This window comes from Ahaetulla prasina, chromosome 4, assembly GCF_028640845.1.
Source record: "Ahaetulla prasina isolate Xishuangbanna chromosome 4, ASM2864084v1, whole genome shotgun sequence".
Classification (NCBI taxonomy): Eukaryota; Metazoa; Chordata; class Lepidosauria; order Squamata; family Colubridae; genus Ahaetulla; species Ahaetulla prasina.
In genome coordinates this window covers 28,409,008-28,481,096 of record NC_080542.1, presented here as the reverse complement: position 1 = coordinate 28,481,096, position 72,089 = coordinate 28,409,008, and the positions used below count along the sequence as shown (strand labels likewise).

Sequence of the window (72,089 nt, the reverse complement as noted above, 5' to 3'; positions counted from 1 at the left end):
AGTCCAACCTACTGCCCAAGGCAGGAGTCCTCAAACAATCTTGTGCAAATGGTTGTCCAATCTTTTCTTGAAAAGCTCCAGTGATGGATCAGCCATAAATCCAGGAGGCAAGCTTATCCCACTGCCAGGGATAAGGATAATTTCCTGCCAGGAAATTCCTCCTTATTTCCAGGTTAGATCTCCCTTGGATGAGCTTCTACCCATTGCTGGTTCTTCTACTTTCAGGTGCTGTGGAGAAAGCATATCTTCACTGTAGCAGCCCTTGGAATGTTGGAATACTTCTCTGTGTTAGGCTTAACATATCTAAATGTCCATGGAGATTCTCTGTCATCCAGGTCATAGCTGTCAGTTGGATGAGAAGTGATACGTCTTCAAAGAAAGACAAGAAAGTCCAGTTGTCTCTTGAAAAAGGACATTTAACATATCTAGTTCCTTTTGCCATTTTTTATAGAATTTAGCCTCCAGGCCCCTTAACACCTTTGTTGCTCTTCTCTGCATTCTTTTTAAGGCCTCAGCATCTTGGTCACCAGAACTGGATACAGTATTCCAAATGTGGGTTCATCAGTGTGAATGGTGTAGAAATAGAATGCTTATGTGCTGCTTCTGGTTAAGGATTAATCAGGATTAAGCAATCTCTACTTGAAAAAAAAATAAAATAGGTGTGAGGTGTTTATGTACTCAAGTAGTTTGCCACCGCTTTGGATTTCTCATGATCTTCATTTTTGGTTTGGGATTTATAGTAGCCAGTGATGTAGCATAAAACAGGACCATTCCAAGATGACGATGTCACACATATCTTTCTTCCCCCTTCAGAAGATGTCTTTGAGAACCTCCGCATCGATCCCTTCTCCAGCCCCCCAGAGCTCCCAGACGTGATGAAGCCCCAGGACTCTGGCAGCAGCGCTAATGAGCAAGCAGTGCAGTGAAAAAACTGAGGCTTGTGGAGTTTGCTGCACAACCCATGGTATCCTTGAACCTTCTTCCCCCAGCCTTATCTGACACGGAGAAAGATACGGCCGTCATCCCTTGTCTCTGATTTTGGTTTCCCTTTTAGCCTTCCTTCTCTAAGCAAGTCTACATGTCACCCTCCTAAGCCCAACCTGCCTCATCTGACAGAGCTGTTTTCACTTTGGTTTTAAAAATAATAAAAAGGTCAGCTGTTTTTTTCCCTCTTCTTGTCGTGCATTGTATGCCTGTTCAGTGAAATGGAAAGAGGGCCTTAGGACAAAGGGGAGGTCATATCATGACAATCATTCTATAAACATTACTGCAACGATTATTCTGCCCATGTCTTTATGTCAAACTGTCTTTCCTGCTGTCTTAAAGATGAAGACAGCTAATCTGTAGTGAAATACACTATTGACACCTTCTAAGCCTTCTAAAACAGGGGTCTCCAACCTTGGTCCCTTTAAGACTTGTGGATTTCAACTCCCGGCTTTGCTGGCTGAGGGACTCTGGGAGTTGAAATCCACAAGTCTTAAAGGGACCAAGGTTAGAGACTCCTGTTCTAAAAAAATGTGGTTGTTTTTTTTCTTTCAAGAGGCAACTTGTTTTTCTTCGTTTTTTCTTGAAGATGTTTTGCATCTCACCCAAGAAGTGAAACGTCTTCAATAAAAAACAAATTTCAGTTACCTCTTGAAAGAAAAGGGGAAAAGGGCACCTTTGGGACAACAATGACCTGGATGACTGAGAATCAGTCTTTTAAGGCAGTTTTCATCAACCTGTAACTTTCCATTATGTTGGGATTCCATCATCTAAATTTTGTAGTCATGTGAAAAAATTCACTAGGAAATATGATTTTTTTTTAATTGCCCATCAAGACCAAGACAGTCTCCTCATATCTTGGGTAACATTAGCCCCCTTGAAAATGCTATATGTAATCACCTGTCACTGCAACACCCATGCAATTAATCTTCCGCTTCTGGATAGGCAACCTGGTGCCCTCCAAATGTCTTGGCTGAAGCTGATGGAGTTGACATTAAAATACTTAGAGAATATCCAGTTGCCTACCTGAGCCTACTTTATAACTGTAGCATTGCTTGTTCGCTCTCCCAAGGTTCTTTTTTTTTTTTAACTAATTGTCGGATCTAGATTGCAAATTGAGAGTTTAGTCTGTGACACCAAAGCTGATGACTGCCAAAAGGTGATAACAGCAGAAATTTCCTATAGTGTCACTCCCTAAATGTGAGGTAGGAGCTACCTATTTCTTCTGGATGATCTAAAGCAAAAGCATTAACTTTTTATATGGCCATGTCTTTGTCATTCTTAAACTTCAAAACCATCACCTAAAATTGCTTGGAGAAATCCAAATTTTCCTTGGCTGTGATATCTAGGTTCTAAAAAAAAAAAAGACAGCCAAACAAGGCCTACATGAAATAATTATAAATGCTGATTAGATTTTGAACAAAAGTACCCACATCCATGAGAAAATGCAAAATACTGTATTTTTCGGACTATAAGACACACCTGACTAAGACACACCTAAATTTAGAAGAGGAACACAGCAACAAAAAGTTTTGGCCCTCCCCCCCCCTTTTTTGGGGGGGGGCTTTCCAGTCTTTTTTTCAGCCTATTTCGGGGACTTTTTTGGCCTGTTGTTGATGCTTTGGCCCGTTTTCAGGGCTTTTCGGGGGGGCTGTTTACAAAGCTTTTTTGGGGCCGTTTTTGAGGCTTTTTTTTTTTTTTTGGCCCATTTTTGAGGGATTTTTCTGAAAAAAAAGGGCCAAAAAAAGCTTCAAAGGCGTCAAAAAAAACCCTGAAAACAGACCAAAAAGGCTCAAAACAGGCCGAAAAAAGCCCTGAAAATGGGCTGAAAAAGCCCCCAAAATGGGCCAAAAAAGCCTCGAAAATGGGACAAAAAAGGCCTGAAAACAGGGCGTGCAGAGGCCAAAAAAATGGCTGATGGGTTGGTTGGGGCTTCGGCAATATTCGGTCTATAAGATGCATGGACATTTTCACCCCCTTTTGGGAGACAAAAAAGTACATCCTGTAGTCCGAAAAATACAGTAGGTTTCAAATTTGACACAGAAAAGAAACTGTTGCTTAAAATACCAATATACCATGTGCTACTAGCAGTCCTGCATAGAAGGCAGTACCAAAAATGAAAAGATGAAGACACAATGGGCTGGTTTATGCTCTTCTAAATTACAGACATCCACTATTTTCATAAGCAAAAGGACAGAATCTATAAATATAAGCACCTGGCCACCAGAGGGCACTAGATATTTTTTTAAAACAAGGTACTGTATAGTTGGGAAAGCTAAGAGTGGAATAGTCTACTTGCTTACTCTGTAATCTTATGCTAACTCTGATTAAGAAAGCAACTAATTTAGCCCATTCCACCATTTTGTTAAAGATTAAGCAGGATAATCTCAGGTATGCTGTTTATCACATTTAAATTAAAGGGCAAGGACCAATGGGAAAACACAAAATGTAATCTGGAATGTGGAGGTTGAAACGTACCTTTTTTTTTTAAATACTACTTAGCTCTGTAAAGGTCTCATGTTTCCTTTTCCTGAGGTGAAAAAGAGGAATGCCCTTTCAAAACTGGGGAATATTAAAAGCATAGCTCAGAAAAAGTCATTCTTGTTAAATCTGCCACCTTTAGGTTTTTTAAAAAAATCTGATTGCCATTTTTATAGAGAGATCAGAGTAGCACATATTTTCTCTCCCTTCATAAAATCTTTGCCGTGGCCATTTTAATTAAAACTACGCTGATGACTATTTTTTTTCTTATTTGCATTTATATCCCGACTATTTGCATCATCTCCGTGACCTCCAGCCCAGAGTGTTTGAATTCATTATAACTGATCAACCAATTTTCCAAACTGATATTCAGTCAGTGTGTTGGACTACAATTCCTGAATCTCTCGACCTACCTAAAAAAGTTGTCCAATAACAGTGCAGAAACCAGCATGGTGAACATTGTAGCAACTCTACTCTTTGTCTATAGGCGACAACCCAAAGACAATCTGATATTTTGTGAGAATTATAATGGGGCCAAGTTTTCTCTTGGGTCGCTTAATAGACTTGTCTCTCTTTATATGTATTCAGCATATAAAAGTGATGAGAACTGTAAAAGCAAAAGAAGACTCAGAACCTTTTTCCTTAAATACGTTTTACTTTCTATTTCTCTTCTGGAGATTGATTCTATGTCTACCTATAAAGGCAATTTTTCATATAGTTACCTGCAGTTTTATTTTTATAATGTTGACTGCTGGTCTCTTCAACATTTTCTATATTGGAGCTGACAGTCTTTCACAGCTTACCATCCCATGGGGGGGCCATACCCTAAAATGGGAAATCTTAATCTGATTGGATAGTTACAATTTATTATCATGAGCTATGTATATGTAACGAGACCTGTGCTTAAGAATCTCAGCTATGTTGCCATAGTTTGTAAAATTTTGTCCAAATAGTAATTGAAATTGTTATGTAGTTATGACTTAGGACTTTGTTCACACATTACATTAAACCATGGTTTACTAAGTGCACCACAATTTGCTTAATACAAAACCCAGCTATTAACTCAAAGCCAGCAAACCAGTGCATGTTCTATAAACTCAGCCTATGCCTTTTCCTTAGAGGAAAACTTCATTCTGTCACATTTAGCCTGGCATGTGTAGAATTGAGTCAGGCAGCTTCTCAATGTAGATATTCTCCGACTGTAGAATTGTATTTTGAAAGCATGACTTTGTTCTCAGTTCACTCTACCAACTGTTTTTTTAAGAAACCATCTTACTTATTTAATGGTGAACATCCATTGTAATGGTTATGATGTCTGAAGTCTGAGCCATAAAAATTTCTATCAGTTATAAAAAGTTTTTTTTAAATTTTTATTTATTTATTTAAAACATTTATATAGCCATCCATCATATTCCAAACTCTGGGCAGCTCCCAGAATAATGAGGTTACATCCTCTGCCATGTGCAACTAGCATCTGCCATTTCCCCACAACTTTGTCTAGAATTGTCTATGGTATTTTTGTGCAGATTACCTTATAGTATGGAAAAATATGGATGTGTTTTGCCAACAAGCACATAAACTCTAGAACACCCAATACTGCATTGAATACAGGGGCATGTCCAGCTAAGTAATATATAGTTTTAAAAAACACAGAATCTTTGTAAACAACTAAAATTGTTGTTGGGGTTTTTTTGATACCGTATAGTTCCATTTAACCACTGAAGTGAGACAGGAAGGAAGCATAATGAGGACGAGCAAATATGGAAACTACCCCATAACTATAGAAAAGTGTTTCTGCATTTCAACAGAAATTACTCCTCTATTTACCTGTTCAAGTTTATAAAGTGCTGGTTGCTGTACCAATAAGGTTTGAAAAGAATATGCTTTTTCATAGATCCATAAATATAAATTTATGCTATCCAGACAGACTGGGGTGTTATGTTCAGTGTATCCTATAACAAATAACCATGCATTCATAGGCCTAACAAAAGGAGGTGAAAAGCAAATGTATATAGCCTCACCTTTTAGGAAACAAGCATTCATTCGGATTGTCCTTTATCTTGACAGCTGTTCTATCTATTTTAATAAGCGCAAGGGCTCACCTTCCATTCAGTGCAAAATGATAACAGAAGATGATGGCATCTGGAGAATGTGGATAGATTCTTTATAAATTTTTTAAGAACAAGATCACACGGTGTTGTGGCTCCCTGCCCAAAAAATTGATTTATTTTTTTTTTAGTGGTTCCAGTTTCATCACACTGGGAATACTTGAATGTAAACCGCCATTCTCACTGATAGAAGCTGTCAGTTACATTTTTAGGATGATAGAATGACACCACTCAACAATCAGTGCTATAGCAGTAACAAGAGATGGAAGGGACCTTAGAGGTCATCTAGTCCAAGCCCCTGCTCATGCAGGAGAGCTATACTATTTTTGACAAATGGTTGTCCAGTCTCTTCTTAAAAACTTCCAGTGATAGGCCACCCACAATTTCCGAAGGCAATTTGCTTCACTAGCTGGTTGGTTATCCTTCGCTCCAGGTTGCTTCCCTGCTTGATTAGTTTCCATCCATTGTTTCTTGTCCTGCCTTCAGGTGTTTTGGTAAATAAGTTGGTCCTTCTTTTCACTAGACTAGGTATACCCAGTTCCTGCAATTGTAGCTATAGTACTATTTTTATTAATGCAATTTCTCCTTCTCCCATAGTCTAATCCATTCCACAATGGAAAACTCTAAACCAGCTTCACCTCCAATGTGTTGAGAATAATCCATTAGGGAGATTAAAGGAAGGTAAAACTCAACTCCTGATGATTTCACCGGTAGCTTTAGTTTTCTCAGCAACATGACAGAAGTTGTTTGTCACTGCCTACTTAGAAATTTTTTTTTCTTGCTCTTCGGTCTCACCTACAGTCCTGTTATTTCCTGGCCATCTCTCATCTGGCCCAGCCCTGCTTAGCTTTTTGATATCAGAAAAATACAGGTTTAAGATGTTCTTTTCTCATGGTTTCCTACAGGTTTAAGATGTTCTTTCCTGCTTTAGACCAGGGGTCTTCAACCTTAGTAACTTTAAGGCTTTCTCATAGTTTCCTACAGATTTAAGATGTTCTTTCCTGCTTTAGACCAGGGGTCTCCAACCTTAGTAACTTTAAGGCTTGTGGACTTCAACTCCCAGAGTTCCTCAGCCAGCTTTGCTGGCTGAGGAACTCTGGGAGTTGAAGTCCACAAACCTTAAAGTTACTAAAGTTGGAGACCCCTGCTTTAGACAACTGTATTCAATCACTTGATGCAGGAACCATGTCTACAGAGCTTCCATCTATCTCTCACTCTAACTCAATTCAATGTAACTCACCACAGCCATCACTAAATCCAGATCCAGATACAAATTTGGCATTTGTACAGTTTCAATCAATCTGAGTAATGTGGAGAAGCAGAACAACAGGTCATCAAAAGTACTTGAAGTTGGCTTCTACCCTGCAGCTTCATAGATATACAAAAAGCACAGGAGATAAGCTGGGCCACAATTGCCAAAGGGTGAATAAACATCACCCAAAGCTTTGCACAGATAGGAACAGTACCACTGTATCATTTTGCCTCTTACCCACAGGGTCAAGTCTATTAAAAGATCACAGTCAGCAGCATTGAAGGTTCTTAACTGATCAAGGATCCACAAGGTCATCTTCCCCCTTTCTCTCTCCTGATAGGAGATCATTGATCAGGAAAACCAAAGCAATGTTACCAACAAGCCAAGCTATGAAAAATTATTGTTCTAAATCAAACCTCTAGGTATTTGAAGGTTTACAACTTATCACCCATGACAAGACATATTGCACTAATCACAAATGATCACACTTCTATGAAAATCATTGCAAGCATCAAGATGTTCTTCGAAGTTGTAGTTTTATAGCTCTTCAGTTAAGATTATGGGTAAGACTGCTCCAAGAACACAGCTGGCTGCCATCAGTTTCCTTGGGGCCAATTTCTCATAACATGATCAGGACTCACGACCATAGACATGTCTTTTTGAGCAAACAACTTTTCAGTTGATCAACAAATTTCTATGGTCAAAAAATATGCATTCTGGTTGCAATTTTCTTGAGAGTAATTTTGGTGCTAATAATCAGGCTACAGGACCTAGCAGGAGGGAGGAGGACAATGGAAATGTACAGCAGGAAACATGCCAAGAAGGTTTCGGAACAGGTCACTGAGCCTGCAGTATTCGCAGGTGACAATTCCCCTTCCCCCTCACCAAGCACACAAGCAAACGTCTTTCTGCTAGCAGAGACCGCAAGCCAACCACATCCTGTCTCATAAAATGGCGGCAAAAGCCTTGCCTGGTTCTCCTCTGCAATTTCTGCCCATATAAGGCAATCGTTGATGAGCGCTATAGCTCACCACTCACCCAATCACATGAAGCCTAAGTGCAGCACCCAAGCAGGAAGTCTCAGTCACACATATACACCAATCTGGGCAAGCAAGCGAAGGGAGGAGAGGAAGTATCTAGCAGGTTGCAATGAGGAACAGGGAAGGGATCTGGAAACCAGGGCTTAAAGCTTCGCCACTGGAAAAAAAAAGACATGGCTTTGGAGAGGGATAAATAGTCAGGATTTGAGAAGCAAGATTCTCTGGGCAGAGAAATGGAGCAAGAACGATAGGGGTGTACAGTAGAAGGAACTAGATGTTGGAGCTTACATGCAAGAGCCAGAAGGAGGAACATCTCTAAATGGTTACATTTAGACTGGATGGAAATGAATGACACAAGACGTCTGCTGCCTTTGCACGCAGGCTGATGCTCATATCAAAACCTGACTCTCCTGCCTGCCTTCTGCCCTTCATCATGTCAGAAACACTGGTTCCATCACACACAAAAGGAATTCTTCCTGTTCCATATCTAGCATGAGGTTCTCAGTAAATTTACATTTCATTTAGTACAAGCACAGAAAAAATTGTCTAAAGGGTTAAATTACCATAAAGCAACAGTACTTCATTAGACTTTTCTTTTGAAGCTTGATAGGCTATGTCGTAACTAACTATTTGGGAATATCTTCAGTTTTTTTCAGTGCAGCTATTTTTAATTCATAATTGAGCCCATTTTACAAATGGACAGAAACTAAAGCTGAAAGCTAAAGGGGGCTCACATTCTGTACTAAATTAGGAAAGGGGGTATTTTTTTTACCCTTTTTTCCCCCCAGATAGCAATGCAAGTAGATAAAACTCTTCACACAAGGCCAACTACATGCATGTTTCATCCATGACTCTTCCTGGCCAACTAAGATAACCAGATGATTGACTGATCAAATACCCAGATTGGTCAATGCTTCACTGAGACAAACTACTATTTAAGATGACTTTGGGAAACTTCTACTGAAGAAATCCACTATGAGGTGCACCAGGTTGGATCATTTGTTCCAAACTCCAATGTAATATTCCTGTGTGAGGTGCTTAAAGGCCTTGTAGCATCTCAGGTCTAGTCATTCATAGATGAAAAATATCATCTAGCTCTATTTTAATCTGAATGCAGGCCTGGATTAAATGGCAATATGACATTAGTTATCTTTATAGATTAGCCACACCAGGCAAGGCAGGGGCTATGTCTCTACTGGCCTTTCAGCATGGGCTTAGGAGGTACCATTATACATTGATGTTGGGGGATTCATGGGCAGCCCTTTATTTATTTTATTTATTTATTAATCATATTTATATCCCGCCCTTCTCCCGAAGGACTCAGGGCGGTTAACAGCAAATTTAAAAAACAAGTTATTATACAAGTTAAAAACAGAATAAAATTAATAAAACTTATGGCCAAATTTTCCTAAAAACTAAACAATAACAATCTAAAACCCCATTAAAACAGCATTTTTAGGCTAGCCCTGCTCGATGGAATAAAAGAGTCTTCAGCTCGCGGCGGAAGGTCCGGAGGTCGGGGAGTTGGCGAAGCCCCGGAGGCAACTCATTCCAGAGGGCAGGAGTCCCCACAGAGAAGGCCCTCCCCTGGGAACGGCCAGTCGACATTGTCTAACCAACAGTACCCCGAGGAGGCCCTCCCTGTGAAAGCGCACAGGTCGATGGGAGGCTCTTTGTGGCAGTAGGCGGTCCCATAAATAGCCCGGTCCTAAGCCATGGAGCGCTTTAAAGATGGTAACCAACACCTTGAATTGCACTCGAAAGACCACCGGAAGCCAGTGCAAGCCGTGCAGGAGAGATGTCACATGGGAGCCATGAAGGGCTCCCTCTATCACCCACTTGGCCACATTCTGGACCAGTTGGAGCTTCCAGGTGCTCTTCAAGGGGAGCCCCATGTAGAAAGCATTGCAGTAGTCCAGGCGGGACTTTGGACACAAATACACCATGTTTTATTTTATCCCATGCATTATTGTATGTTTATGTGAAATTACTGGAAAATATTATCAAGAGATTTGCAGTGTCTTATTATCAACATGTGTGAGATATACACTATATTTCTCATTTTCATTTAGTACCAGGATACTTACTGATGCTTAGAATCGATGTCTGATGGCAACAATAAGCTGGGTAGGGTGAGTGAATTGAAAGATAATCTTTCAACCAAAACCAGGACCCCATGGTTAGACAGATTCAGGAATAGGGATTAAGCTTGTTCCGAGTCTCATGGTAACCTCACTGAAGAATCAAGTTAACAGTCTATTGATGTCTCAGATTTCAGCTCACGTGGTGGCTACAACAAAGACTACCTTCAGCCAGGTTGCCAACTACATTCGCTTCTCATGAGATCAGACCTGACTACAGTAACACATGCCTGGGTGACATGTAGATTAGATACTGAACTGTACATCTGATAGGGGTTACTATTAAAGAGATTTCACAGACGACAACCAGTCCAGAACGCAATGACAACACGGGTTGACGTTTGCAGCAAGATCTACAAGGATTGCAGGGATTGCCAGTTTGTTCTCACATCCACCTCAGAGCAATGATGATATTTTAAGTTCTAAATGCATTAGGTCCAAAATACCTTAAGGACCATCTCTTCCCATACAAGCACATCTATTTCCTAAGTTCTGAAAAAGAGACTCTATATCTCAATGGTGGCCAAGGAATGTTTCACTGGCCATTTTAATTCACTGTGTCTGGCTTTCTGAAATTCCACTTCTCAGGAGACAAAACAAGTACTGATATTTCAATCAAATCCACCCTTTAAAAAAGCATTAAAAATCAGAAAAAAAATATTTTATTTGCTTTTTTAAAAAAGTAATTGAAGGCAGACAGGTCTTTTAGAATTCAATGTGTTGATTTTAAATGCTATAATTCATAGGGCACTGCTTTTTTAAAGAAAAAAGAAAAAGAAAGCCAAAGTAGCACATTAAGCTTAGCAGACATTTATAAAGTTTGTTTTAAGCTAAACAGGTAGGGATTTTTTTTTAATCTATGCTACTTAAAGCTTCAGAGGCTATATTGACATTGGATACTTAATTCTAATGAATTCTGTTTGGTTCCACTTAACTGTCATGTGCAAATCCAGACACAGTGGTATAGAAAACATAGTTTATTGGTTAAGAATAAGCAGGAACTAGTTCACACGTTCATTCAATACATCATAGTTTAGTGCAACACGTGAGTTTTGAGAATGACTGGTCACTACTACAGTGTGTATCCATAGCACAGAGGAAACTTGGATGTTTTACTCCAGGGCTAGGCAGAAAGGTTTTAAATAATGTAATTGATTCATCCTTAAGAGTAATTGGCTCGCAAACAAATCCTGTCTTACCTAAATGGTTTTAAACAACCTCCTACACTATGGATAATTAAATCCAGATCCCATTCTCTGTTGATTGGTATTCATTAACATTGCACATCGTACCTTCCTGCATCATTGCAGTCTCAAAAATCAGCTAGATAAAAAAATGGCTTATTTTTTTTCCTTTTCTCTTCCCCACCTCTCCCCAGATGCTATGCCACTGAAAAATCATGAAATGCAGATGAGTCCTTGGTGAGGCTCCAAGGAATAATTGTACGGGGACAATGAACAAGGATCTTTCTGATAATGTTGATTTAACTTTTACAGATTTTAAACCCACTTCTTTTCTCCCCCACAATTACACATGAAGCCAGAATGGGGAAGTGAGGAGAACAGTATATTTGGGGAGGAAGCAGGTGGGCTGTTGGGTGCGGGAAAGGGAAGCTACTAACTAGTTCTTTTTTTAGCCCAATCAGTAAAAGTAGAAATTAAAAGTCTGAGGTTTAGATACACGTGATATCTTCCACCTGGGTGTTTGTATGTTGAACCCATAAGTATGTAGTAGCCCCTAACGAACCATTAAGTACCTTTCAGTGCAGCATTTTAATAATTTTTTTTATGTCCTGATTGATTTTGGTAACAAGATTGGTCTTAATCTTAATTATTTGTATAAAAATCCCTATCAAACAACTCCTTCCTCTTCACCACCACAGAGGAAATGCTTGCAATAAATAAGCTACATAATTTCCTCTGTGTACACACACACAAAGTACACTGTGTTCAAGGGGGAAAATGTCAACTTAGCCAGGTTCAATCCATTAAATCAATATGAGTTTGGCCCGTTAGTTTAATCACATGGCTGCTTTAATTTGTTTAGGAAAAAGGTTTTATGGAAATCCCTATGTTAGTTCAACTTTTAAAACCAGATGGCCTCAATCTGGGCCAGTATTGCAGGTTTAAAACAGGTTTGCCACAGATGATCGAAAGACCTGGCAGTAATGTCAGATTGCCAATTTCTTTCCCCAAACTTACATGTTAGAAAGAGATACCTTTTTCTACCACTTCATAAATAAATAAAGAAAATGTACACCTGTAAAATTTCATGCTATGCTTTAAGAGTACATGAACAGATCTAAATCCATGGGGGAAATATACAAATTGATGAGCCTGGCTGCAGACAAAGCACTAACATGCTGTTCAAACTCAGCTTGTAATTCTATTGTTCTATTCAACAGTTCAAAACCTCACATGAGTGATTCCTTGTGCTATCTGTAAGTTCTTGCTTGAAGCAGAAGTTATAAAGAAGATGGACATATCTGGCCAACTGTAAAAACATCTCCCAATCATGTCCCTGAGAAACAGTAATACACAAAAGGAATGAGAAAAATCATACAGGAGGTTCATACTTTGGCAGAGGGGAGTAACAAGTTTTGTGGTGGGCTACAAAAATAGGCATTATTTTAAGGAAAGAATGATGACAAGATGCTAAGGAAGTGACAGCCACAGAGGAAGAAAATAAGGCTGGGGCCCACTGCATTTAAAGGAACTACAGATAGTCCTTCACTTACAACAGTTTGTTTAGTGACCGTTCAAAGTTAAACAGCACTGGGAAAAGTGACTTATGATTATTTTTCACACTTATGACCATTGCAGCATCCCCATAGTCATGTCATCAAACTTCAGATGCTTGTCAACTGACTTGTATTTATGACGTTCTGGAGTCACGTGATCATGTTTTTGTGACTTTCTGACAAGCAAAGTCAATGGAAAAGCCAGATTCACTTAACAACCATGTTAAGTGCAACTTAACAATTGCAATAATGCACTTAAAAACTGTGGCAAGAAAGGTTGTAAAATGGGGCAAAACCAGTGGTGGGATTCAAGTAATTTAACAACCTGTTCTCTGCCCTAATGATTTCTTCTAACAACCAGTTTGCCAAACTGCTCAGAAAGTTAACAACCGGTTCTCCCAAAGTGGTGCGAACTGGCTGAATCCTACCACTGGTCAAAACCCACTTAATTAATTTCTTTTTTAGCAACAGAAATGTTGGGTTCAATTGTGGTCATAACACGAGGACTACCTGGAACAGAGTCCTATACAACATCACTTGAAAAGAAGAGAGAGCAGAGATGAGAAATTACAAGTTTGTCACTGCTCCAGAGAAAATCCAGCCTTTTGAGAAATACAATTTTTCCAACCAAGAACTGGCTAGAAAAATGCTGGTTAGGGAATTCTGGGAGTTAAGTCCATGCATCTTAAAGTTGCCAAACTTGAGATATTCCTCTGGAGTATCAAGAGTAACAAAGTTGAAATACTCCTCTAGATTAAAGGAAGAAATGATCAAGGCAACCAGCTATTTGTCCATCCGGAGCAATGTATCTTCAAAAGGATATTGCCCTATCTTAAGCCGTGGCAGATTCATAGTAGCTTGTCACAAAGGATCATTAGGCTTAATATCTATGGAGATTCTCAGTCACCCAGGTCATAGTTATCCCAAAGATGCTTTTTCAAGAGGCAACTGGACTTTCTTGGTTTTTCTTTGAAAACATTTCGCTTCTCATCCAAGAATCCAAGCATTTTTAGCAACAGAAATGTTGGGTTCAATTGTGGTCATAACACGAGGACTACCTGGAACAGTTCTTGGATGAGAAGTGAAATGCCTTCAAAGAAAACCAAGAAAGCCCAGTTGCTTCTTTAAAAAGCCCCTTTTTTAAGATCATTAGGCTTATTTTACTTTCATGCAAAAGACCCCCCAAAAATGCAGTCCTCTAAAGAGACCACCTTTAAGTACCATTGATGAGTAAATTAAGATAGCTATAAGAGAAAATGTGATCATAATTGCAGGACCTTGCATTTATATGATATTTTCCAGTTCCATGCTAAAATACCTTTATTCTCATATACATTTTAGACTTTGATTGTTGAAAACTGAATGTTAAGTGCCTGCATTTCTGGAATCATGGCTAATACACTTTGCACATTTATTGATTTTATTATGTGTGCTGTGATTAGACATACAATAAACAACATGTTGGTCCCAAAGATGAAGAATTTCTGAACAAAGGGGTTTCACATTGTCTCCCTGAACATATTGGCAAACTTTTGGCAGGAAATTGCACTTTTAAAGACTTATTGGGATCTGCAATAGACAGAACTATGATTTCTTAAATGCATACTTAAATACATTAGATATTTAGTCAGTTAGTTCTTTTGGGGAATTAAAAAAATTAGTGCGTTAAATCTACTTTAGGATCTGCATTACTGCTTTCATGCTTTCCTTCTCAAGGTAGAAGCTGCAATGTTGGCAATTGCATCTTTGAATAGCAGTAGCATTAATGAGTCTCAATCAAAAATAGATTCTGAGGTCAGAGATTGCCAACCCATGCATTCATGTATTCTTGTGGACTGATTTGGTGTTGACAAGAGCAACAGCATGAAGAGCCCAGCAAGACAAATGAGTTACCTCTAATTTGGCTTGGAATAACCCCACCATTGTGGTACAATGCAATGCAGTGGCTAGGAGCAGGGCCTTCTTGGTGGCAGCACCATGCAACTGTTTTTCAAGAAATGTAAAAGTACTTCTGAACTGTACAACCACCCAGCCCTCACTTACAATACTAAATATTAAATTAATAGGTAACTTAATCTAAATAAACAGTTAATCCCCACAAAAATGCCATAGAAATATTAGCAGAAGCTTTTCTCATTCAAGGATTTAGGTCCCCTCCTGTTAAAATACTATGAATTAGAAAGGAAAGGCTGGGAGAGATATTTGGATGCTATGAAGAGTCTATATATATCTAGAGTGCAGAATCAGCAAGTTATGTCCCAAAGGTGTTTTTTCAAAATGCAACTGGACTTTCTGAGGGTTTTTTTGAAGATGTTTTGCTTCTTATCCAAGAAGCAACTTAGCCAAAAAGCAACCATGATCTGGATACTGGGAATCTCCATAGGCCTGCAAGTTATGCTATTCCCTGTGACACTATCCATGCAAAAGTTGAACTGTGAAGAGGTAAGATAGGAAGAATATTGCCACTGGTGAACATAGTTGTTTGAGAAGACTCCTGATAATACTGCCGAGAGCCAAGAAAACCATAACAGAACATAGAATAATAGAGTTGGAAGGGATCTTGGAGGCCTTTTATTTCTCCAAGGTCCCTTCCTTGTTCAATGGCTCATTGAACAAATTAATCCAAAATTCTCACTAGAGACATAAATGACCATGCTCAAATTATCTTACAGTAGTTTGGACAGAATATGCAAACACACACAGTATAAAGTTCTCTGAACAATGCTATAATGCTGGGGAAGGTAGAAGGAAAGGAAAGAGCACAACCAGCAACAAGTTGGATGGACTCATTTACAATAGTGATACATGTGCCCCATCAGAAGACCTGAAAGATAAGGAACAAATCGCTATGGATTTGGTGTTTAAAGCTTTGTGAATCCTTTTCACAAAGTAGTGAAAAGGATTTGTGCTTAAAGTGGTGCTTAAAGATTTGTGAATCCTTTTGAATTGTCAATATTTCTGCATAAATATGAGCCAAGACATGATTTGGTCTCCACACAATTCCCAAATCCAAATAAAGAGAATCCTGTTAAATAAATGAGTCAAGCACATTTTACTTGTTCATTTATTCATTGAGGAAAATCATCCAAAACTGTATTTGTGTGTGGCAAAAGTATGTGAACCTTTGCTTTCAGTAACTAGTGTACACCCCTTAAGCATAATAACTGCAACTAAATGTTTTTGATAATTGTTGATCAGCTCTACACATTGGTTTGGAAAAATTTTAGCTCATTCCTCCTTTACAGAAGAGCTTCAGCTCAGGAATGTTGGTAAGCTTCTTTGCATGAACAACAGTTCTATAGAATGAAGACCGAGAGTTTGATATGGCTATTACAAAATATTGACTTTCTTTTGCTTTTATCATTCTTTGGTTGTCCAACTTGTGTGCTTTGGGTCATTGTCTTGCTGCATAATCCATCTCCTCTTAATGCACAGACACCCTGACATTTTACTGTGGGATTTTCTGATACAATTCAGGATTCATAGTTCCATCAATGATGGCAAACAGTCATGGTCCAGAGGCAACAAAGTTGGTCCAAACTATGACACCATGTTTCACAGATGGGATAAGTTTCTTCAGGTGGAATGTAGTGCTTGGCTTTCACCAAACATTGCTTTCCATCCAAGCCAAAAGATTCTATTTTGGTCTCACCTGTACACAGAACATTCTTCTGGTAACCTTCTGGCCTATCCATGTGGTCTTTTGCAAACTGTAGGTGGGCAGCAAAGGAAAGTAGTGGTCTTCTTCTTCTCTTTACAAGCCTGCCATGCACATCGTTGTTCAGTATTCTCCTGGTGGCAGTCTCAAGAACACTGGCATTGTCAATGCAAGAGAGGTTTTTAGTTCCTTAGATATTACTCTGGGCTTCTTTGAGGTCTTCCAAATCTTACACACCTTGTTCTTAATGTGATTTGGTTGATCAAAAATTTTGGAGAGGGTAACAATGGTGCTGAATTGCCTCCATTTGTAAACCATCTTGTGGATAAGTGCAAACTCTTTTGAAACAGTTTTGTAACACTTCCCAGCCTGGTGATGTCAACAACTGTTTTTCACAGGTCCTCAGAAATCTCCTTTGTTTCAGCCATGACACACTTCCATGCCTTTATGTTATAAAGATCAGATTTTGACACCGAATACCCAGAAATGTATTCTTTAAATAAGCAGGACCTCCCAGGCTCATATTGCATTATCAGTCCATTGATTAAAACACACCTAACTCTAATCTCCCCTTCAAATGAACTGATAATCCTAGAGGTTCATATCCTTTTGCCACATATAAATATGTAGACTTGGATCATTTCCCTGAATAAATAAATGAACAAGTTTAATAATTTTTTTATTCATTTGTTTAATTGGGTTGTCTTTATTTGATTATAGGACTGTGTGGAGAACAAATCAGCAGAAATATTGAAAATTTAAAAGAGTTGCCAAGCTTTTAAGCACCAATTGTATTTAGGCGGTCACTAAGAATTGGCACAAATTTGAGGTACATATTCACAGAGGGGAAGGGTATGGTACAATGCCTTCTCTGGAACATTTTTGTTGCTTTGTCTACCAGCTTCCTAGCAATGTCTTCTTCTTTTTTGTTTCTCTTTTCCCCACTGTCACCCTCTGGCTGTTGCAGTAAGGGCGCGAGAGGCCAATTGAGCAAGGGAGGCTGCAAACTAGAGGGAGGGAGTAACAAACTAAACGCAGACAAGCTCCTGAGGGCTTTCAAGTTTGCTCTCAGGCTCTGGGCAGGATGTGGTTGCCCCATCTTCTTTGCCGAGTCTCAGTAGTTTCTCTCCCCCCCCACCCCTCCCCTTTTCTTGGCTGCAAATACTGAACTGAATACTCCTAGCCAAGGAAATGAAAGGGAAAAAAAATAAGAGCAGAACAAGGTGATTCAGTAATGCCGTATAAACAACATATTTCTTGAATCAGACCATGGGCCTCTCCAGGGGAGTATTTGTGAAGGAGATAAATACAGAATAACAGAGTTGGAAGGTACCTTCTGGCTCATCTAGCCTATCCCCCTGCTCAAGCAGGAGACCTTATACAATTTCTGACAAGTGGCTGTCCAGTCTCTTCTTGAAAGCTTCCAGTGATAAAACACAACTTCTGAAGCCAAGTTGTTCCATTGATTAATTGTTCTCACTGTCAGAAAATTTCTTATTTTTAGGTTGAATCTCTCCTTGATCAGTTTCCAACCATTGTTCCTTGTTTGGCCTTTGGCTGCTTTGGAAAACAGGTTGACCCCCTTCTCTCTGTGTCAGTTCCTCAAATATTAGAACATGTCTAATATCATGTCTCCCCTGGTCTTTCTCTTCATTAGACTAACGATGCCCAGTTCTTACAACCATTCTTCATATGCTTTAGCCTCCAGCCCCCAATCATCTTTGTTGCTTTTCACTGCACCCCTTCTAGTTTCGACATCATTTTTATAGTGTGGTGACTAAAACTGGATGCAGCATTTTAGGTGTGCTCTTATAAGGCTTTATAGAGAGGTATTAATACCTCATGTGAACTTGATTCAATCCCTTTGTTAATGCAACTCACGGTTGACTTTTTTGGCTGCCACAGCACATTACTGACTCATATTTAATTAATTGTTCACTAGGCTCCAAGATCCATCTCACAGTTACTGCTATCAAGGGAGATTTCACCCAGTCTATATGTGTACTTCTGGTTTTTCTTGCCTAAGTTTAAGACTTTACTTTTCTCTACAAAGAATTACATTTTGTTATATAGGGCCCAGTGTTCAAGCTATCGAGATCCATCCGGATCTTGAGCTTGTCTTCTGGGGTGTTGGCTATTCCAGCCAGCTTAATGCTGTCTGCAAATTTGATGAGTTCCCCTTCTGTTCTCTCATCTAAGTCATTTATGAAGATATTGAAGAATAGTGTGCCTAAGACAGAACCTTGTGGAATTCCACTGCTTACTTCCCTCCATGAAAAGCACCAGTCTTTTGTCACTGGAGTTCCAAAATACCTCATGTTCAATGGCAACTGCTGAGGTAGCTGTGCATATCCTGCAGTCCAAAAAGATTTTTTAAGAAGTAGGAGATGAATAGAGGGACAGATCACCCAGGAAGAATACTGATAAGTAGCTCAATATGGTAGTGATGTTCTCAGACTTATTAAAGATCAGATGAATTAAGACAAAATGCAAAGAATGAACATCAGATATTATTCAAAATGAAGGAAAAGAAAATAAACAATGTTCAGGAACAATGGTAACTAAATAATCCAGGGGCACCTGAGTTCAAGTCTGTTTTTGGCAATAAATGTTCACTGAATGACTATGGATTGGTCACACATTCTTAGTTTAACCTTTCTCACAGGGTTATTGTTGGGAGAAAGAAAACTAATTATGCTGCCTTGAGCCCTTGGAAGAAAGATAAGCAAATCTAGCAAATACATAACAAAATAAAGAGATAGAATTACTGGTCTTTTCTTTTATTATAGACATCTAAGAACACAAATATTCATTCCATCAATGAATTGAGGATCAGGCTGAAACATCAGAACATCAACCTGATCTTAAAGGATTAAGGGTACTTGTAACTACTCACTGTTATTGAATTCAAATCTCCAAGACCAAACAATGGATAGAATTTTTGTTAGACCAAAACAAAAACATTCTTCTGCATTCTTCTACACTTAATAAGAAGGTCCTTCTTATTATTAAAGGAACTGGCTGATGGTCTAACAAAAACTCTATCCATTGTTTTTTGCTTTGTTTTGTTTGGTGTTTTTAAGTCTGTGTTGATTCTGGATAATTTTCTGGACAACTCTCTGCCTTTTTCTTGGCAAGACAAAATTGTGGAAGTGGTCATTGCTGAGAGAGACTAACTGGCCCAAGGTCATTCAACAGGCTTGGTGTCTAAGACAAGAATCCTAATCTCCTGGTTTGTAGCCTGGTGCCTTAATCACTACACCAATTTGGGCTATTTCTATTTCTAATCTAGAAATCCTAAATTACCATGTGGAAAGAAGACACGGTGTAGTGGTTAAGATGCTGGGCTAGGAGTAAGATAACCTGAATTTTAGTCTGCTTTATGTACAAAAGTGTACTGAGTAACTTATGGCCAGTCATTGTCTCAGCCCTTGGAAGAAGACAATGGCAAATGACTCCTGAAAAAATTTCCTAAAAAATTGCATGGATTTGCCCATGACCAGAATTGAAGTCTGATTCAATATATACATAAATAAAATTTAAATTAACAGATGACTGGAAGAGGGCAAATGTTTTTCCTGTTTTCAAAAAGGGAAAAAGGTAGGTCCAAGGAACTACAATAAGTAATTGTGTCATTGACATCTGTGAAAATTCAAGATATAAGAATCTTGAAAACAGTGAGGTGGAAGTCAATATGGTGTTTTTAAGAATAAATCTTAATAGACTAATCTTGTTTCATTTTTTCATTAACTTCCTTAACAGATTAAGGAAATGCTGTGGATTTGCTTCATTTCAGAAAAGTATTTGACAAAATGTCTCATTAACTGAGTAGTATGTGTGAGTTAAAATTTGACTTGAAAACTGTCTTCAATTTCTCATCTTCAAACTACAGCAATATGCCAAGTGTGCAGCTACAGACTTATCCTGGGACCAGTTCTTTTCAACTTTTTCACTAATGGCTCGGATGAAGAGGTAGCAGAAACATTGATCAAATTTGCCAATGATACAAATGTAGGTGGGATAGCTGCTACTCTAGAAAATACAGTACAAACAAAATTCAAACGACCTTGATAGGGTAGGGAATGGTTTTAAAAATAAATGAAGATTTAGTTGGGGGAAAATAAATCAAATTTACTTCCCACTGCAAATGACATGATAGCAATGTTCCAAAACCTGAAGCGGTCAACTCCAGAGTACCTGAAGGCAGAACAAAAAGCAATACATGGAAACTAATCAAGGAGAGAAGCAACCTAGAACTAAGGAGAAATTTCCTGACAATTAGAACTATTAATCAGTGGAACAACTTGCCTTCAGAAGTTGTGAATGTTCCAATATTGGAAGTTTTTAAGAAGAGATTGGACAACCATTTGTCTGAAATGTTATAGGGTTTCCTGTCAGAGCAGGGGGTTGGACTAGAAGACCTCCAAGGTCCCTTCCAACTCTGTTATTCTGTTATTCTGCAATAAGTATGAAATGGATTCTGAAGGCAAGCACAAATGAATAACAAAGCGGAATATGAAATATGAAGCAACATAGCTATTAAAAATGTAAACAAAATTTTTTAAACTATAAAAATACAGAATTCCAAACTGGAGAACGTAATCTTTCCACTGTATTCTCAGTAGCTCTGGACACCATACTTTAAGAAAGATTCAGAAGAATTGAGTGAAATAGGCAAAAAGGTTGATAAGGATAATAGTGAATTAAACATTAAGTCTCATGAAGAGATACTAAAGGAACTATGTATGTTTGAGTGCCGAGAAATGATGGGTAAGAATATATTTTAAATATCTGAAAAGTATCACATGGAAAACTTGTTTTCTATAAAGCATTTTTATATAATATGGGACACAGAGATAGTTTCAAGGAAGGCAGAAAACAGTTGATCATTATAACATTATAACCCATTGCTCATTAGAGGTGAGATTTCTATGGATGGATTCTCAAATAATTACGATGCTCAATAGAGCCTCTCCCCTTTTAGGAAACTGCCAAATTCAGTAAATCAGCCAGAAGATATAACACATAGGTAAAGAAGAATTTCCAATTTGTTTTTCTAAAGAACATGACATTAAACTTGTTACAATTCATATTCCTGAATCAAAAGGAAATCTGGGTTACAAGAAGCTGTGGAGTCATAACATATACAGAATATATATTTGTATTCAGAAGTACCCATTTAACTCATTGCCTGCTGCTTAATTTTTTTAAAGTGACATGTCTAGATAATAAAAAGAGCTCTTCTCTGTTTGTGATATTGAAGATTGTCTCCCTAGCTAGATGAATTGTCTGACATACTAGAAAGTTCTCTCTCTCTCTCTCCCTCCCTCCGTCCCTCAGTCTCTCTCTCTCTCTCTCTCTTTCTTTTTCTTGAAAGTTGTAATGCCTCCACAGACTGCCCACATACTATTAACTTCCCTTTCCCCTGAAGTCACCTTACTTCTGCAAAAAGAGGGAGTGGGGGAGAAACCCAAACCATTAAAAAATAAAAGTTAAGTCATGACAGAGGAATTTTGTCTGTAGTTCCCAAACTGTCTCTCCTAAGAATGAAAGGAGAATCTGATAGATCAGACCAAAGGTCCATCTTATCCAGCATTCAGCTTGCCAGACTGATTATTTGGATGCCTTTGGAAAATCCACAAGCAAATGCCCAAGACAACGGTCACACAACTGCCTATCATTAAAAAGTCTTAACAGAGCGTTAACTGAGACACTAGTATCTTAGTTGTAAACACCATTGCCTGCTTTCCTTAAAAGATAAAAAGCACTCTTGCCTCATCAGATAAGATGTTCTTGTACATTCAGGAAACCACAAGGGAAAACTGAATAATGTCATGTTGCTTGAGGATGAGGAAAGGAGAGGGGGGAAAAAAAAGAAGTCGATGCCTTCTCTAAATTGATTCCCTCATGCTCTCAGTCAGTATGGGCATCTGCACTGGCCTGGGATAAGGGGAGTTGTCCCTAGTATAGCTAATTGGGAGAACTTAGAACAATACACTGGTTTCACCAAAGCAGCAAAATACTGAAAAGCTTGAACAATCTAGTATCATCCACACTTTTCCTAAGCTACCTTCTTTTTTTAATATATAAAACTAACAAAAAAAAACTTTCCAATGAGGCAGAAGACCTGTTGGTTATCCAGGGTTTAGGGGATTCATCCCTAGTACAATTTAACTTCTGTTCACACCCATAAAATGGGTTAAAGAATAGTATGAGTATATCTTGTGAGAGGGATCTTGGAGTCCTAGTGGATAATCATTTAGATATGAGCCAGCAGTGTGCAGCAGCTGCCAAAAAAGCCAACACAGTTCTAGGCTGCATAAACAGAGGGATAGAATCAAGATCACGTGAAGTGTTAATACCACTTTATCATGCCTTGGTAAGGCCACACTTGGAATATTACATTGTTTTGGTCACCACGATGTAAAAAAGATGTTGAGACTCTAGAAAGAGTGCAGAGAAGAGCAACAAAGATGATTAGGGGACTGGAGGCTAAAACATACAAAGAACGGTTGCAGGAACTCGGTATGTCTAGTTTAATGAAAAGAAGGACTAGGGGAGACATGATAGCAGTGTTCCAATATCTTAGGGGTTGCCACAAAGAAGAGGGAGTCAAACTATTCTCCAAAGCAACTCAAGGCAGGACAAGAAGCAATGGGTGGAAACGAATCAAGGAGAGAAGCAACCTAGAACTAAGGGGAAATTTTCTGACAGTGAGAACATTTAATCAGTGGAACGACTTGTCTCCAGAACTTGTAAATGGTCCAACACTGGAAGTTTTTAAGAAGAGATTGGATATAGGGTTTCCTGCCTAAGCAGGGGATTGGACTAGGTCCAGTGGTGGGATTCAAGTAATTTAACAACCGGTTCTCTGCCCTAATGATTTCTTCCAACAACCAGTTTGCCAAACTGCTCAGAAAGTTAACAACCGGTTCTCCCAAAGTGCTGCAAACTGGTTGAATCCCACCACTAACTAGTCCCTTCCAACTCTGTTATTCTATTCTATGTGGGAGATTAATTCCTGAATTACAGATGTATGTGAATATTAGTCTACTTTGTTCAGGCCCTCCCTGGTGCCTGTATTTACAACAAAGGGGAACACTTCCTCTACAAAGCACACAAGAAATGAGAACTTGGAATTGTGCGACATGATCTCATGAATTTCGAAACAAAGCAAGAGTTAACTCTTTCTTCACATTTATAAGAGGAAGTTTTTGGCTTGGGGATAAGAAGAATTGGGGTTTAATGGCATATTTAGCTATGAAATTGGCCACAAACATACGTTCAAGACACAGGATTGATATGAAGATAAAAATGCAACATAAATATAATATCTGAAATAGCCCATAATAATATACACAGACATCTATTTAGGAGTCAGTCCCTCACACACTATGCTTAACCAATTTTATGAGCAAGGACAGAAGTTAATTTGAAGGATCATCTAAAACCAATAGGAATCCAATAGGCTTTCTGCCCCAATTTATCTTTTAATTTTTAAAAGACTTTTTAAAATGTAAAGGGTTAATGATAGTATATAATAAATGTATATAAATTCACTACCGTATTATAAAAAATGTCTTTCAGAGAAAGGAAGTTACTTGCATCAATTTCCATGAGAATAGAAATTAGCCTACCTCCCATATCCATAAACTATCTCAAAGATGCTTTTATGTAGTTTAATGACCATTTTTTTCTCCAAATGTTTTCTGGGTCGAACTGTTTAGGCAAAAAAAAAAAAAAGCCTAGAGTCACCATAATTGTTTGTTTCATTGAAACAAGAATACTTTCCAAAATAATCTTTATGCTGGTATTCTAGAAAAGGGGTCCAACATAAGGTCTATAAATCCTTTGAATCTGATATAAACTATCTCTAGAAACTGGCATTAAGTATGAAGTACAGCACTGTATAGAATCCAAGAGATTTAAATAAATTTGAAAAATCATTGCAAATCAAGATCCTGGCTTGTTGTATGTCAAGTAATTGGCCCATTTATGCAAGGATTGACAAATGCAGATTAGCCAATTTCCAATTACTTGACACTGTGTACTATGCTATGTAGTGGTAGAAAAATTTATTCTCTTACCCAAATTAAGGTATTGAAAAGTCTAATCTATAGGGATTCCAATTTTAATAAATGTGTTTTCTAAAAGTAATTCCAAAGCATGGATTCTAATGTTTTTGTGGTCAAAGTAAGGCCATCAACAAAACAAAAGAATATAATAGTGTCCCTCTAAGAGGAGTAGGAATGGAAATCTGAGTGGTTATCTTTTCTAGGTGACAAACAGTGATATCATATGTGTATGGAGTGGGAGTGGGAAGTGCTGCTGGAATTTTAATTGTTAAGGCAATGATATTAGTAGGAAGGCAGATCCAGAACTTCTTCATAGAGTTCAGGTGGTTCTTATTTTTTGACACAAAACAGAACATCTGATTCCCATCTAAATCAGTCCCCAGATCTCTGAACACTCCTGGATATACAACATAGCTATATAAAGATCATACAAACTTCTTGCCTACAGAAAAAGCCAACGATTTGTGCAAATAGGTGAGTGTAGACGTTTTCTCAGAATAAAAAAATGTAAGTTGCACCAGAGCATCAGTTTTACTCCTTCTCAGCTATTGTCAGCTATTATTTTTATATCTTTCTGCCACTGCTTGTTTTCAAGATTCTAAGGCAATACCTTTCTAAAATATTTTTCTGTTACAGACTGGCCATCTTTTATACTTCATGGAAAATGTAACAAATTCTATGTGGTGCAAAAGAAACTGAGCTATTATAACACCCAAGAGATTATTAGGAAATGGTAAATTTCACCTCTTTTGTCATGAGCCCTCAAGGTAAGACATAACATAACATAACATCAGAGTTGGAAGGGACCTTGGAGGCCTTCTAGTCCAACCCCCTGCCCAGGCAGGAAACCCTACACCATCTCAGTCAGATGGTTATCCAACATTTTCTTAAAAATTTCCAGTGTTGGAGCATTCACAACTTCTGAAGGCAAGTCGTTCCACTTATTAATTGTTCTAACTGTCAGGAAATTTCTCCTTAGTTCTAAGTTGCTTCTTTCTTTGATCAGTTTCCACCCATTGCTTCTTGTTCTACCCTCAGGTGCTTTGGAGAACAGCCCGACTCCCTCTTCTTTGTGGCAGCCCCTGAGATATTGGAACACAGCTATCATGTCTCCCCTAGTCCTTCTTTTTGTTAAACTAGACATGCCCAGTTCCTGCAACCGTTCTTTGTATGTTTTAGCCTCCAGTCCTTATCACCTTATGGCAGAGGTATTCAATTTTTACCAGTTTCAGGACTATATCAAGGTTTGAGCATCTTAAAGTCTGAGGAGCTCCAGGATCCATATTGCTTTTTAAAAACTTTGAGAAACTCAAAAGGAAAAATCCCTACCCTTCAAAGGATCTGAGGATCACAGAAAGGATGATGCAGGCTGCACCTCTTGAATTATACTCTTTGGAGTTCTATTTTAAGAAATAATTGAAAGGGAAATAAAATAATACAAACTGCACACCCAGTATGTATTAATGTTATGTCTCCATGATGAATTACAGCTAGCTTCCAACTAAAAAAAAAAACCTGGGAAATAGATGGTAATTTTTAAATTCTGGCTCCTACTTACATTTCAATTTTCAGGGATAAAAATATGAACATCCTTAGTTTTCTCTCAATCCTTAGCCTGCTGTTTCTACCTTGATACCTTCAGACTCTTTCAATTAATTAGCAGTGGTAAACAAGATACTCAAAAGATTGTTTATCTACTTCTGACATCTGCCTGTTGCAAAATTGTCATAAAATGTTAATGGCAATCTGGGGTCAACAGAGTCTGGAAAGAAAAATATTTTTACAAGGATTCATGATGTGACTAGACAAATACTGATTACTCCCTGGATCTCCAATATTGAAGCAGGGAGTGGCAACATGCTCAGTGACATATTTCTTGGACCTTACCAGGGTCTAGTTAATTTTATTTTATTTCTATTATTTTTATGCCTTGGCCATTATTTTTATTTTTAAGAATGTTCCTAGGTTTCTCAACATTCCCACATGTATGCTTAGAAAATAAAAGTCTAGGCTTTGTTTGGGTGTGAGCCTAGTTGCCCAGAAAATAATAAAGCAAGTTCAAGCAGTAGAAACCTAGAAGATCTGTTAGGAAAAACTTCACCAGTTTGGCTTCAAATAAACATGGATATAATGATTTGCTATATTCTGCATGGAAGCCATTTGATGAAACTTATAATAGCATGTTCTCAAAATTCTAAATGTTTCCAGAAGAATCTTGGTAGAAAATATAGAGCAAAACACAAGATCCATTAGGAATGATGCAGACATTTTTTTTTAATTTGCATTTATATCCCACCCTTCTCCGAAGACTCAGGGCAGCTTACATTATGTTAGCAATAGTCTTCATCCTATTTGTATATTTATATACAAAGTCAACTTATTGCCCCCAACAATCTGGGTCCTCATTTTACCTACCTTATAAAGGATGGAAGGCTGAGTCAACCTTGGGCCTGGTGGGACTAGAACCTGCAGTAATTGCAAGCAGCTGTGTTAATAACAGACTGTCTTAGCAGTCTGAGCCACAGAGGCCCTATTTGCACATTGTAAGAAAAACTGTGAAGAAGGCACCTATAATACCACTAAAAGTTATCAATAATCTGAGGCAGGTGGCAAAGAAAGACAGGAAGATAGAGCATAGTACAAAAGATTGCTCAAGTACATAAGCATCTGACAGTTTCCCTATATCAACAGAACAGTATCCCCTAAAATCTGTAGTACCAGAAGATACTCTGATCTCATTCCAAGGCCAGCGCTTAAGTATGCTGCTTGAACTAAAATCAGATACCACCAATCCAAATTCAGGACCACCTTTGGAATGACCATCCAATTCAGTGTGGTGGTCCCACATGAAAAGAAATGCTTCCAGACAAACAAGGACCTGGATTTTGCTCAATTTGTCCATGCCCAGATTCAGATATACAGGTCAGATGGTTATTCACAGGCATATGTTAATGCAAGGTAAATTACTGAAGGAGGATAAAAAGATTTCCATGGATATATCCCAACTGCAAAACAAAAAAAGGTAAAATATGTAATCAAAGTGATAAGGAATAGATTTGTAAAGCCACTAACAGTTGTGTACTGATATATCTATGTGAGAACAGAGAACTAATTTTGGGTATCGAGAAGGGACCACACAACCTTCTCTTGAAAGAGAGATGTTTTCTACTGAAGAAAAGCTTCCACTCCACAGTTCCACAGGGCATATCTGCACCATCCTACATTTGATTACAGCATGGCTCAGAGACCATTCCAACATACGTTGCAAAATCTAACTTTAAAAAAAAATCTAGCTTCAGGATCACACAATTTTCAAAAGGTACAGGTGGCCAAGCCTCACCCAGAGTCTTTTGGCCTGTTCCCTTTGCTTATAGCTTCACGTAGCTGAGAGCTACCCCACAAATAGATTTAACCACAGCTCCCTGGTATATGGGGAGGGGTGGAGGCAAAACTCTGAGACATCAGGGTGGATAGATATAATTTCCTGCTCTACTTAAGAGAAGAGAGGCCTCTTGACACTTCCTGTGGTTTGGGCCTGGGAGGGAAGGGAGAGATAGCAAGAGTCATGTGATTATCTTCTCGAGTGGGAGGAGAAACTAGGCGGGGAGATGTGACGAGGCATCTTCTATAAATGGGCCAAGCACCACTGCCTCCATCTCTCTCTACTTCATCTGGCAGCTGGTTTCCCTGGTGGTCCGGAAAGATTGCAAGCAACCAAGAGGTAGTTTTACAAAATTGCTATGGGCTGTTAAGGGGAGGGTGGGGCTCCATGGATAGTTGCTCAAATTCCAGCTATGAACCTAGAATAATCATTTGCCTCATGGAAGACAATGGATCCATGGGCTTCTTGAGAGCTTCCCTTACCAGCGTGTCAAGTCAGATATTCTGAGCAAGAACTAGGGCAAAAATAGGGCAAAAATATTTTTACAAGGAGCAGGTGGAATAGAGAATGGGGTTGTTGTCCTTAAGTCTGATAAATTCCTATATTTATGGTTGCAAGTAAATGTTTCAAGACAAAAAAAATTAAATCCCCATTCCTCATATTATCCTATTTTAAATGTATTTAGGACGGGAAGCAAAAATGAGGAAGTTACGTGTCATAGTCTGACTTAACAAGAGGAAATATGGCGGAGATGCCAGCGAGGGCACATTTTGGCTTCTTCAGGCACCGTGTAAGCAAGGGAACTTTGAAATTTAATCATGTGCCCTCTAGTGTTGAGAAAGAAAATCAAATTTCTTTTCAAACCAACTCCACTCTCCCGCCCGAGAGTGTTTTATTTAAAGGAATTCTTTACCTTCTATTCCATTGTTCACTTGTTCTAAGGCTGTTTCTTTCTGTACTTCTTTCTGTATAGAAACCTGTGTTGTTTGGGCGTAAGGAAATCCCTGCACCTTTGCACAGAACCCTGATCTGAAAACTCCCCTTTGACTCGGGATACAATCAATCTTCCTTCATGAATCCTGTCTCTGGTAAGATATAATGAATTATTTCTTTTCCTCTATCTTGGAACCACAGTGAAATGCAATGTCAAAGATAGAAGGGATCATAAGTGATCCTTTCATATTCAAGCATTTGTAAAAGCACACACCGTAGGAAAGGGACCCACTGCTGTAGTGCCTGACCCTTATTTAACAATAATGCTCAAAAGGCAAAGTTGAAAGGCATTTGCCAAAAATCATTGAAGGAGTATAAATTGTCTAAGTTAACTGTATGGAGATTCTCAGTCATCCAAGTCATGGTTGTCCCAAAAGTGCTTTTTCAAAAGGCAGCTGGACTTTCTGGGGGAGGGGGGGATGTTCTTTGAAGTTGTTTCACTTCTCATCCAAGAAGCTTCTACAGGTGAAGAAGCTTCTTGAATGAGAAGTGAAACGGCTTCAAAGAAAAAAAACAGAAAGTCCAGTTGCCTCTTGAAAAAGCACTTTGTCTAAATTAAGACACAAAGGATCTAGTTCAGTCATTCTCAGCATGTGGTTCAGAGGCCACTAATGGTTTGCAAGAGTACTGCGAGTCGCTGAAATAAGTATCTTTCTTAAAATGGCCGAAACCCAAAGAGAGTACAAGTCTCCAAGATTTTTTACATTCTTGTTTAAAATTCTGGCTTTCCTCCCAAAATCTCCTAAGAAGCACTATACCAAATAATCTATGAGAGTTTAGTGTTCTCAAAAATGTTGGTCTTAAAAAAAATTAATTTCAGTTGAGATTCAGACTGATTCTACATAGTATGGCGCTTCTGTGATGGGACTCTAACACTTTCAATCACAATGCAATGATTTCATAAAAGAAAATTTCTGAACTGCTGCTTTAATAGGAAGAAGGGCAGGGAGAGATCAAAGACAATGAAGATAAGAAAAACGGATAGGACATCTCTGGATAAATTAACCATAATAATATTCTTTAAATGTCAATATTTTGAGAAAAAGATTAGGGGAAAGAAGAAATTTTATCAATATATCTCCACTGTTTTAAAATCACATTAACAATATATCTGTGAACCAACTGCTTTGTAAAGCTCTTTTGTTCATTTGGGAAAATATTTAATAGAATATTTAATTCTTTATTTAAAAATTCCACTCCGGTTTAATCCCAAGTGATTGAAGACTTGGATTTCTTCCAAGGGATTATGAACAAGCCAAGAGGTTCTTTGTGCTGTATTTCAAAAACGTGTACTGATAACCCAATATACAACAGCCATAAATTCTTATGCTGCTCTTCTAGGGCTCTGCTTTGTCATGTACTATGAAATAAGTCAGACTGATATCTAAAAAGATCATATTCAAGTAACTGAGATCAGACCTAAATTCAAAATGAGACCTTCTCTGAGCCAATGGATATATTAATTTTTGTTTTTTAATCTCTGTAAAGCAACACATTACATCCTATGTCCTTTAATATGATGATTGAAAAACAACATATTCACTTAAATTAAATCAAATTATATTCTGGGAAATTGTCTATCACTTTTGAAATTAAAACAAAAATCAAACACTCTCTAAAGAAATGTTCTTTATACTAGGTAATATCTCATTTCTAATCCCAAAACATAATTAAGATAGGTCTGCACAACATTAATCTCTTACAGACCACGTGATAGTATGTCACACTAAACCTGTTTACCTGTCACTGCTCCCAGAAATTACATTTACCCATTAAACAAGCTAATGCATGGTTTTATAGTACTGTATCCTGAAAAATAGCTATACTTTGTCTTGCTTCTCTGACTGGGCATTATGAAGTAGGTATGCTATTCCCCCCATGCTGTATTGTTTAAAGATGATGGTAAGATACTGGAGCTGATCAATGTGAATGGCTGCTTTTTCAGCTTTCACCTGTTATGTCTACTAAATCTATATATGTTGGATTTATTTCCCACTATTCTCATTAAACTTAATGCAGGTTACATAAGCATCACTCTTCATTTTATCTCTACCAAAATGTTATAAAGCCATGATTGACTGAAAGTTGACCTGTTTATTGTTTTCCTAAATTGAATGGAGAAGAAATTTCAAATAGAATTTAATGTGCTAGATGTTTCTTTTTCCAAAAAAATGTTTTTCATTAACTAAAACTAAATTAGGGTGCTTTTGAAAGTTAAATCCTGATTTTTACAAAGATGAAGTCAACTTCTTAATATGTAGTACAGTTATCAAATTGCGGAAGTTATACTGGTTTTCAAAGCTCACCTTTTTTTTAATTCTCAACAGAAATACTTACTTTCTACAACAAAACCTGAACTACACATGTCTGTTTCCCCAATCTGCAAAACACCTAATTCTGCCAAAGAAAATAAGAGATTTCAAGGTGAGGATTGAGAAATGCAGTATCAAAGAAATGTCATTCAACAGCTTTCACTCAGATAATTTTTTTCCAATTCATCACCACTCTTGAATCATGATCAGGCATTCTGCTAAAACCTCAAGCACAGATGGTTTATTTCTAATCCAGTATAGAGTGATTCTGTGTCCTTTCAAAGTTTTGAACTACAATTACACACAATCTTGTACCTCCAAGTGCTAAATGGGTGGAGTACATGTGCAGAAAAACTGAAATTCATCAGTTTACCTACCTTTACTCTAATATCACACCTTTTACTGGGTAATCTCAACAGCTAAACATGCAACATAAACAATTGTAGGAAGTTAAGTAAGCTGGAGTGATGGCTACCAATTTGGGGGGAAAAGTTTCCTTGGTTAAACATACACTGGGTAAGCCAGATTTTACCACTTACTTCAGGACAAATGACTAGGTGGCTCAGTGGCTAAAACACTGAGCTTGTCGATCAGAAAGGTTGGCAATTCAGCGGTTCAAATCCCTAGTACAGGTCTCCTGCGTGAGCAGGGGGTTGGACTAGATGACCTCCAAGGTCCCTTTCCTACTACTGTTCCAACTGTAACAAGTTACAATTACCAATCTGTTACATGAAGACCTCAAGAGACAGATCTGTTTTTTAAAAAAATAATTCTGCCATTAATAGTGAAACCAATATGATTAGCACTTAAAAAGAGGGTAAAGAAGTGGGAAGTGGGAATGGAAAAAGAAAGATGAGTTTAGTTCATACAATTTGGTTTTGGTTTAGCACATTCACCCAAAATATACCTTTTAAGGGCAAAAGAAAACAACTGGTAAATTTTCTCTTTCCCCCCTCCCAACCGCCCACTGCACACAAAGACATTTGGGGAAGGCATTCCAGAAATCAGGACTGCACAGGGAGAACCAAGTTAAGAGAGGAAGAGATGCATAAAATAGTTTGGGATGCACAATGAACATTCTGTGCTGGTCTTGATACACGTACTACTAAAAAGTGCAGGGTGTGCACATATTCATATATTCTCAGGACTTTGCCACATGAACAGGTTCAAAGGAGTCATATGAAATGGCCATCTAAAAAAGTGGAATGCCAAGCACCAGCTTTCCTTTTTCTAAATGTTTTTACTTATAATCTAATTCACAAGTTATTTAGTCTTTCTACAACTGGGGCAGTGAGTGGGGAGGGGGAATATGTTCAGATAGGAGGAGGAAAGAGAAGAGAAAAATGGGGGGGTGGGATTTAGCCATTCTAAAGAATGGCTTATCTTCTACACAATTTTGCCATGTGTATCTAATAAAGCGGTGAACCAATCCAGATTTAATTTATTCGCCATTTCACTCTCTGTTGTTAGAAGCAGTAGAAACCTTATGTAGGCTGTGAATGTATCTGGGCAGCAAGAATACTTTTAATACTAAAAATGCTGTCTCACTCTTAGCCCACAAAATAGACTGTCAAACCTCTCCTCCTGCTAGCTTCTCCCTGTTTTATCAGACACCAGGGAGCTGTCAGCGGGTGGGGTAGGGGAGACTTAGGAGGAGGACAGTTCAGGTGGTGGTTCTGGATGAAGATGACAATCACAGATCAAAGCTACATTTTATGGACAGTGGACTCATCCATAAAGTAGAAAGCACTACTAAACGCTTGTGTCCAAGTGTAGTGTTTCCTACTTTATGGATGAGTGTACTGTGAGCAACGGAGGCAACAAGGGACAACACAATCAGGAATGGAAAACAGAAGCAGCAGCATAATGTGTAAGTATTGTCAGATTGTCCACAGATTGTATTGCACAATATTTTATTTAGGTACAGATTCCCTTTGATGTACTGCCATTATATTCATCCTTTTTTCCCAGCATTTGGACTCAAAATTCCCCAAGCTACATTTAGGACCATTTTGTATGTTTCTGAGTTTAAATAAAATAAAGGAGAAAAGCTAACAAAGTGGTTACTTGGCTTGTACTTTTTCTTCATGCTATTTTGCTATTTCCTTCATCTTCCATGAGTCATATTCTCTCCTCAGCTACATTTCACGCTTTGAAGAGTCAAACAAAAAATATTTTTAATTGAGCAAAGCCAAATTCAAAACTCATTAAGTTTTATTTCTTCTGCTGGTTATATTTAGAAACTTGTTATATAGTTCTCTCCAAACCTAAATTAATTTTGCCATTTAGAGAAGAGGTTGGCTGAAGTGTGAAGAATGATAACAATGACAGGATAAGCTAGTAACTGTGTATGTGGAAGAAGCCAACACTGAAATATTTCATGTCCATTAGTTTAATGAATATAAATAAATAAAATATTAACACAAATATACATTTAATTTATTCACAAAGATTGGAAAAGCTAAAGGCTTAACAAACACGGGTGTTTTAAAACTTCATACTCAATTCTGTTGTGTTCTTAACCAGTTTGCTGGTTAGGTACAAAGAAATTTAGTTGCATTAGGTTCCATTGGGGAAAAAAAAGTTAAAATAATCTATTAACCTAAATGGGATCTTGTTTACAAAAACCTCAGAGATTTTAATGGATCAACGTTTAGCTTCTTACTCTGCTTCTAATTAATTAATAATTTATCTAATCAATCAAATATTGTTATTTAAAGCAAACCTAATGGTTAAAGGCAGTAAGCTAGAAACCAGACCATCTGCTTCAGTAGTGGCTTAGGCACAAAGCTAACTGGATGATCTTGGGCCATTCAGTCTCTTTCAGCCTTCGGAAGAAGACAATGGCAGACTATTTTCTAAAAATGTTGGTAAGAAAATTGCAGGGATTTGCCCAAGCAATCATAAGGCATCAAAGGTACATGCACACACACACACAGCTTTTTTACATCCAACTTTATGAATGCATGCAAGTATGAATATCTAACACAATGTCAGAGAGCAAAAACTATTCTGCTCTTCCTTTAAAACTTGTGCGCAAAAACTGTTCATTTAAAACTCTGCCCGCCTCAAGAACTGACACTTACTAGTAAAGATGTGGAGAAAAGGGTTAAGTACAGAGTTGTTTTATTTTTATAACATGAAAAGGGGAAGTACATTTTACCACATTTACAGCCCTGATTTATTTTTATACATCCCAACCTTTATCTGTTTTAAAGTCTAAATGCCACATGGGTAGATTAAAGTGGAGTTCAGTTTACCTGAAATTCCTGTGCAGGCATCACTTCCAGATATGTATCTTTGAAGATTCAAGAACTTTTCCAGGACTACCAAGCTGGTTGTGATGTCTTAATTACTATTTGTCATCATATTGTGTATTTCAAAGAACTGTTACAACTATGGTAAGGAAAGGCACACAAGAGACTGGATTCTCGGGAGCTCTCAGAACATGAGATATCATCGTATTCCCTAAAATCAAAAATGAGTTTCTTACCAGGATAGAAGGTACATGACCTCAGCATTTAGAAAGAGGCTTAAAATCCCCCATCTATGCATGCCAAGGTGGCCAGGAGGAAAAAGGAACAGCAGACATAGGCAGTCCATGGGCTGTATATGGTCCCCACCTCCACCAAAATATAGCTACAAAATGTTTACATTTTAGTGATGTAACTTTTTTTATTTAAAATAAAGGGTTGCAAATGGAACAAGAAGCTTTAAGTGGTTCCTGTTTAGATTGCTATCCTTAACCACTACACTTACACATAAAAAATGCTTTCTAAATCAGCTTTTCCTCTTCAGTTTACAAATGAGAATCAAGAGTGGTTTGCTTTAAAGTTCTTAAATCAGGCCTAAATCAGCCATAAGTAAACTTAATGCTTTTTACAGGGTTAAGAGTACAAATGCCATTTGTTCCACAGCAAACTCTAATTCCTATTCTTACTTTAACACCCACCCAAAAAAAGGGTGGGTTTAGCTGTGATAGGACAACCCTACCAATGCTGACTCTGAAGCTCTCCAAATTGAGCTTGTGCCCTTTCCATATTTAATGCCACATCACACCTGTTGCCATTTATTGTCCATGCTACCCTAAAGGACAAAAAGATGATCAATTCCAGGCTATTCAAAATGGGTCCATGTGTTTCAATAACTTTACTGAACAGGAAACATTTATAAAAATGCAATTAATTTATTGCATTCATCCAATAAAATAACATTTGCCTAAATATATTAACACATTATTTATATCTGTTTTCTAAAGTTGCATAGCTAGTAATTGCTCATGCCAGACAGGGAACTGTTTTATTTATTGGGGTCATATAATTTCACATTTCAGGATGATTTATTTTTCATGCTGAGAAACAGCCTTTTGAATTCCACTAACACCTAGCACATATATAAGACTAGCAACATAAAAGAGATGGCACAGAGAAAAAGGTGGAGCATGGAATGACAACGATCAGTCAAAATATGCAATTTTTATTACGTTGTGGTATAAGTTTTCCTTAGTAATTACACAATTAGCTCCATGAATCTAAGATGACTTTAGGCTCGGGCATACCAAACAATAAAATGTGAAATTCCATGCCAAGAGTTTCATTATCAGTTTGTGATTTGACATGAGGGGAAGAGAATAAAAAAAGGAGGTTCACCATCTGTATACTATTCTGACATGGGATGCATCTTCCTTTGTTAAGCAAGAGCAAAAACAAACAATATTGGCAAAAGTAGGCTTTAACATATATTAATAGACATGATGGGTAAGATCAATTAATACCTAGGTTTCGTCCTCTCTTCCCCATCCAGAACACTAACTCACAGAAAAATCCTAAAATATTTACTCATATTTCAGTTTGGGGACTGAAATGGGCAAAAGGCAAATCAGGATGGCTTTAACACAGAGCCTTATGTAGACAAGTAACCAAAAACTAACAGACAGTTGCGAGAAAGATAAACACAACTGGCAGGAAGTTGTGTTTAAAGTGGGGGAGCTAGAGGCATTATAGCCATTCCTTTATTCCCTTCATTCTTGGATGGAAGCGAGAATCTTGTTTTGTTCAGCCATGTTTCTTCAAATCTGAATTTGCTCTCCTGGGGTAAAGATCAGTGATTTTTTAAAAAGAAAAATAAATTTCTCTATGCATATCTAATCACATATCATAGGTACAAATAAGATATATTGCAATCTGCTTGAAAGCTTTTTTCTATTTGAAAGAGAAGTGGTTTGGACATTATTAACTCTGCCCAAACAAAATGAAGTCAAAAAGTTTAGGTTTAAGAGTTTTTGTGTTACTAAGGTACTTTTGGGTTTAGTTTAACCATAGTGGCTCAACAATTAATGACGATGAGCTTGTCAGGTTAGGGTTAACAGCCCAGGTTCAAGACCTGAGTGACACGTGATAGGGTGAGCGCTCATTACTTGTCGCAGCTTCTGCCCACCTAGCAGTTCAAAAGCATACAAATGTGGGTAGATAAATAGGTACTTGGTTGGGAAGTTAACAGTGTTCCGTGTGCTTTGGCATATAGTCATGGTGGGCACATGACCATGTAAATGTCTTCGGGAAACATTCCCTCCTTGGCTAAGGAACAGAGATGAGCACTGCCCCCAGGAGTTGGACACAACTAGACGGGAAATCTTTACCTTTATTTTGTGTTAGTTAACAATCTTCAGCAGATTGAATAGAGAAATATGTGCATGCATGTGTTCTAAATAGATGGGACTTAAGTACTTTTATTCTAGTCATTCGTTCATTATTGAAACAAACCAAAAGCACTGAATAGAAGAAAAAGTAATGTTGAAAAGCCTACATATTTAATTAAAGATCTCCTTTGACCAGGCTTAGAGAAAATTCTGACTCGACAACAGATTTTGCATTTCATAAGTTTATTTGACAGAAAAAATCTCCTTGCTGTACATATCAAAAAAAATTAAATGCTTTTAAGAAATATGAAGAAACTTCTGTTCCCACCCTCCCTGATTTAGGGTTTCTCAGCTTCTTCTCAGCAAAATTTCAATCACCTTCCCCCTAAAATGCCTGAATGCCCCTGTTCCAGTTCCAAACTTAACCCTCATGACCTGGCTCAGCTGATCAATATGAAAGAGTCTCCTTTGAGAGAGGAATAAAAAGGAAAAAGAGCACTGCATATTAAATGTATTTTGTTCTGGGGAGGGAGGAGCAGGAATAGTTTAACCCTCAATTTTGCCACCACCAAGAATAGACTCCACTGTTGCAGACTACTGAAAGAAGCTGCCTGCTTTTCTTCAGAAAAGCTTGATAGAAACAGTGGGGAACAAAATAAGGAGCTACTAAATAGCACTGCCTTCCATCTGATTCTGGGTTGGTAACATGCACTCTAACTTTTTATTACAATCCTCCACCATTTCCAGGGGGGGCGGTGTCTGAGAAACACTAAATCGAACAGATTAGATCACATATCCCTCTACTTCCCACCCACCCATTTGTGTGGTTTGTTTAAAAACCTTTTATGTCTAAATAAACAAAAAGAAGAAAGCTCTCTCAAAACACAGAAGTAAAGATTTTAGCTGCAAAACGCACAGGGGAAAAAATGCTCACTGGAGAGGGGAAAAAAATCAAATGAACATCACCAACTGTTGGAAGAAGAGGAAGAGGAGCATAGAGGCTGCAAATCCTGGTGGGTGTTGAGCAGAAATGTCCAGGGACAAGGGGAATGTAGCTGCCGACAAATGGCGGGCAATAAAGACAGGGACAATAAAAGAAAAAACTAATGAGAATATAAAGGTGATGGCAAATGAAGAGACCTCCACTCCCCCCCTCATGCAAACACACTGGTTTCCAGTGGACATCAGGAGGTGGGGGGCTCCCACCTGGAACAGCACTGGAGGCTGGGGGTGGCGCAGTCTGTGGTTGCGAGGGCAAGGTCTTTCTGCTCTCCAAAAGGCTTATGGAGACCTTGGGGAGAAAAGGAAGGGGGAAAAATTAGGCAATGCAAAACAAGTTGGCAACCCCTTGTCAACTAACCTCTTAGCCTAGAGGTGATCAGTATAACTACCTACAAATAATTTAAAGTACGTTGTATTAAGGAAACATGACCACTGAAATACAACTGATACAAAATCACGACTGAGGAGAAAAAAGCAAATTCAAAGAGGGGAAAAGTGTATATATTGAAATGTATAATGCCACTGGAACAATTTTAAGAGCACAATGTATTTCCCACATACTAAGGATGAAAACAGATTAACATAATGACTTCCATGTACTTAAAATCCACACATACAGAACATAGAGAAGCCATTTCTGCTTAGAGATAAGTTATAGCAAATTCCCCTAACAGTATGTAAAAGGCAAGTCTTCTCCTTTACTCCTCCAAGTTGAAGAAAAAGAACCAATATTACCAAAGTGGCAAGGAACACCAGAAATTTCCACCTTCACCCTTTACTGCCAGTAATTGCTGGGCTTTGGATACTCTCTTTACAAAGGGCCTTAGAATCAACTACCCTTTGAAACAGCAGGAATACAAGCAAACTTTGACTTACAACCACAATTGAGCCGAAAATTTATCTTGCTAAATGAGAAACTTGTTAAGTGAATTTGTCCCATTTTACACTTTTCTTGCCACATTTGTTAAGTGAATCACTGCAGTTAAGTTAGTCACATGGCTGTTCAGTGAATCCAGCCTCCCCATTGTCTTTGCTTATCAGAAGATTGCAAAAGGGGACCACATGACCCTGTGACACTGCAATTGTCATAAATATAAACCAGTTGTCAAGCATCCAAATGTAAATCACATAACCATAGGGATGCTACAATGCAAAAAATGGCATAAGTCACTTTTTTCAGTGCTGTTGTAACTTCGGTCAGTAAACAAATTGTTGTAAGTTGAGGAGTTATTTGTTCTTTTTATTTGTTCTTTTTTATTTATTTGTTTTATTTATTTTTATTTATTTATTATTATTTATTTATTTTATTTATTTTTATTTATTTGTTCTTTTCCGTAAAGATAAAGAAAGCATCATTGAAGTCCTCCGAATAATTCCCACAAAACACCGCTGCTCTGTAGTCTGCACTGGCTTCCTGTAGTCTTTCGGGTGCGCTTCAAGATCCTGGTTACCACCTTTAAAGCGCTCCATGGCTTAGGACCCGGGTACTTACGAGACCGCCTGCTGTTACCTTATGCCTCCCATCGACCCGTACGCTCTCACAGAGAGGGCCTTCTCAGGGTGCCGTCCGCCAAGCAATGTCGGCTGGCGGCCCCCAGGAATAGGGCCTTCTCTGTGGGAGCACCGACGCTCTGGAACGAACTCCCCCCTGGCTTACGTCAAGTGCCTGATCTTCGGACCTTTCGTCGTGAGCTAAAAACATATTTATTCATTCAAGCAGGACTGGCATAAATAGTTGATTTTAAATTGGGGTTTTATTAATATTTTAAATTTTAAATCTTTTTAATTATCAGCCGTTTGTAATAGTTTTATTTTAAATTCTTTTAATTGTATATATTCTGTATTTTATTCTGGCTGTACACCGCCCTGAGTCCTTCGGGAGAAGGGCGGTATAAAAATCTAATAAAATAAATAATTCATTTTTATCATACCAGACTATTCTAGGAACTATAAAATACTATGTATAAATTGTCACCTTCTCATTTTTGTTTCTCGTCCCTTTTTCTCTCTATGTATATTTTTAGATTACAACTGCAAGGGAGTTTTATTATGGGAGCTTTTTAGGCTAAACAATACAGCATAAGTAGTTTAAGTAAAGATGAGCAGTCAAGTCTTATAGAATTTAAGAAATCAGCTCTGATAAGTTTCAAGAGAACAAAGGAATAAATGCTTCATCTATAGCTCTCTGGATCTCACCAAATCAATCAGAAAACGAAGCAGAGCATTTTCTGAAAATGTGTCGTGTCCCACTCCTCCGCTGACGGCCGGGTCAGGGAAATCCGAATCAGGCTTGCCTCTGCAGCTCTGCCCAAAGTCCTAGCAAAGTCCTCAGAGCAAGCAGGAGACCAGAAAGTGACTTCAGCAAGATAAGTTCGACTTTGCCTGACTCAGAGATTGCCAGAAAGCAGATCCTTTATATAGGCCATGGGGTGTGGCTCCATGACTCAGCACTCATTAGGGCCTGCCCCTCCCTTCCTTCTGTTGCCTCCGCCTATCCAGTCTTCTGATGCAAGGGTCACTCCAATCAGCAGCTGTTGGAAATAAACTTTCCTCAGGCTCACATGCTGTGGAGGAGGGGGAGGGGTCTAGCTGCTCCGTTTGCCTGGGCATGGAGCCAGGGCTGGGACCGGGAGGTGCCCCCTCCTCTTCAGCTTGTCTGGGCATGGAGCCAGGACTGGGGCCGGGAGGCATACATTCCTCCGTGTTCGGGAGCAGATAAGAAGGCCCCGGCTGCTGTGAGAGCGGGCAAGACACAACAAAATGGGATGTGTTCAGCTTAAGGACTCTACTCTGTGTGATGACTCCTCCAAATGCTTCTCCAGATATCAAGCTGAAAGGGAGATGAACCACTTCCAGGCACGTCCGGCAGTTGGTAAATGGCTTCAAGCAGCCTCCTAAGAGGGATTTGGCTCAAGTACAGCTGTGTCAGGAAGCCCTGAGGCTTCAGGTAGAGAAAAATGCAGCTGCTGCCAGTCAGTGATGGGGAAGAGGAACTGCCTTCTGCATCTCATCCAAGAACATGCAGGGCAGAGAAAAGGCAGGAGCAGAAAAGGTCAGCCAGATTACTGACAAGGAGAAAGCCTTACCCTTCTTGATAGGCTGCACCAGAAATTTAGCGCAACAGACAGATATAAGCAATGCTAGGAACAACATGTTCATTTCCTAGCTATGTATTTTCTGCTTGCCATGATTCTTGCCTCGCTTTGGATTGATGCCTTGACTTGGATCGTGCCTTTTGAACTCGGGACTTTTTAATTGCTTCATGAACCCTCTTGTATTGTGGATTTAATTTTGTCTGGTGGATTTATTCTGATTGGGAATCTTCCAAATGCCTTGTGGACTCGTTGGCCATTGCTCTGTAGATTAGCACTGGTCTGTTTGTGGCTGGATTTAATTGGAACAGTTCTGGGTTTTTGGTGAAGGCAGTTGTGGGGAAAATATTCATAAAAGGGCCTCTAGTGGCTCAGCAGACTAAGTCTGTCTGTTATTAACACAGCTGCTTGCAATTATTGTAAGTTCAAGTCCCACCAGGCCCAAGGTTGACTCAGCCTTCCATCCTTTATAAGGTAGGTAAAATGAGGACCCAGATTGTTGGGGGCAATAAAAGTTGACTTTGTATATAATATACAAATGGATGAAGACTATTGCTTAACACAGTGTAAGCCGCCCTGAATCTTTGGAGAAGGGCGGAATATAAATTCAAATAAAAATACATAAATAAATAAACCCACTAAACCAGAGTTGTTTGTGTGAGAGCGGAACAGCACAGTTTGAGATTAACAGAGTCCCCAGCTGCTTTCAGTTGGCAAGTGAATTTAAATTTCAGAGAACAAGTTGATAAGAAACATAGTGGATATAGCCATTTACCAGAAGAGAAATTAGCAAAGATAATCCTATTTGACCTCCAGTCTAGCCAAGGACATTCCATCCATCATTAGCTTGTCTTTTTCAGACAGGCCCACTAAACAAATAATACTCATGGAAATAAAGAGGATATTGGTGCTCTGGCAATTTCTTTGAAGCAAGCCATTTAACTTACACCTAGTTGTAAACTAAAAGAATTCAGACTTCAGGTTGGAGATTTTAGGATTAAAGACGCTAGCACAATTTCACTATACCTTCAGGAAATGAGTAGGAACACACTGTGTCAGAAATAATAAAACTATAGTAAATGCAGTCAAGTCAGTCAAATCACTGCATTTATTATGACCTTTAGCAATTGTTAGGCATTTCTAAAACTATCAAGTCATGCTCATTACCTTGAAGTTCTGCGACGAGAAGCTCGGGGACTGGGAGATTTGCGTCGCCGTTTTCGTCCTGGAGACCTGCTTATGCTTCGTCTGTTTCTCTGCAGGGACCTATCTCTAGATCTGTCTCTGGATAGAGAATCGGTATGAAATTGACTTGGATTCAATGTTAAATGCATTCTGGAAATAATCCCTAAACAATTTCTCAGCAAAGGGAAGTAAGACTTACTGAAGAGACTTACCTACGTCGATCCCTTGGAGCAGAGGGTGGTTGGACAGGAGGGGAAATCTGATGCCATTCTGCTGGGGAGTAGCTCAGGGAGCGGGAATCTCTCAATGAATCAATTGGTTTTCTAGGGCTGCGTGACCTAGCAATAGAAAGAGACTGATTTTAAAAAATGGTCAAAAATGGAAAGAGACATTAACTGGAGGAATGGATTGAAAAGATGAAGGATTGGCAGAGATAGAAAATTTAATTGCATTAATTGGGGGAAATAATGTTTGTCGACCTGGAAACCTTTTTTTTTGACTTTATACTCAAAATTTTTTTTTTTTTTCATTTTAGGTTTTGACAATTAAGTAGATCATTACTATAGAAATAGTAAAAAGTTGATATTATAACTGTATTATGTATCTCACTGCGACGAAAAAAGCTGGAAATCACTACTTTTTATTTCTTCCTTTCCTTTCCTCATTTTATCCATCTTCCCCCACTTTTTTCCCCATTGTCTTTATTTGTATTTTATATTAAGAAAAAAAACTTAATAAAAATATTGCAAATATGAGAAACACTACTCTAAAAGAAAAATACAGTATCCAGAATTTGCCCTCTGTGTCCATAGAAGAACATGGCAAAACAAGATACTTTAATGAAAATACCATCAGTTACAAGCTGCAATGTTCTTAGCAAATATTTTTAAAGTAATATTTTGCAATATTTTAAAAGATATTTGCTAAGGTATAGCCTACCATGGGCAGTCCTATTGTAACTGATACACTTCTGCCCAAAAAAGCTAGTGCCACAAATCTTCCACAGCTCTTTTAACATCTGGCAAGCTTCTTGGACTATTTCCCCAAGATCTCATGACATTTGCACTAAGCATGTGATGCCAGAAGCCATTCTAAACATTCAGCAAACAGGACAAAGTATCCTGTTAGGGTGCCAAGCCAAAGAAGGGAAGACCTAGTTCACTCCACACTTCAACAAAATTGTCAATAAGGAATAGAACACTGATTCTCAGGTACAAAGTATATCTGTTCATTAGCAGAATACTTACTTTCTCTTCTCTGGAGATGGTTTCTTCTTCAGGGGGCCCTTCATCACTGACTGGAGTCCTGTTTTAGGCAGTGGCGTGGAGGAGGACGAAGATGACGAAGAGGAGGAAGAGGAGGAAGAGGAAGAGGCTGAAGAAGAGGAGGACGAAGAAGAGGAAGAGCTGCTGCTTGTACTGCTTGAGCTTTGAGAACGGCACTTACGTTTGCCCATTTCTAGAGGTTGCTCATCACTTTTAGTCTCTTTCAGCACTGGGCTTGGTGGCCTTTATGAGAAAAGTAAAGGGAAGAGGATACAATTAAAGACTGGATTGTTGCAAAAAAGGAAAGAAGGTCCAGCCAGGTTAACTGAAGAAACTCACATTTCTGAACGGACACAAAAACTCCAGCTCATGTTGTTTATGGGAAAAGTCTAGGGAAACAACTGATTTGAGTCTTTTTAAATTTTTTCTTACCAGTATATTAAGCATTTTATTCGTTAAAAAATAATCATAATAGGGACCTTATGCGTCACAAAATGACAGTCCTTGGTTGCAATAAGCAGTCCAAAAATGCCACAAAGAAAACTAACATTGTTACTTCTTACCACACTAACCTTTCATCTTATTTTTTTTTTCCTTAAATATATAGGTACATCAAACCAAGCCCCACATTGCAGCTTCCTTCCAGATATGTTCCTGAGGTTTATGAGAAGCATAGAAACATTACTGGAAATAAAGTAAAATCAAAACTGGTAATATTTTGCAACACACTACTTTCCTTTTTTTAATTAAAAGAATCTATCATGCTAGGAACTCAGCAGCAGTTTTCCACTGACAAAGGCTACTGCTACTTCATGTAGACTCATTTCATAGGAAGCAGAGATGAGTCATTTGCATTAACAGATCCAGAATACAAACATCTTGAGTTGAAGATTTAGGTTTCTCTTGCAAACAAAAAGTAATCATGACTAAACAGCTTCCCAAACAGCCAAGGATTCAAAATGGAACAATGTTTTAATTACAGGTTCTATCAAGCTGTCTCTTGCTATCCCATTAATTCTAGTCATTTCCTTGCTCTGCCATTCCAAATCTTAAAAAAAAACAAAAACCAACACCCTAGTTCTCCACACTACTATCTTCAAAGCAGGATTATAAAAGTTACATAAGTTAAGACTGCATTTAAATTGTTAAATACATATTTTGCAAAAAGATGATCACCCATTTTTTTGCAGGCATACTCTGATGCAGCACAATTCTACAAAACCTGATACAGATAATACAGAGCAAAATTAGATTCCATAGGAATACAGTACAGTATCTATTAGTCGTACCCAGTAACATCAGCAAACACGACCTCTGGTGGACAAGGCCATCATTACAATCTTTCAAAATCTTTCAAAAGCATGACCAATGAAGCATTTCTGAAGGGTCTACAGTATCAGGTCTACACTGGAGAAGAGCCTAATGCTGGGAAAGATTGAGGGCAAAAGAAGAATGGACAACAGAGAATGAGGTGGCTGGATGGACTCACTGTAGCAGTAGGTGTGAGCTTAAATGGACTTCAGAGGATGGCAGAGGATAGGAAGGCATGGGGGAACGTTGTCCATTGGGCCGGATGGGTCGGACACGACTTTGCAACCAACAACAACACACTACATACAACAACAGTCACTTGGTTAATTTGGGCAGCTATAAAGATTGAAGAAAAAACCAAACATATGAAGGGATGATGGAAAACTTACATTTCAATTGGCAGTATTAATATGAGAACCGAGGAAAATAGATGCTGAAAGGTATACACAGTGACCACTCCGTACATGGGCACATCCGAAACTTGCCAGTGCCCATGCAGTTGACCTGACTATTGAGCCAGGATCAAGTGGCCATCCCTCACACCAGAATAGCCATGTTGCAACAGAGATCCTTCCCTCATCTGGCTTCTATTCTCTGAAATCATCTATCACTAGAAATTGTCTTAGAATCAAGAACGACTTTGTTATTCCTTGAGCTCATTTGATTTCCCTACAGAGAAAGAGAGCTTGTTTCCACCGTATCACAGCAAAGCATAAAAATAGAGCTCATTGGCCTTTTTGTATTTGCTTATATAGGAGACTAGATTAGAATTCAATTGACGCAAGAGTTCAATCAAAATTTCATATTTTAAATCTAGCAATACTAGAAACAAAAACATTATTGGTTGTTGTACATGCCTGTATCTATTTTATATATTTGCGCAGAATATCTGAGACAATGCTTATGGACTATGAGTCTGCGCAATATCTTTTTATGGCAGAGATGTCATTCCGGAGACTGGGATTAGAAGGGATAAAAGACAAGGACATGAATAAAATGAGTGAATGTGCATATATATTCTAACTGACAAAGAATAAACTGGATGTTGGGTATTACCAGGCAGTGATTGCAGACAGTTTAAAAGACATGGGAAAAAAGGATTACTAAGAAGAAATGTTCTTACTGTTTCAGTTCAATCTCAACCTCAAGCTCCTTTGTTGCCTGATCATGGGGACTGGACTCCGATGAGCTGGACTCAGAATCAGAAGTTGAAGAAGATGAGGAGGAGGAGGAAGACGAGGATGATGATGAACTGGTAGACGAAGCAGAGGAACTTCTCTTTGCCTTTGAAGGGGCAGAGGGTGGAGGAGAGGGAAGATCAAGTTGTAGGACTGTGGGACAGCTACTTCTGGTGTCATCCTCCATAGTGACAGAAGTCAACTGCGACTCAGCCTCAAGGGTAGGTAAGTGCACCTCAGACCTGTCTGCTACTTTTCCTTCAGATACAATCTCCTCTTCTTTGGGGGATGGCACTAGGACAGAAATCAATGCTGGTAAGGGGCTTGAAGAAGCAGAGGAAGAGGAGGAGGAAGCAGAGGAGGAGGAGGAGCGGGATGACAATTTAGCTTTTACAGGAGAGAGGGAGCCTGCATGAGAGCTGCTTCTCCCTGACAAAGATGTACCAACTCCTGTATCATCTTTAATTATAGCTTGGTGCATGCTCTGATTCCTTTCTCCTGGGCTGTTTCGGATGGCTATGGAATCACCATTCTTTGATCCTGGAGGCAAGTCATGTAGCATAGATGGATCAGGAGAGAGGGCCTTTCGCAATTTAGGAGATTCCTCACAAGGTGGAGTTAAAGCGCAAGGAATGGCAATGTTGTTTTTGGTATGCCAAAGAGAAGAGCTTGTTGGCTTCTCTTGGAGGTCAGATTTGGGATATCTTTCTAGAACAGGAGGAGAGCGAGACTTTCTTCCTGGAGATATGCAGGCTTCCTGGGAGCCTGATCTGGAATGCTTCCTCACAGGAGATGACTGACAATCAGGGGATATTCTGGACCCAGCGCCTTTATATGATGCTGTTACACGTGATGCATCTAATCTGGGAGGTGAACGGGATGCATTCCGACTTGTAGCAGTCCTCTCTGGGGACAATGGCAACATCTGTACTGGCGATTGGGAATGACCTCTGTGTGGTAGTTTAGATTTCTCCTGATGAGAAGAGGATCTTGAGCAGCTTCTAGCTGGAGGGGAAATTGACCGTTCCCTCCGCAACGAACCCCGAGATTTATCTCGTCGCCTGGAGAGTGAACGGGAGCAACTCCTCCAGGAGGGAGAGCCAGATCTTTCTTGTCGCAAAGAAGTTCTGGGTCTGTCACCATAGGATGATGACTCAGACCGATGTGGATGTGTGCTGATGCTTGATTTCTCTCTGGAGAGCGATCTGGACCATCCACGTCTTGGAGGTGTTCGAGATTTGCGTCTAGGACTCACTGGTGATACAGATCTCCGTCTTCTTGTAACTGGTGTTCTAGATTTTTCTCTTGCCCGTGATCCAGATCTACGTTGTCGTGGAGGGGTTCTAGATTTCCTTCTAGGTCTTGGAGATGATCCAGCTCTGCAGTGATGTCGGAGTGGTGTTCTGGATTTTATTTGGGACCTTGGGGATGACCCAGATCTACGTCGTCTGGGAGGTGTTCTAGATTTTATTCTGGGTCTAGGAGACGAGCCAGACCTACGTCGTCTTGGAGGTGTTCTGGACTTCAACGTAGGTCTTGGTGGAGATCCAGACCTTCCACGCTTTGGAGGAGTTCTGGATTTTGGTCTAGATTTAGGTGGTGACCTTGACGTTCTGCGTCTTGGAGGTGTTTTTGATTTTATTCTTGATCTAAGCGGTGACACAGATCTGCTCTCAGATTTCTCTTTCCATTCTGGGGAAGAATCGGAACTGCTCTCACTAGAGTGTATTTTTGGCTTCTCTTTAGTTCCAGAATCTGATCTACTTCTTCGAGATGCCTCTTTAAATGCACCTTTCTTCTCTAAAGGTGATCTGGGCCCCATCACTGCAGGTTTAGAAGTTTCTCTTATTTCCGGAGAAGATCCAGGTCTATTGTGCTTTGTAACAGTTGCAAATGTGCTGTTCTCTGGTTCTGGAGAAGAATATACTTTGCCTTGCATTGGGGATGAAACTGATTTATTCTTGTTGATTGACAATCCCGCAGAGCGACTAAGTCTGGGAGGTGACTGAGATTTATCATCTTCTGGAGATGTTGATGAAGAGGAGGAGGAGGAGGAGGAAGAAGAAGAGGAAGAAGAGGAGGAGGAAGAAGAGGAAGAGGAAGATCCAGATCTACTTCTCCTTGCGGGAATATCTGTTTTTTTAAGTACTGGTGATGACTCAGATGGCATTTGTCTTGAGGAAGATTGCAATTTTTCTTTTCCAGAACCCGATTTACTCTTTTGGCATGGAAATGAAGCACTTTCCACTATTGCAATGGAACTGGATTTGCTGTGCCCTGGAGAAGTTACAGATTTTGTTTTCACTTCTTGGAATTTATTTTGCTTTGGAGGAGTTTTAGATTTGCCATTTAGTTCAGGAGATGGTCTGGATTCACTTCTCCTGGAGGGAGATTTCTCTTGTGCTGCCTGAGGGGACAGTCCACATCTGACTTGCTTCGAAGATGAAGGTTTTGTCATCTCAGGAGAGTATCTTGACTTGGTCCTGGTAGGTGATCTTGACTGTTCTTTGGTCACTGGAGAAGAGCCAGATGTGCTTTGCCTTGGAGATAACCTAGTCTTCTTTAACTCCAAGGAATCATTTTTGCATTTATTGAGTGGTGAACAAGATTTCTTCTTAATTTCCAATAAAGATCCAGATGCAACTGATCTTAGAGGAGAAAGAGATGTCTCTCTCAAAGCTGGAGGTGATCTAGACGTGCTCTGCCTTCGGTGTGGTGATCTAGGTTTTTCTTTTGTTCCTACAGACTTTCCAGCTCTGCTTTGCTGCAGTGGAGATGCAGATTCTGGAGAAACTGCTCGCCTTACTGGCGATAAGGAGTTTTCTTTCGCTGATGATTGACTGGAACTAGACCGACTTTGCCTTGGAGATGATCGCATTTCCTGTTTCAGCATTGGGGATGATCCTGCCCTTGGCTTTGTTTTCATTTCTGGAGAAGACTCAGATCTGTTTCGCCTTCTTGGTAATCTCATCTCTGGTTCTGGAGAAGACCCAGATATACTATGTCTTGAAGGAGACTTTGATTTGTTTCGCAGTGCTGGAGAGGAACCAGATCGACTTCTTTTTGAAGTGCTTTTAGCTTTTTCTTCAGCTGCTGAAGAAACATCAGACTTTCTTGTAAGCCTTGGAGATGAACCACAACTGCTCTGAGGGGACATTCTGGTTTTGTTTTTGAGGGCTGGAGGTGACCTGGATAGGGTACACCTAGTAGGTGATCTAGATTTCTTTTTTGGTGTTGGAGAAGAACCAGATCTACTTCGTCTGATACTTAATCTTGATTTCTTTTTTATTCTTGGAGAACTAGAATGACTGCACCTTGGAGGTGTTCTTGATCTTTTCTTCCTTGACCTTGGAGAAGAACCTGAACGACTCCTTCTTGGAGACAACCGAGTCTTCTTTTTAGCTTTTGGAAGTGATCCAGACCGACTACGTCTGGGAGATGCTCTTAACATTCTTGATTCAGGAGAGGAACCAGAAAGACTACGTCTTAGCACTTTTCTAGATCTTTCCCTCATTCTTGTAGATGAATCAGATCGACTTCTCCTAGAAGAAATTCTGGAAACTTTCCGATCTGGAGATGACACAGATCTGCTTCGTCTGGCTGAAATCAAGGATTTCTCTCTTCTTGGAGACGAACTTGATCTTCCTCTCCTGGGAGGTGTCCTAGTTCTAGATCTGCCTCTTCTTGGTTGTGTTCTGGAGCGGGACCTTGCTCGCCTGGGTGGAGTTCTTGATCTAGACCTGCCTCTTCTTGGTGTTCTTGAACGTGACCTCCCTCTTCTTGGTGGTGTTCGTGACCTGCCCCATCTTCCACTATTTCTGCTTCTAGACCATCCATGCCTTTGAGGAGTTCTAGAACGAGACCAGCCACGCCTCTGAGGTGTACGTGATCGACCCCATCTGGGAGGCGTACGAGAACGTGATCTACCCCATCGCTGAGGTGTTCTTGAACAGCCTCGCCACTGGGGAGTTCGAGAATGTCCCCTTCGCAAAGGAGTACGTGAACGGGATCGAGCACGTCTCTGAGAACGAGACCTGCCCCTTCTTGGTGGGGTACGTGTGCGTGATCTAGCTCTCTTAGGAGGGGTCCGGGACCGCGATCTACCTCTACGTATAGTGGGTGTTTGAGAGAGAGATTTGTCCCTCCAACTGGCTCTTGCTTTGGAGCCTTTAGCCGGTGGGGTGCTGGATGGTTCACGGCGAGATGTCTTAGAAGACTGCTTTTGCCCAGAATGAGAGATTTCAGGGGATGAGCTAGATTTCTCTCGCTGGGTAGAGGCTTTCTCTTTGTCTTGTCTTTTGGGAGGGACCTCTGGAGAACAGTTTCGAGAAACTGGAGCAGGCTTAGTTGGTGGGGAAGGAGAAGAGGAGGAAGAAGAGGAGCAACTACCACTCTCTGAAGGAGAAGGTGAGCGCTGAGGTGTAGAGTCCTCACGAGGCATCTTCTTCAACTTGGTCTCAACAGCCTTAAAAGCAGATGAGGAAGCTGTAAGCTCCTCCTTGCTATCAGGAGAAATCTTAGCCTTGGATGGTGGAAGAGTCCCATTACGATCTTCTGACTGCTTCTTAACAGATGGAGAGGAACACGAAGGAGACCTCTTCTCTTTAGAAGGGTGAAGCTTTTCTCGAGAGTGATCATTCAGCACAGGAGAACGATGCATGCCCTTTGGATCATGCTCAAGTGAGGGGGTGGATTTTCGACCCCCATGCCGAGCAGATTTTCTATCCTTGTCTCTTTCTTTCTCTTTGGCAGGAGATGAATGACTTGGAGAACGCTGAAGGGTCTCACATACTGGAGAATGCTTGGATAATTTCTAAACAGGAATATAAAAAAGAGTAACTAGAACTATCCTTTGGAAAAGCAAAAAGGCTCAGCAGCCAGTTCCCTAGCATTCTGAAAGTGAAAAGATCACTAGGGTTCTAATTTGATTCTAAGCAACTCATTAATTAGCTGTTATTTTACAACAGCATTTCCCAACCTGGGTGATTTTGTGCAGACTTCAACTTCAAATATGCTTAACAATAGCATATTCAATGAAAAATTCTAAAGGTTGAAGTCCACACGTCACAGAATGTTGGACACACTGTTTGACAAACTATAATTAGATTTTAAGTTTGAGGAAGACACTGCTTTAATATATTAGAAGAACAACTTAGAATCCACCATTTCTCCTCACCAATTTTAATGAACCAATCAGCATTCCTAAGTCATTTTGTTCCAAGTGACTTTGTGTAAATGTTTCTCACTTTCCCAATGCATGTATTATTCTTTACCTCCCGCTTTTCTCTGCTTTCTCGAGGACTTGTGCTCCTGCCTCGCCGGGCAGGCTCAGCAGAAGATGTACGCTCTTTTTCTCCCAAATTCTTAGAAACCACTTCGGTGTCTTGTTTTCGTGAACTTGACGGAGACTTGCTCTGCCGTCTAAGGAAACTCCTTTTTTGAACAATGGGGCTGCCTGGTCTGTAAATAAATAATGATTAGAAAGTTAATCCACAAGAGTCTGCCCAAGTTTAATAGCTACTTACAAGACACAGAGGTTGATTTGCCAAGCTGTACCTGCTATGGGAAGCATCTGATGAGGAAGAGCCATCTGGGGAGGAAGAGCGATCCCGACGGTCTTTCTGCGATGCAGACTCACTGGTGGACCTGAGAGTTAATGAGAATCAGTTGCATGCAAAAAAAATCAATTTTAGTTGCACAGCAGAGGTAGAATAGGTGGTTTTTACCTCTTCCGTTTCTTTTCCTTAGATTTGTGTTTGCTTTTGGGACTTGGAGATCTGGGGGAAAAAGTTTGTTTTGAATCATTCTTGAATAGTGACATATGCAGTTACTGTTTCTCCCTGTGTCCCTTTCATAGTCTTTCAGGACATCTATTCTAGCAATATCCAATAACTATCCCTAACATACCAACTCCAAATTCAGTCAGGAAACAAATGTAAAGTTTAGATGTAAATACACAGCTTCCGAAAACACTGTATAATACATGGGATCACACATCTGCTGCCTACAAAATCTTAAAAGCAGTCTCTTTTCTTAGGATTAGGATCCCACGAAAAGACACCACTACTTTAAGATGCTGAAAACAAGTACTACATTTGCAACTCTCACACATTCTAAAGCAGAGGTCACCAACTTATGGTCCGCGAACCACAGGTAGTCCACGAGAAAATTTTGGCGGTCTGCAGTGCACCCAGGTGGAGGAGCTGCTCCAAGATGACCAATGGGCCAGTCCTATGACTAGAGCTCTGGAATATGGGGCTGGCCAGGCAGCTCGTGGTGGGGCTAGAAATCTCTGCCATAGAGGGTGGTATGTGCACCTTGCAGCTGGTGCAATGTGCAAGGAGTAGTGCAGCCCTTGCCAGCCAGAATGAGGTATAGGTGCTGTTGCAGCAAGGGGGAGCAGTGGCACAGAACCACAAGTGGTTCCTAAGCAATGGGTATCACCAACCAACAACTCTTTCATCCCCTTGCTGTGGCTTCCTGTCGGCTGAACCCACCAGTAGTTGGGCCTGCCACTCGCCCTCCCCTTCCAGTCATTCCTCGCCTAGCCTGAGAAGGTAAGAGTGATGGTGACAGATGGAGACTCGCACAATGTTCCAGAGCGGGAGCGAAGTGTATCTGAGAACACTTCATCTCTTGCTGGGTCTCGCAGGCGCTTATTCTGGTCTCTTTTGGTGCTACGCGCACCTCGATCGCTCGGGGAGATAAATGACTTCCTCTTCGCCCTGAGACACTGGCACAGCTCAGCCGTTTCTTTCTTCCAGTACTGTGGGCACCCCCATGCTGTTGGCGCCTCTTGCAGCACCTTGTACAGCACAGTTAAATGTAGCACGCTTCACAATGGGGGAGATGGCATCCCCTCCTCCTCTTCCTGGAGCCCATTACGATGCGGAACATCAAGCGAGCCAGGTCGGGCAAGTGTCTCAAGGCGGCAAGCAGGTCGTGCGTCTCCCGAGCAACAGAGCTGCGTCCAGCACTAACAAGGTCAAAGAAGCACCCGCGAGACCAAGAGAGTGCCAGAGAATCAGAATGAGAGAGAGACAGAAATGAGAAGAGAAAGATAAGAGACAAAGAGAGATATCTGTTTCCCACAGAAAAGAAAAAATTGGGAACCACAAAACCTGGGTAGGCATGACTGGGGTGGGTGGGGGAGTGTTGTGTACCTGGGTGGGAGTTGAGTTGGCCATGCCTACCCAGGTTTTGTGATTCCTGGTGTTTTGATTTCTGTGGGAAACAGGTCAAATGGCTCTTGAGTGTTTAAGGTTGCAGAAACAGGTGGCCAAGCTAGGCGCCTGAAGGACCCCATCCCATCACTGCAGCGATGTGCTGGATGCATATTAGTGGTCCGCAGGACTTAAAACTATGAATTTAGTGGGCCCTGAGGTCCGAAAGCTTGGTGACTCCTGTTCTAAGGCACCTTTGGAAATCAGACCTGTGGAGCCCTATTAGATTCAAATTATTGAACTTAATTCATCATAGCTTAGGTGATTCTGAGAATATGTAAACAGAAAGAACCACTACCTTCTACATCCAAACATTGTAAAAATGGCTAATGGTTATTAAGACTCACCGATGCTTCCTTTTCTTTGATTCTGATCTAGAATAAAAAAAAGAACAGAGTAGGAGTTGGAAATCTGGTGTTGCAGATGTTTTTAATTATAATTTCCATCAGTTGCAGCCAGTGTATCTAATGAACACGAATTATAGAATTTGTGTTCAGGTCATTAAAAAAGCACCAGATTTCCTGTTCCAATATTAGACTTTATTCCCAAGTTACCAGAAAACTGATGTCATGCCCAGTAACTTTAGGAAGGCAAGGCTGATGTTCAAAATTGATGCTGGATTACAAATGTGAATTCTGCCCATGAATCCCATCGAAAATGGTTTTAAGCAGATTTCTGGAAAAGTAAATGCAGCATATAGAGTGAGAAATACAAGCCTATCAGATAGCATGTCCCTAATTTTTATACAATCACTTTAGACCAGAAAAAAAAAGACTGAAGCTTTCCTAAAATGCAAAAAAAAATTTCTTTTGAAAATAGCACTAGAAAAGACTTAGTAAATCATCAACATGATTAAATCATGATGTCCCTAAAATCCAATCCTCACACTAGAAGCCAGTTATTTTTACCTCCCTACAATCCCCTTACCTGTGTTTCTTTTTCTTTGAGCTTTTTTTCCTTTCTCTTCGAGAAGGTGATCTGCTCTCAGACCTTGAAAAGCCAAAAGGGCAAGATACATTTTCTGAGAAAGTTTAAAATACAAAAGTTTCTTTTCTTACTTCTCAATCTAAATTCCTCCCCTCCCTGGCTGAATCTAATGACTCTGGAAAAAAGAATTCAAGTGTCTTGGGCTCACCCACCCACCTCTCTCTGCCCTTCTTCTTTTTCTTCTTCTTTTGTTTTGGAGATGGTGACCTGGAACTGCTGGAGTCTTTGATAAGACTGAGGAGACAAAGTCCAAATAATAAAATTCCAGAATTCAAGTCACAACATTCTATATAAGCAGCAGCTAATTATGAATCCTATCTTTCAGTATTTTTTCTTACAAAAAAATAAAATCTCTCTCAGTTACAAGAAATAAAGTCAATTATACACAAATTCTAATTAAGAATGGAAATCAATCATGAACTATCTAATAAATTATAGGGGTTCCATTAAGATATAATCTTATGGCTGCCAATGTGCAATGTTTGTTTAATATTCCCTACATTTCAGGTACTTTATTTGAATTTTTCTTTTTAAAGTCTCTTAATACAACTGAAAAGCTCACTGTTGTTGTTGTTTTACTGTAGTAGACATAACCAGAGCTACCTTGTCAGCTCTTCTTGCTTATTTTCTTTCAGTAGGGATTCCTCATACCTATACTGCTTCTGCTGCTCCTGTTGTTGTTTAGCCACTGCAGCTGTTGCTGCCTCCTTGGCCCTGCGGTTGGGATCAAAAGAGCTGCCATCTACATAACTATCACTGATCCCAAAAGCAGCTCGCAGCCTCTCATTCTTCTTTTCATTGGCCTCAGCCAGCTGATGGGTCTCTGTAATACTGGAGAAGAAAATAAATATATCACAATACAAGGATTCTATTAATATTCAGATTGAAACATGGCATATTTTTTGGAACAACAGTTTCTCTTAAGATGAAAAGTAGCTGTCATGACAAAACAACACAAAATCCACAAATGCCTTACTTACCTAGACTTCTGCTGCTGTTCCCCCTCTTTGACAACTGCCACATCTTTTTCTAGAAGCATCATCCGAAAGGTGGCCACTTTCTCCTGAATCTCCCCTTCTCCATACCTATTGCATCAGAATAGTGGAAGAGACTTTCCATTTAAAAGCTAAATCACATAAATGAGGTATGAAAATATTTCTAAAATGCATAAATTATAAAAGAGCCAAGAATTCACCTTACAGAAAGTACATAACTTACTTAGTATAGAATATTAAAACCAAAATGTAAATCAAAAGTTTTAGTTCAAATTCTGCTTCTACTAGGACTCTTTTAGAACATCTTCCCAAATCATTTAGTCTCCTAAACCTTCTGCCATTAATCTCTGAAAAATGTGGCCAATAATAGCCTACCTTACTGGGCTATTCTATGTATTATTATTGCATATTACTACAAGTCTCTATATAATATTCAAAAATGCTTTACAATATTAGGCATTGTATTATTTTCAACCATTTTCATTTCTAATATATCCCAAATCTGATTATCCAATTTTAAAAGACTTGTAATAACCAAACTTCTACTAAGTATATAAAAATGTTATCTTTAAATTTGATAATTAAAGAAATGTTTTCTGAACAAATTCCACTGCTCAAAATGAAAACTGAACATAAAAAAAATAAAATATCACAATATTGTATTCCTTTACCCAATATGTAGATATTATATTTAAAATACTTGTTCTGTTGATAATTCCAAACAAATAAATGATAAAACTGAGTGCCAAAGACCGGAAAGGGGAAATTCTGAATGCAAAGCGAACTGATCATATCTGGAGCATCTGGAGGTCCAGCCGCTCCGAATCTGACCGGACACTAGTTAGGTCTTACATTCGGACCTATCTAGTGGCAATGAGGGTGGCAAAACGGGAATATTTTTCCACTCTCGTTGCATCAGCAGATAACCGCCCAGCCGCCCTGTTTAGGGTGACCCGCTCGCTCCTTCATCAGGGAGCGGAGGATCCCTTACAGGGTCGAGCTGAGGAGTTTGGACAGTATCTGTTTGATAAAATCGCTCAGATCTGGGAAGGGTTGGACATTGATTGGGTAGATCCAGGCGGGGTGGGAGAGGCAGGTCTTGGGGTTACTATCTGGGACAAGTTTGATTCTGTGGCTCCTGAGGACGTGGACAGGATACTGGGGGGACTGATGCGACCACATGTTTACTGGACCTATGTCCCTCCTGGCTGGTACTGGCCACCCGGGAGGTGACACGAGGCTGGCTCCAGGGAATTGTGAATGCTTTTTTGATGATGTCTTCCCTACCGCCTTGAAAGAGGCGGTGATGTGGCCCCTCCTCAAGCCTTCCCTGGATCCAGCTATTTTTAGGAAATTATCGTCCTATCTCCAACCTTCGTTTTGTGGCAAAGGTTGTTGAGAGTGTGGTTGCACGACAGTTGCCCCAGTATCTGGATGAAACCGTCTATCTAGATCCGTTCCAGTCCGGTTTCCGGCCTGGTTACAGCACGGAAACAGCCTTGGTCGCGTTGGTTGATGATCTCTGGAGGGCTCGGGACAGAGGTTGTTCCTCTGTCCTGGTCCTACTAGATCTCTCAGCGGCTTTTGATACCATCGACCATGGTATCCTGCTGCACCGGCTCGGGGGACTTGGAGTGGGAGGCACCGTTCATCGGTGGTTCTCCTCCTACCTCTCCGACCAGTCGCAGACGGTGTTGACAGGAGGGCAGAGATCGGCCCCGAGGCACCTCTTATGTGGGGTGCCACAAGGGTCGGTTCTCTCGCCTCTTCTGTTCAACATCTACATGAAGCCGCTGGTTGAGATCATCTGTGGTTTTGGGGTGAGTTGTCATCTATACGCTGACGATACTCAGCTGTATATCTCCACCCCTAACCACCCCAATGAGGCTGTTGAAGTGATGTCCCAGTGCCTGGAGGCCGTACAGATCTGGATGGGGAGAAACAGACTCAGACTCAATCCCACCAAGACCAAGTGGTTGTGGATGTCAGCGGCCCGGTAGAGTCAGCTAATTCCATCGCTGACCGTTGGGGGCAAGTCATTGGCCCCCACGGAAAGGGCTCGCAATCTGGGCATCCTCCTGGATGCACGGCTGTCTTTAGAACATATGATGGCCGTCGCCAGGGGGGCTTTTTATCAGGTTTGCCTGATACGCCAGTTGTGCCCTTTCTGGATCGGGCTTCCTTATGCACAGTCACCCATGCCCTTGTTACATCCCGCCTGGACTACTGCAACGCTCTCTACATGGGGCTCCCCTTGAGGGGGACCCGGAGGCTTCAACTGGTCCAGAATGCAGCTGCGCGGGTGATAGAGGGAGCACCTCGCGGCTCCCGTGTGACACCTCTCCTGCGCAGTCTGCACTGGCTCCCAGTGATCTTCTGGGTCCAATTCAAGGTGCTTGTTATCACCTTTAAAGCACTCCATGGCTTAGGACCGGGGTATCTACGGGACCGCCTACTGCCACCAGTAGCCTCACACCGACCAGTGCGCTCTCACAGAGAGGGCCTGCTCCAGATACCGTCAGCCAAACAATGTCACCTCCAGGGGAGGGCCTTCTCTGTGGGGGCTCCCGCCCTCTGGAATGAGCTGCCTCCGGGGCTTCGTCAACTCCCCGACCTCCGGACCTTCTGCCGCGAGCTGAAGATGCTGTTGCTTCGACGTGCGGGACTAGCTTGAACATAGTTTTAATTTCAGGGTTTTAATTAGGGTTTTATATAGGGTTTTTAAATTGTATTTAAATTTTTAGGCCGTTATTGAATCAGTTTTTTATATAGTTTTTAATTTGTATTGTATGCATTGTGTTTTTACTGGCTGTGAACCGCCCTGAGTCCTTCAGGAGAAGGGTGGTATACAAATATAATAAATAAATAAAAAAATATCATTCCCAAATCTGTATATTCTAATAACAGTGTTGGTTTATTTGCTCCTGCCATTGACCATTATTATTCTCACTGCTCTTCTCAATCACCATGTTTTGAAAATGTCTTAGCCTTGACCATCCTGTAACAACTCACCCTTGCTCTTCCATGAGCTCAGCCAGTTCTAAGCATTTCAATTCAACCTTCCTTTTGCGCTCGTGATCCAGGATGTCCTGGTTGGGTTTTTTAACCAAAGATGACTCCAGTTTCCTCAGCTCCTCTTCTGACTTGTAGTCAGTCCGATCCTTCTTGTGACGCACTGCCGAGAGGTTCCGTTGCACGTAACCGTTGGTGCCACTGCCCCGGGGAGTGGGGAGTCCTATCCCATTGTACATGGCTCTCACAGACTAGCACCTCTGGTGCCTGATACTTAAAGACAGTATAGAAGAGCAGAAGAAAAAGCAAAGGGAAACTTTTTTCACATCACCATATGGTTATATCCACCACAATCTGCAATCAAGAAAGACTGCAGTCTTTTTTTATGAACTGATTACTTTTCCTTTTTGTTAAAAGTTCCATATTCTCAAATCCATTCCTTATCCATTTTATCACTCCCTCTTATTCTTCCTGAAAAATGCCTATTTTCTCCCTACTCATAATTTATACCTCACCATCAGATCCTACATTTTAATGCTAACAGTGGCGAATTTAATTATACATGCTTTCTAAAGAAACCCTTTTTATTAAATAATTTCATATGATCTACACAACTGTAACCCCAACTACTCATTATTGTTCCCCCAACCAAAAACTGTAGTCAAATTATTCATCCCACAATTTTTGCGGGCAATTCTCAAGATTTCAACATCTGCATTCAGATTTGTTTTATCTTAATATATATCCTGTGTCCAAGCACAAATTTTTTTAAAAAAAAAAACTTTTTTTATACTATATATATATATATATATGTATGTATGTATGTATGTATGTATGTATATGTATATATGGTTTATGGTTCCCGTTCAAAATCTCCTTCCCAATAAAGGAGGCAATCCTATGTATATTAACATGAAAACTTACTGTTATTTATTTCTATTAGATCCTTATCCTTTACTAGTAAAAATGGTTTATACTGCACTATCCTGTCTTCCTTTACAGGTTCCAACTACGTTTTGAAGAACTGAGTAAAAGCAAGCTCTCAAATGCAGTTCTGCCCCGCAAAGCAATATAAACTGATAATTACACACATACTTCCATATCTTTTACTCTAGCAACATTATAACCGAAACAGCTTGATCGGTGTTTTTTTAAAAAAAATATCCTTAAACTAATCTAACAGTCTGGGAATTGCACGGTGGTCCCCCATCTATATATATTAATAATCAGGCCCCAAAAACTGTTTTTGTTTTGTTTTTTTAATCACCCAAGGCTTGGTAGGTGCTGCCATCTGCTGTGAGGTTTACTTCTTACCTTCCCTTCGAAAAATCCCCAACCTACCGACTTGTAAGGCCTAGTCAGCACCCTATTCGAATTCTTTGCCACCTCAGGCCCGATCTTCCTCCGTATAAAGCATCCCAGCTCATTAGGCCTCCTCCCTCAAGGCCTGCCGAGGCCCCGCGATTCACCTTTACCCCTGCGCTTCGAGGTCTTCCCTGCCTTCCCAACACATGAAGGGCAGACTCGCTTGCCTCTTACCTCAGCACCCGTGTAAAGGCCACCCCATGTACACGTAGAGACATACACACCGAGCCCGTGGCACCGTCTAGCCACCCCCCCACACCCCGCACACCTCCCCAGGCCTCCCGCGCCACCCCGGCCTCCAAGCTGCTGCTTCTCCGCGTCCCCCGACCCCTCCTCTGGCTTTTGCCTGCGCCACTCGCTCGCGCTCCCTCACCCGACGCAGCAGCAGCCGCCGCGGCGAAGGCTGAGAGTGAGGGGAAGGGAGAGGGAGGGCAGGAGATAGCCTGGAACCGCCCCTCGTCCCCTCCAATTCGCTCTCGTCTGGCACCCTCTCCGCCCGTTGGCTTATGGGAAGTGGAGTTCGTAAACGGCTCGTTAACTCCTCCCTACTAGCAGAAGATGAGAATAAAGACTACTCGTCCCGAGATGCCTCTCAGGCAACACGAAGGTCGGCCGCCATTTCCTAAAGCGCTCTGGGGGGAAGCGAGAAGGGTGCCTCGGGACCGAATTTTCTCGGTTTCCTTGGCTCACTTCCCTTCAAGCCTTTCTCTCTGTCCTTTACTCGCTATCATCGGACAGACAGACGCATACGCAGGACACTTCAGGAAATACAGCTCCAATCGCGGGGCGTTGGAAGAGGGGAAAGGGGATGTAAATATCCGTTCGTCCCGTCAGCCACCGCGCTGTTCTAAATTAGAATTGAGGGGGAGTGTAAATCTCGCGAGAATTTTAGGCGGAGGACATGTGCATCGTGTCTACGTTCTTGAAACGTTATTCCTGTGAATATGGGTTTTCGAAGGATGCTGGGAATTGTAGTTAAAATACGATTTTCCTGTCAAAGCTGTCGCCTCAATATCTTTCATAGGCGGACTACACGGTCCAGTTGGAGTTGCGAACTCCCCTCCTCAGTAAATAAAAAGGAAGTCAATTGTTTTCCTACAGAGAATTCCCCGTAAAGCCCGATGGAAAACTTTTTTTAAATCTTCCGTACTACTGCAGAGGGCGGATTAAAGCGAGAGCCGTTCTGCTTATGGTTTCCCGTCATGCACGGGCCTTCCATTTTGTTAAAAAAAAATGCTGTTTTCTGTTTCACGATGTGATACGTTGGCTTCAATGGAAGAAAGTGGCAGCATTAATTTTTAAAATGTGCATTACAGTGGACAAAATGTAAGGAGACCTGCTGGGAAATTTGATTTTTTTCTGTTAATAGGAAATCGATTTAAACTTTCCTAAGCTCCCAGATGCCTCTCAACTTTAAGACATCGAAATACTCTAAATTGCCCAATTGTTTCCAGGATAATGAAAAGACAATGGTGAAAATACAGAAGTCAAAATGTGGGATAGTTGTTCAGTCACACAATAATACAGCAATTAATATGTGCTAACCTTACTTAAACTATTTTCAAGCTACTACGTTCATTATCTGGTATCCTCAAACAAAATCAATTAATATAATTGTAATATAACGGGTGTGCTTGACCTAAACATGATTAAACTGGCATGCATCACTTGGCTCAACTCTAATTTTATGGAATTTCATGATATATTGAATTATTAACAAATCACACAAGCTGTCATCATTTTACCAAGTGGTTGGCTCCCTTGAGCTTGATTTACAGTATCATGCGAATACAATCAATAATGAGAAATCCTTTCTATTTATTTACAGACTGATTTCTGGCTCTCATCTGAGAAAATGAGTATCACGTGGGAAGAAATTTCTGTCTGGGTTCAGTTCCAAGTGGGGGGAAAGACACTGGAAACATGGAGGCTGCTTGGAAAGATGGTTTAATGGTGGTCAGGATCACATGGCTTGAGGGGCAAGATCCTGTGTGCTCCCTGGCTTTATGCTTTTTCTGAGCTTTGAACTTTCTGGGGCACATGAAGAGTATCCTGATTGGTTGTCAAACTCCCAGGTGGTCTAGGGGTCTTAGCTAACATTGTAGGTTGTCCCTCAAGCTTGCCTGAGCCTTGCCATGTGGTGAGTTTCTGTTCTATTGTGTTGCAAATGATGGACATTGACAAAGGTGGGGGGATTGAGTGAGCTTGGCTGAAGCCTTAATTGCCCATTGACAAAGGTGGGGGGTGGCAGGAAGTTGCTTTGTCTTTAAAACATGTTTCTCCATTTCTCATCCAGGGAAATATATTCTGCCTTTTTAAATATTTTCTAAAATATTTCATTCTTCTAGAAGGGGGGTGGGTGCTAAATTCCTACAATCCCTACTTTTTTTTTTTTTCAAAACGTGTGTTTTGAAACATGCTCTTGGCAAAAAATTAAAATTGATCAAATCAGGGAGGCTTGATGCGTGCTTGATGGGTGCTGATTTTTCCTGATGCAAAGGAAGCCATTGATAGAGACAACAGAAAAAAGATTCCTTCAGTGGCTCCCAAAAGCTTTCAACCATGAAGGTCTAGCAGCCAGGGGAAAAGTTCTGGTAAGAATTTTACAGTATCCAATTTTCTATGCCAATTAATTTCAGCTGTTAGATATCACTTTCTGTGAGCTTCCAGTCAGGTTTCAAGCAAGCACACATCCCAAAATTTTCACAGCCATGGTTTTCCTTTAAATTACAGGCTGCCCATTTCCAAGGGTTGGTTACTGAACCTGCCCTAGCTCTTACTTTAGTCTATCCAAGATTTTTTTTTCCAGTCCAAATTGAGGTTAATCAGTGTGCAATCCAGGCTTTTTCCTTTCTTTCTTTTTTTAAAAAAATTACACACAATGAGCCCTGGGACTTCTACTCATGAGACCACCAGTGCAACATATCTTGCTTTACTGGGCAACTGAGCAGCATCATTTGTGAGTCAGTCAGGGCTTGGGTTTTGGATATCACTTTTTCTGCTATCTCTTCAAGAGAGGAATTGCCTGAGGGGGATGCCCCTCCCCCATGGAATTAGCAGGGAGATCTGACTCCTTGGGCTTTTAGTGCCACAGAGCAAAATCAACCTAGGGGAAGCCTTTTGTGGAGGTAAGTGAAGGGAATAGACTAATTCTGAATGGTGTCTCTCTGTGTGTGCCTGTGTATGCAGCTACCTTTACAATTCAGGCAATACAAACAATACAAACATGCTGGACAAATTTCCCTACCATTAGACAGAAATCTCAGGTGTTCAGAACTAACTGTGGCAGCTACTTTCAAATACAATCCTTACATGAATACTTTAGACTGATTACAATGTAAATGAGACAAGAAAGAAAACATTATAATGAATTTCCACCCTCCCGCCATAGTCTTTCCAGTTGTCTTCTGGGGATTGAAAAGAGTCTTTTAGTCTTTACTTGTACATCTCAGGGTCCTTTCTTTCATGTGTGCTGGGTGGCATGCTTGTTGGTCAGTCAGGTTTGGAAAGGTCTGCTCCAATCTGGTTGCTGTGATGACTTTCAGTGGGGGCTGGATTCAAACTCAATTCCTGGCTCCAACAAATGGAAGGTCTTTTCTGGGGGCAGCATCTGGAACCATGTGCTCTGCTTCCAGTTGCAGAGTCATCTTTTCAGGGCTGAAAGACATTAGAACAGGATCTCCTCCCCACTTTTGTGGGTAATCTCCTCAGGAAAGGCATTGTAACAGGATTAAAAGGGGGGGGGTAGATATCTTGCAGGCAGAGTTTGAAAAGAAACAACACATCAATATTGCAATTACTAAAAGATAATGCAGTTTCAACAAAATGCAGTTTCAACAACTGATGAGAAAGAAAAAACTGGATTCGCATGCTTCAGGAATGAACAGGTAAAATCATTTAAACACACAGTAAATGCAAGACTATATTTTTTTTCTCTTGTAAGTGAACTTAAAACGTTTCCTCATAAACTTGAGTTGTTACTTTAAGATAAAGAGAGAGAAGGAGACAAAAGCAGAAATGAAAAGTTCTTTGTACCCAGTTTCCGGTGGCCACACAAAAACAGGGTAAAGGCTCTTTCTTTTTTCTCTCTCTCTCTTTTCCCCATTTTCATTGCTTCAACCTTTTGTTTTTGTTTTTCCCTAACAATTTAAAATTCTTGTCTCTAGAGATCAGATACATTTTAGTTACAATTACCTCGAGGGCCCACAAAGACAGACATACACACATTAAAAAACAAGGAGGACAAAGAAAAACAAAACTCTGAGATTTACACACACACTGATCATTCCCGCCATAAATTTCAGTTAAATTAGGGAAGGCACAAATCTTAACAGACAGGCCACGTGGTTCCATAGAAGACAGAGAAAGAGACAAACAAGCAAACAAACAAAACAAAAACCCAAACATTCCTATTTATATATTTCCCTTTTCTTTTAAGTACCTTTATTTAGCCAAATTTGTTTCCTATTCTCATCTCTTAGCAAAGCACATTTATTACACAATTTCCTCAATTTCTTTTTTCGCATACCAGGCAAAACTGGCAGCCTGCGGGCATCCCAGGCCCCAAGCAGGTTTCCTAGGGGATTTCCCGCCACCCTCGAGCTACTGCTTCCCATGTTTCCCTCTCCGATGTGAGGTTTTATTTTTCACTTTGGCTTAGCCGGGTGGATCCTCCTACAGTTTTCAGAAAAAAAAGTTCTGGGAAGGACTTCGACTCCCTTCTGTCGAAGTATGGGCCCCTTCCTGTCAAGGGAGCTTCGTTTTGGATCAAAAAGGTGATCCTAGAGGACCTACTGCCCCTCCAGCAGGTACGAGCACCTCCTCAACACTGCTTTCTGCTTTGCTTTCTCTAAAATACACTAGTAAACTCTACTCTTTAATTGTCCCCTTCACACTCACTTTCTTTTTACTCGGCTCCCGTTCCTGATAAACACAAAGTTCCACGTTTGGCTTCCCCCCCCTTGCTTTCTCTATCCTACCGGTCACGGCTCAGTGGAGCTAGCAGTAGGCAGAGGTGCGGCTAGAGGTTGCTCAAAGAGGTGGAATCAGACTGTTTCCTCAGGTGGAATCCCACACACACACTTCTTCCCTAACAGAAGGTCCTGTGCTCTGGCAAAACCCCCATGCTCTCCAGACTTTTGGTCTTTCTGCGGTTAGGAAATGCACAGAGGAAGCAAGATCCAGCTGTGATTGGGAGAAGGGTTCTCTCATTCACACACATGCAGGCATACACCTATTTCCCATGCTTTTCCATGCTTTAAAATTAAAATTTAGAGGTACTCACCTTCTTTCCAAGCAGCCTTTGAGCTCAACACTCAAAACCCCTTTAAAACCTAGTTCCAAATGGCCAAGGTCCAGGAAAACTTACCCAAAGACTCAATGAGTCTGCTGCTAGCAAGGGAGGCTTACCTGGGCCAGGTCCATTGGTTAGGTTAGCTTGGAGTCCCATCTGGAGTGCCAATTGTTGGAAGAAATATCCATCTGGGTTCAGTTCCAAGTGGGGACAAAGACACTGGAAACATGGAGGCTGCTTGGAAAGATGGTTTAATGGTGGTCAGGATCACATAGCTTGAGTTCCTGAACAGAAAAGGGGCGAGATCCTGTGTGCTCCCTGGCTTTATGCTTTTTCTGAGCTTTGAACTTTCTGGAGCACAGGAAGAGTATCCTGATTGGTTGTCAAACTCCCAGGTGGTTTAGGGGTCTTAGTTAACATTGTAGGTTGTCCCTCAAGCTTGCCTGAGCCTTGCCATGTGGTGAGTTTCTGTTCTATTGTGTTGCAAATGATGGTCATTGACAAAGGTGGGGGGATGGAGTGAGCTTGGCTGAAGCCTTAATTGCCCATTGACAAAGGTGGGGGGTGGCAGGAAGTTGCTTTGTCTTTAAAACATGTTTCTCCATTTCTCATCCAGGGAAATATATTCTGCCTTTTTAAATATTTTCTAAAATATTTCATTCTTCTAGAAGGGGGGTGGGTGCTAAATTCCTACAGAAGGATAGTTTTAATGATGAAGCAGAACCACATGGTTTGAGGTCCTGGCAGTTGAGCACATGGGAGAGGGGAGAGAGAGATTTATGCCCTCTCGGGCTTTGAACTTGCTTCCTGTTCCTGTAAAAGAAATGTGTTCTGATTTGCTTTAATGAAAAACTTTCTACTATTGACCTCACCCCATTCCTAAGAGGACCATAAGCGCACAAACATGCCTACCGTTTCTGTCCTATTGTTTTTCTTTTCTTCTTCCTATATACATATATGCTTATACCTCCTTATATTTACTCATATATGTGTTTATATATTATATAATCTTTTTGTATGATACCTACATATATTGTTATGACAAAATAAATAAATAAATAAATAAAAATAAATAAAATTAGTTGTCAGACTCCCATGGGGCCATGCAGGGGTAATTTTGTAGGTTGTCTTGAATCCCAGCCTTGGACTGAATCTTGCTGAGTGATGTAATGAAGGGGCTTTGGGCAAAGCTTAATGGCTTTGTTCTGGTTTGGATCTTTTGTTGCTGTTGGGTGCAAAGCTGTGTCCGACCCATCGCGACCCCATGGACAACGTTCCTCCAGGCCATTCTGTCTTCCACCATCCTCTGGAGTCCATTTAAGCTCACACCTATTGCTTCAGTGACTCCATCCAGCCACTTCGTTCTCTGTCATCCCATTCTTCTTTTGCCCTCAATCTTTCCCAGCTTTAGGCTCTTCTCCAGTGAGTCCTTCCTTCTCATTCGGTAGCCAAATATTTGAGTTTCATCTTCAGGATCTGGCCTTCTCAAAAGCAGTCAGGGTTGATCTCTAGGACTGACCGGTTTGATCGCCTTGTAATCCAAGGGACTCACAGGAATTTATGGAGCACCATATTCAAAGGCCTCAATTCTTTGGCCGTCAGCCTTTCTTATGGTCCAACTTTCACAGCCATACATTGCAACTGGGAAAACCATAGCCTTGACTATACACACTTTTTTTAGCAGGGTGATGTCTCTACTTTTTAGTATGCTATCTAGATTTGCCATAGCTTCCGTCCCCAGGAGCAAGCATCTTTTAATTTCTTGCCTATAATCCCCATCTGCAGTGATCTTGAAGCCCAGGAAAATAAAATCTGTCATTACCTCCATTTCTTCCCCATCTATTTGTGAGGAATAAGAATTGGATCTTGAGTGAATGCTAATCCTGGAGCTGAAGGTCTTTTGCAGATAAGATGGCCCAGTCTTTTTGTCTGGTAAATAAGCTGGCACCAAAATATCTGCTGGGGGTGAGATTCAGCTGTCCCTTAAGATTTCTATTTCTCTTTTAGGGGAAATATTCTGCCTTTTTAATATTTTCTAGAAAGTTTCATTTTTCTAGGGAAAGGGTAGTGCTAACTTTCTACACACGCTTAAAGAAAAGGAAAACATTGATGTTTCCAAATAACACCTTCAACAGTGTTGGAAGAAATGTCCATCTGGGTTCATTTCCAAGTGGGAAGAGAGACACTATAAACATGGATACTACCTGAAAGGGTGGTTCTAATGGTGAAGAAGAACCACGTGGTTTGAGGTCCTGGGCAGTTGAGCACATGGGGAAGAGAGAGAGAGAAAGATTTATACCCTCTCTTGGGCTTTGAACTTGTTTCCTATTCCTGTGAAAGAAATGTATTCTGATTAGCTGTCAGACTCCCATGGGCCATGCAAGGGTAACTGTAGGTTGTCTTGAATCCCAGGCTTGGACTGAAACTTGCTGGGTGATGTGATGAAGGGGCTTTGGGCAATTCCTATTATGGCTTAATGGCCTTGTCCTTGTCCTGGTTTGGATCTTGACTGAAGGCTAATCCTATCACCCTGGAGCTGAAGGTCTTTTGTAGATAAGATGGCCCAGTCTTTTGCCTTGTAAATAAGTTGCACCAAAATATCTGCTGCGGCTGAGTTTCTGTGTCCCTTAAGTTTCTATTTCTCTTTTAGGGGAAATATTCTGCCTTTTTCATATTTCCTAGAATGTTTCATTTTTTTAGAAGAAGAGTGGGTGCTAACTTTCTACACGCACTTAAAGAAAAGAAAACATTGGTATTGGAAGAAATGTCCATCTGGGTTCATTTCCAAGTGGGAAGAAAGACACTGTAAACATGGATACTGCTTGAAAGGATGGTTTAATGGTGAACAGGACTACATGGGTTTGAAATCCTGGGTAGCTGAACACATGGAGCGGAGAGAAAGATTTACACCTTCTCGTGGGCCCTGCCTTAGAGCTTCCTGTTCCTGTACAAGAAATGTATCCCATTGGCTGACAGACTCCCAGGGGGTGGAGGTCTTAGCTAACTTTGTAGGCGGGCTGTGTCCCAGGCTTGGTTAAATTATGCTAAGTGATTCAATGAAGAGCAATTTCCTATTGTGACTGAATGGCTTTGCCTTGAAGGATAATCCCATTATCCTGGAGCTGAGCTCTTTCATTTTGCAGGTAGACTGGCCCAGTCTTTTGTCTTGTAGATAAGCTTGCACCAAAATATCTGCTGAGGGCAGGGAGTTGTGATTTTTTTTGTTTCTGTTTCCGTTAAGATTTTTTTATTTCTCTTTTAGGGGAAATATTCTGCCTTTTTAATATTTCCTAGAATATTTCATTTTTCTAGGAGAGGAGTTGGAGAGCTGTACTAGGGAGCAAGGAGGTACGATAAATTGCAGGTCATGTTTGAGGTGATTTTATAAATACATTCCTGTATCTAGTAAAATCAACTACAGACTATACTTGCTGGAACAAACTAGATATAACTGAAATTCAGTTACAGTAGTGGCCAAAATTGTGGAAACCTTTTGGGGAAAGTATATTTTTGAGGTTGATGGCTAATACCACCACTTTTTTTTTTTTTTTGAGTTTCAAGATAGTTATATTCCACTACTGGAATGGCCTGGAAATAGCCCAGACCTTGACCCAATTGAAAATCTATGGACTAAAGTACCTTGTTAATCAGAAACGACCCAGCAATTATACCCCAGTAATTAGAAGCAATCATTCAATCTTGGTTTCACATTATAACAGCTACAGAACTAAACACTTGGTTCACTCCATGGGAAGATATTGTAAGGCCGTAATTAATGCTAAAGGTTACCCAACTAAGTATTAACTGACGTGATAATTTTTGTATATCTCATTTTTTTCTACATTTCACTTTTCTTCTTTATATTGTAACTGCTAATAGCAGTTCTAATAGCAAATCCTTCATAAAAATTATTGCATTACATTCTTAATTAAATTATCTCTCCATTGATACATAATTTTATGGTACTACTCCCCAAAAAAGTGGTGTTATTAACTAGTTTTAAAAAATACACTTTTCCCAAAAGATTTCCACAATTTTGGCCACTACTGCATACAATAAGACAATACTTGAAATACACCAGCAAGTTAAAATCTCATAAATCAGCTAACTGGATATCTTTCAAGTAACTGGTCTGCATATTGTTTTCAAAGGTTCCTGGGTATAAGGCAGATAACTGTGAAGGTATTCCCAGGATATTAAAGGCAAGTAGGGTTCCAGAGGCAACTTCTCCACATTAATATAAAACATCCGGTAAGCCACTTTCCAAATGAATTCATCTACTATTTTGCACATTTCCACCAGGCAATTTTGTACTATTTTTTAATTTAAAGTTGGATTTTTAATAAAAAGAAATGGTTATTTCTTCAGTGACTGAGTTCACAAATAAGCTATGGTTTTCTTAACTATAAGTGGGATAAAAAAAATATAGTTGGTTGGATTTACAGAACTCAATCAAAATCAAAGAGACTGTTAAGGTGATGTCTGTCTCAATATCACCCAGTAAGCAACAGGATTTCATCAACTTAATTTAAAGTGACCAGATTTCAGCGATAGCAAAGCAGGACACCATTGGGGGGGGCTGCGCATGCGCGCTGTGTCTTGCAACCTGCTTGAAGGAGGAGGAGCGGCTGCTGCTTCTCCGCTCTTCCAGGCAGGCTCGGCTCTCCTCTCTGCTCTTCCAGGCAGGCTCGGATCTTCTCGGCTCTCCTCTCCGCTCTTCTCTTCCTCTCGGGTGAAGTCAAGCAGCGTCTCTCCTCTCTTTTGTGCCCCCTTCTCCGCCACTCCCCCTTCTCTGCCTCCTCCTCTTGTGTTGCTGCCTCCCATTTTCAGAATGGGAGTGAAACAAAAAAAATCAGTACTTTTTGGAATTGCTGCAGGACGCGGGACAAATTATTAAAAAGCGGCACTGTCCCGCCAAAAGCGGGACATCTGGTCACTATAACTTAATTATTAATTAAAGTGAATTGTGAACTAAGTCATAGACATAGCGTTATTGTGTAGATTCCATTGTCATTCCTCACAAGTGACATTTCCAACAGTGTAGAATGCATAATGCAAGAAGAAACTTGGAAAGTATTGTCATATTGACCAGTGAAGAAATAGTTGAGCTGATGTGACAGGGGGAAAAAAAACTGGGAAAAAATATGGAACCACTGACAGACTTCTGTTTCTAATTCATATTTCTATACAATAAAAAATGATCTTTATTTTATTATTATTATTATTATTATTATTATTATTTATTTGATTTTTATACCGCCCTTCTCCCGAAGGACTCAGGGCGGTGTACAGGCAGAATAAAACGAACAATACAAAATACAATTAAAACGGAATTTAAAAAACTTATTTAAATTAGCCTGAAAATTTAAAAATTTACCATACACTAAAAAAACCCTTTTAAAATTAATAAAATTTAACATTTAAAATTCAATTTAAGCCAGCCCCGCGCGGATAAAAAGGTGTGTCTTCAGTTCGCGGCGGAAAGTCCGAAGGTCAGGTATTTGGCGTAAACCTGGGGGAAGCTCGTTCCAGAGTGTGGGAGCCCCCACAGAGAAGGCCCTTCCCCTGGGGGCCACCAGCCGACATTGTTTGGCGGACGGCACCCTGAGAAGTCCCTCTCTGTGAGAGCGTACGGGTCGGTGGGAGGCATGTGGTAACAGCAGGCGGTCCCGTAAGTACCCAGGCCCTAAGCCATGGAGCGCTTTAAAGGTCGTAACCAACACCTTAAAGTGCACTCGAAAGGCCACAGGTAGCCAGTGCAGTCTGCGCAGGATCGGTGTTACATGGGAGCTACGCGTAGCTCCCTCTATCACCTGCGCAGCTGCATCCTGGACTAACTGAAGCCTCCGAGTGCACTTCAGGGGGAGCCCCATGTAGAGAGCATTACAATAATCCAAGCGAGAGGTAACGAGCGCATGAGTGACTGTGCACAAGGCATCCCGATCAAGGAAGGGGCGCAACTGCCGAACCAGGCGAACCTGGTGGAAGGCCCTCCTGGAGACAGCCGTCAAATGATCTTCAAACGACAGCCGATCATCCAGGAGGACACCCAAGTTGCGCACCCTGTCCTTTGGGGCCAATAACTCGCCTCCAACAGTCAACCGCGGCTGCAGTTGACTGAATCGGGATGCCGGCATCCACAGCCACTCCGTCTTGGAGGGATTAAGCTTGAGCCTGTTTCTCCCCATCCAGACCCGTACGGCTTCCAAACACCGGGACAGCACTTCAACAACTTCATTGGGGTGGCCTGGGGTGGAAAAGTACAGCTGGGTGTCATCAGCGTACTGTTGGTATCTCACCCCGAAGCCACTGATGATCTCACCCAACGGCTTCATGTAGATGTTGAACAGCAGGGGCGAGAGAATCGACCCCTGCGGGACCCCTCAAGTGAGGCACCTTGCGGCCGACCTCTGCCCCCCTGTCAACACCGTCTGCGACCGGTCGGAGAGATAGGAGGAGAACCACCGATGCACGGTGCCTCCCACTCCCAAAACCCCCAACCGGCACAGCAAGATACCATGGTCGATGGTATCAAAAGCCGCTGAGAGGTCTAATAGGACCAGGGCAGAGGAATACCCCCTGTCCCTGGCCCGCCAGAGATCATCCACCAATGCGACCAAAGCTGTCTCCGTGCTGTATCCGGGTCGAAAGCCAGACTGGAACGGGTCTAGATAGACGGCTTCATCCAGGTATTGGGGTAGCTGTCGCGCCACAGCACTCTCTACAACCTTCGCAACGAAGCGAAGGTTGGAGACTGGACGATAGTTACCTAAAATAGCTGGGTCCAGGGAGGGCTTCTTGAGGAGGGGTCTCACCACCGCCTCTTTCAAGGCGGCAGGGAAAACCCCTTCCAGCAAGGAAGTGTTGATAATCCTCTGGAGCCAGCCTCGTGTCACCTCCTGAGTGGCCAGTACCAGCCAGGAAGGACACGGGTCCAGTAAACAGGTCGTGGCGTGAAGCCTCCCCAACAACCTGTCCACGTCCTCGGGAGCCACAGGGTCAAACTCATCCCAAACCGGCTCAACAAGACATGTCTCCTCTCCCTCGCTTGGATCATCCCAATTTCGGTCCAGACCGTCCCGGAGCTGAGCGATTTTATCGTATAGATAACCACTAAACTCCTCGGCTCGTCCCTGCAAAGGGTCGTCCCGCACCTCCTGATGAAGGAGGGAGCGGGCCACCCGAAACAGGGCGGCCGGGCGGTTATCTGCCGACGCAATGAGGGTGGAGGCGTAAGAACGCCTCGCCTCCCCCATTGCCACTAGGTAGGTCCTAGAATAGGACCTAACTAGTGTCCGATCAGCTTCAGAGCGACTGGACCTCCAAGTGCTCTCTAGGCGTCTTCTCCGGCGTTTCATCTCCCTCAGCCCCTCGGAG

The 72,089-nt window shown here is 40.5% G+C and overlaps 2 protein-coding genes and 1 long non-coding RNA gene across 6 annotated transcripts in view; 2 read left to right on the top strand and 1 right to left on the bottom strand.

Moving 5' to 3' along the window:
- ELOB (elongin B) overlaps positions 1–1,162 on the top strand; it is a 9,635-nt gene extending 8,473 nt beyond the window's left edge. The window contains exon 4 of one of the 2 annotated variants that reach the window (XM_058180068.1): positions 817–1,162. In XM_058180068.1, coding sequence (XP_058036051.1) covers positions 817–926 — 110 coding nt within the window. In that variant the 3' untranslated portion in view covers positions 927–1,162. Of the gene's footprint in view, positions 1–813 lie in introns of both variants that reach the window. The other variant, XM_058180067.1, reaches the window with a different exon arrangement.
- A 26,961-nt stretch (positions 1,163–28,123) lies between these two features.
- On the top strand, positions 28,124–33,228 carry LOC131196782 (uncharacterized). Its single transcript, XR_009154814.1, has 3 exons — positions 28,124–28,200; positions 28,835–28,949; positions 31,182–33,228. It is a non-coding gene; the product is annotated as an uncharacterized LOC131196782 (long non-coding RNA).
- A 3,591-nt stretch (positions 33,229–36,819) lies between these two features.
- Positions 36,820–59,937, bottom strand: SRRM2 (serine/arginine repetitive matrix 2). 3 transcript variants are annotated; one of them, XM_058180045.1, is made up of 15 exons: positions 59,793–59,937; positions 58,055–58,327; positions 55,028–55,132; positions 54,699–54,878; positions 54,204–54,281; positions 53,988–54,050; positions 53,408–53,434; positions 51,564–51,614; positions 51,394–51,483; positions 51,111–51,297; positions 45,783–50,650; positions 43,331–43,591; positions 42,296–42,421; positions 42,066–42,182; positions 36,820–38,095 (listed from the first exon to the last, which is right to left on the bottom strand). In XM_058180045.1, exons 2-15 carry the CDS (start codon positions 58,291–58,293, stop codon positions 38,086–38,088), a joined length of 6,402 nt encoding a protein of 2,133 aa, XP_058036028.1. In that variant the 5' UTR covers positions 58,294–58,327; positions 59,793–59,937; the 3' UTR covers positions 36,820–38,085. The 3 variants fall into 3 exon arrangements, with proteins under 3 accessions (XP_058036028.1, XP_058036029.1, XP_058036031.1); XM_058180046.1 differs by lacking the exon at positions 59,793–59,937 and adding an exon at positions 59,594–59,730; XM_058180048.1 differs by lacking the exon at positions 53,988–54,050.
- Positions 59,938–72,089: the final 12,152 nt, after the last annotated feature.

Excerpts from the sequence above, each read along its gene's own strand:
- SRRM2 (XM_058180045.1), bottom strand. The coding sequence starts at position 58,293 with ATGTACAATGGGATAGGACTCCCCACTCCCCGGGGCAGTGGCACCAAC. Across the intron at positions 50,651-51,110 it reads AAAGCAGAGAAAAGCGGGAG|AAATTATCCAAGCATTCTCC; the intron begins GTAAAGAATAAT and ends ATTCCTGTTTAG. Across the intron at positions 42,183-42,295 it reads GCTCCAAGGGATCGACGTAG|AGACAGATCTAGAGATAGGT; the intron begins GTAAGTCTCTTC and ends TTCTCTATCCAG.